The 71,416-nt window shown below is 36.6% G+C and overlaps 6 protein-coding genes and 1 pseudogene across 11 annotated transcripts; 4 read left to right on the top strand and 3 right to left on the bottom strand.

Annotated features, from left to right (window-relative positions):
- Positions 1-27,126: 27,126 nt before the first annotated feature.
- On the top strand, positions 27,127-29,539 carry LOC113313269 (annotated as a pseudogene).
- Positions 29,540-29,668: 129 nt separating this feature from the next.
- On the bottom strand, positions 29,669-32,876 carry LOC113313268 (ribonuclease P protein subunit p29-like). 4 transcript variants are annotated; one of them, XR_003341770.1, is made up of 9 exons: positions 32,487-32,876; positions 32,144-32,197; positions 31,842-31,918; positions 31,482-31,744; positions 31,335-31,403; positions 31,179-31,237; positions 30,764-30,865; positions 30,427-30,648; positions 29,669-29,815 (listed from the first exon to the last, which is right to left on the bottom strand). XR_003341770.1 is itself a non-coding variant. In XM_026562015.1 (8 exons), exons 1-8 carry the CDS (start codon positions 32,713-32,715, stop codon positions 30,551-30,553), a joined length of 951 nt encoding a protein of 316 aa, XP_026417800.1. In that variant the 5' UTR covers positions 32,716-32,876; the 3' UTR covers positions 30,291-30,550. The 4 variants fall into 4 exon arrangements, 2 of the variants coding, with proteins under 2 accessions (XP_026417800.1, XP_026417802.1); XR_003341771.1 differs by having other exon boundaries at positions 30,452-30,586; XM_026562015.1 differs by lacking the exon at positions 29,669-29,815 and having other exon boundaries at positions 30,291-30,648.
- Positions 32,877-34,346: 1,470 nt separating this feature from the next.
- LOC113310953 (tRNA ligase 1-like) lies at positions 34,347-43,325 on the top strand. Of its 3 annotated transcripts, none has more exons than XM_026559774.1 (27): positions 34,347-34,641; positions 35,142-35,702; positions 35,891-35,941; positions 36,031-36,113; positions 36,282-36,381; positions 36,453-36,531; positions 36,763-36,886; positions 37,138-37,244; positions 37,447-37,572; positions 37,915-37,979; positions 38,080-38,244; positions 38,686-38,846; positions 38,961-38,992; positions 39,289-39,461; positions 39,894-39,973; positions 40,290-40,355; positions 40,478-40,767; positions 40,884-40,991; positions 41,117-41,214; positions 41,337-41,397; positions 41,511-41,587; positions 41,685-41,756; positions 41,910-41,917; positions 42,007-42,227; positions 42,603-42,705; positions 42,963-43,124; positions 43,202-43,325. In XM_026559774.1, the coding sequence occupies exons 1-24, from the start codon at positions 34,441-34,443 to the stop codon at positions 42,089-42,091; spliced, it is 2,973 nt and encodes a 990-aa protein (XP_026415559.1). In that variant the 5' UTR covers positions 34,347-34,440; the 3' UTR covers positions 42,092-42,227; positions 42,603-42,705; positions 42,963-43,124; positions 43,202-43,325. The 3 variants fall into 3 exon arrangements, with proteins under 3 accessions (XP_026415559.1, XP_026415558.1, XP_026415561.1); XM_026559773.1 differs by having other exon boundaries at positions 41,853-41,917; XM_026559776.1 differs by lacking the exons at positions 41,910-41,917; positions 42,007-42,227; positions 43,202-43,325 and having other exon boundaries at positions 42,963-43,187.
- LOC113312732 (tRNA ligase 1-like) lies at positions 42,832-43,594 on the top strand. The gene is made up of 3 exons (XM_026561470.1): positions 42,832-42,837; positions 42,963-43,124; positions 43,202-43,594. Exons 1-3 carry the CDS (start codon positions 42,832-42,834, stop codon positions 43,592-43,594), a joined length of 561 nt encoding a protein of 186 aa, XP_026417255.1.
- Positions 43,595-43,603: 9 nt separating this feature from the next.
- LOC113310955 (exonuclease V, chloroplastic-like) lies at positions 43,604-46,238 on the bottom strand. Its single transcript, XM_026559778.1, has 7 exons — positions 45,558-46,238; positions 45,377-45,481; positions 45,069-45,190; positions 44,808-44,957; positions 44,502-44,655; positions 44,352-44,428; positions 43,604-44,254 (listed from the first exon to the last, which is right to left on the bottom strand). The coding sequence occupies exons 1-7, from the start codon at positions 45,918-45,920 to the stop codon at positions 44,002-44,004; spliced, it is 1,224 nt and encodes a 407-aa protein (XP_026415563.1). The 5' UTR covers positions 45,921-46,238; the 3' UTR covers positions 43,604-44,001.
- Positions 46,239-46,350: 112 nt separating this feature from the next.
- LOC113310954 (protein IQ-DOMAIN 1-like) lies at positions 46,351-49,485 on the bottom strand. Its single transcript, XM_026559777.1, has 6 exons — positions 49,325-49,485; positions 48,870-48,967; positions 48,460-48,780; positions 48,060-48,287; positions 47,563-47,682; positions 46,351-47,345 (listed from the first exon to the last, which is right to left on the bottom strand). Exons 2-6 carry the CDS (start codon positions 48,939-48,941, stop codon positions 46,668-46,670), a joined length of 1,419 nt encoding a protein of 472 aa, XP_026415562.1. The 5' UTR covers positions 48,942-48,967; positions 49,325-49,485; the 3' UTR covers positions 46,351-46,667.
- Positions 49,486-52,531: 3,046 nt separating this feature from the next.
- Positions 52,532-53,047, top strand: LOC113312731. Its single transcript, XM_026561469.1, has one exon. It carries the CDS (start codon positions 52,532-52,534, stop codon positions 53,045-53,047), a length of 516 nt encoding a protein of 171 aa, XP_026417254.1.
- Positions 53,048-71,416: the final 18,369 nt, after the last annotated feature.

Raw genomic sequence — 71,416 nt, 5'->3', positions numbered from 1 at the left:
CTAATACATATGGAATACAAAAAATAAATAAATTAACTTTTGTAGCTCCTATTCCATATGCCTAATCTTCAACATTACTCGAAATCTTCGTCACTTCCAAGTACTCCAATGATCCCAAATGTTGTAAGTTTAGCATCATCGTTGTTGAAAATCCATAGCTATAACAACAAGAAAACAATAGTTCTCAATCATTGCTATACAGTGTCATAGTATCATTATACAGCGTCAAAGTTCAATTGTATCACAACTTCAACAACAATACTATGGTGATATGTATCACTCCCCCTTAGTCAATACTCCATCTCACATGGAAACCACTCCCCCTTACATAATGATCCGAAAACCATATGTATTTGTAGTGTGAACTACATATTAATTCTCCCCCTTTTTGTCAATAAAATTGGCAAAAGTACAAGAACGAGATCCTAATGAAATTTCCGAAAGAGACATTTCATGACCAAAAGAAAGAACACACATCATCTTATTTAGATGCAATCATAAAGCCGAAGCTAAATGCATTCATCAAGGAGTTTAAAGATACAAGATAACCCCTATAATATTCCACAGTCGCGCTCCCCGCAAAGATTTGGCAATTAAGCGCAAGTTCAAAAAGAACTCTCCCCCATAAAATGTCATTCCCAAGGGAACAACAAGAGCGACCTTAATTTCGAAAGAGAAAAGAAGGATTTCTTTGGACATAAAAAATCACATACAAGTATGAATTTGAATCCAAAATATTAAATTAACTACAAGAAGTTCATGATTAATTTAACCGAAAATGCTCGACACAAGTAAACTTATGGAGACTTAAGAGCGCTCAATTAGATTAATCACAAGTAAACCCATAATTAATCTAATCGAAATACACAATCAAACTAATCACAAAATTGATCAATTTAATTGGTCATAATCACATAAGAGAGTCTATGGAGCAATGACTAAGTTAATCATGAAAACAATCAACCCAGTCATGAACGCTCAAACATAAGAAGACTTATGGAGTCATAACTAAATAACCAAACAAGATGATTAATTTAGTTCAAAATGCTCAACATAAAGTACCTTACGGAACAACAACAAGGCTAATCATAAAACTAATCAACTTGGTTGTTTCGTGCTCAACATAAGACACATTACGGAGCCACACAGTAATACATAAAATATGGATCAGGGAAGATCAATTACTGCGGAATATACAAGGATTCATTCTATTTTCCATCACTATTTGCATAACGACATTTAATAGACATAATCCTTGCAAACAAAAGATTTTAACCTATCTTCCTTCAATAATTGACAATATAGGCTTAACTTTTGTATTTGTCAAAAGTCCATTCATTCTTTCATCAGTACATGCATATCAATTCATGAACGACTTTACTTTTGACAAGATATGGGACAATCAAGTTCACAGACGCAAACACAAATATCCCATAACAATATTGCAATATATAAAACCATAAAGATTAATACTGCAAAAATCATTTTCCAAACAATTTAGAATTTAAACCAATAAATCGAAAAACCTGAAGATGAAAACGTTGGACATAGCTATGTGTAATCACAATATGGTTATTCCAACCTCTAGTTATTCTTCTAAACAAAAACCGAAATATAGAAGATTTACTAGGCTTTGTAGATCTTTCTCAGAACATCTACTGAGAATTCCTTCTCATCATTGAAAAACCCATTGATTATAGGATCGTTCAATTCCTGTAAATCTTCAGAGATATCAGTCAACTCACTAAGTTCTCTTTTTCGTTCGCACAAGGTGTTCTTGGTTAGAGACAATATTTGTTCATAGTGAGTTATCTTTTCCAAAGAGGAAATGATTTGAGATTTTAAATCATTTCTATTGTTGATGAAATCTTTCACCATGCCTCTGAAATCAATATCATAATGACAAACAAATAAGAGACAGTTAGAGGAAGAACCTTCTCCATTGATTGTTGACTTCGCTTTATTTACTCTTGAGGTAGAGATTCCTTTACAAAGATACATATTAACTGCTTCAACTGCATCTCTTTTTGTGATCCCTATAGTCACAGGAGCCATGAGAATGTATCTTTTAGAGTAGAGAAGAGAAAGAGAAGACACAAGAATAAGAACGGATTTATGAACCACAAACCCTAGAGACACAGAAAGTCCTGCAGAATTTATGATCCGTCCTCCATCTTTTTAGGAGAATATTTTCTTAACAAACATAAGAAGAAATAAAGAAAAAAATCTTGGGCTATTTTAGCGCAATCCTCATTTTTACTAAGCTAAACAATGAGGATGTGAACGTCTCTGAAGATAGACAGTAACGTTGTGAGCCAAACGCTCCCCTTGTTTATCACATGGTGATTTACCAAGGTTTGTTGTATAAACAGGTTTCCTACCTCTTCTGACTCTGGAATCATTGGTTTTATGAGACCCATGTTGATTATCCAGATTCATCTTTTGCAGTCTGGAAATTCTTTTGTTGTTCCTCTTGAATCTCCAACACGTGCTTTGAACATGATTTACATTTCCACAAAACGAACAAATTAGGGATCATTTGTCTTGTTAAAATGCCTTCTGTTTATCACAACTGTCAACCTTTATTTTTACATGAATAGAGGCAACGTGGTTGACAATACTTGCAGTCTTGCTTTTAAATCCTAAACCATTTGTGTTTCTAAAGGATTTCTGACCAAATAACATTGCTGAGATTTTGTCAGAACTACCAGACAATCTTTATAGATCATCTTTGAGAGTATTAGTCTCTTTCTCCTTTAGAGCAATGGTCCTGGTGAGTTTATCATTAAGACAGTCTATCTCAAGATCTTTCACCTGGACTAATGATTCTAGTTTCTTCAATGAAGCCTTTAATCGAAGATTTTCTTGAAGAACCTCCCTTTTTAAGAATTCAAAAATCTCTGTGTCAGACTCGATTTCTGAATCAAACTTTGAGTATGTAGATGTTTCTGCTGCAAGAGCTGCGGGTTCATCACATTCATCAAACGTATTCAAAATGTTGACACTTAAGGACTTTTCTTTCACAGAATCATTAGCAGCAAGAGATGACAAAAAATCCTTGATCCTTTCTGTTATCAATGGTTTATCGAACCAGTCACCATATGAACAACATTCATCATCCCAAGACAAGTTAGAGGATTCACTTGTCTCAGAAACAGCATTGAATGCAAAGGTCTGAACAGAATTTGGATCAAGAATTTTTACCTTTTCAAGAGAGGTATTTTTGAAAAGGGTGTTGAGGTTATTTCCTCCATTGATGACGTGCTTCTTAGAAACGTATCTATTGTATTCAAATATAGTTTCTAAGATATCCCAAGCATCTTTAGACTTAGTGCAGGTATACACATAGTGCTGAAGATTTGGGGTAACAGCTTGTCTGATAGCATTTAATCCGTCAGAGTTCTGCATTGCAGCAAGAGATTCTTCAGGAATATAACTACTGACATCCTTAGGTATAGATACATCGCCTTTTGTATTAACCGGAGGAACATAGCCGTTAACTACGCGTGCCCGGGTTTGAAAATCATGCGCTTGAAGATAAGCACACATAGCAACTTTCTACCCTGGGTAGTTTGAGCCATCGAAGACTGGTGGTACGTTAATTGAGATAACACCTCTGCCCATAGAGTCAGATCGCTACAAACACAGACTTATAAGGTCTTATACGTGTTTGCCTGCTCTGATACCAATTGAAAAAGCGGGGGTCTAACAACCACACCCAATATTTTGCTTAGAAATCTGTATGGACAAACTCTAATATACTTTCTAGATAATCAACTAGACAGTCAGACTCAATCTAGATAAAAGTATATCAAAGACTTTATATCTCAATCTCTCGATTTGATCTTTACTCAAGTAAATAGAAATCTGCGAGTCTTTATCAAAGAGAGATAACTTGGATGGTACCAAAGACCAATATCCAAGTGTCAATCAATATGAATCAACAACCTAAAGGTCAGATATTCTAATTGATGAGCAACGCACAACCTGTATTATTTCAATTATATAAACAAATATAATGCGGAATAGAAATAACACAGACACCAGAATTTTGTTAACGAGGAAACCGCAAATGCAGAAAAACCCCGGGACCTAGTCCAGATTGAACACATACTGTATTAAACCGCTACAGACACTAGCCTACTCCAAACTAACTTCGGTCTGGATTGTAGTTGAATCCCAATCAATGTCACACTGATCCAAGGTACAGTTATGCTCCTACGCCTCTGATCCCGGCAGGATACTGCGCACTTGATTCCCTTAGCTGATCTCACCCACAACTAAGAGTTGCTACGACCCAAAGTTGAAGACTTTAATAAACAAATCTATATCACACAGAAAAGTCTATGATAATAGATAAATCCGTCTCCCACGAATATACCTACGAGTTTTGTTATGTCTTTTGATAAATCAAGGTGAACAGGAACCAATCAATAATACCAGACTTATATTCCCGAAGAACAGCTCAGTATTATCAATCACCTCACAATAATCTTAATCGACGCAGCGAAAAAGATATTGCGGAATCACAAACGATGAAACGAAGTTTGTTTGTGATTACTTTTCTATCTTGCCTATCGGAGATATCAATCTCAAGCGAATTATTACAATTTTACTCGTACGATAGAAAAAACAAGATCAGATCACACAACTACGATAAAAGTAGTATCGGTCTGGCTTCACAATACCAATGAAGTCTTTAAGTCGTTAACCTGGTTTAGAAGAAGAAACCAAAGGTTTAAGGAGAATCGACTCTAGCTTAGCACAACTAGTATCACACAGAATGTGTGGGGATTAGGTTTCCCAATTGTTAGAGTTCTCCCTTATATACACTTTCAAATCAGAGTTTGCAATCAATGTTAGCTTAATAACAAAGCATTCAATATTCACCGTTAGATAAAACCTGATTAGATTCAAGCTAATATTTCTCAACCGTTATATCAAAAACTTAGCTTGTCACACACAAATGAAATTTCCAATTTTGGGTTTATGAACCGTACCCAAACATTAATATTTGTTGGTTCAAAAAGTCAACCAAAAGGTTAGCCATATGATTACTCTCATATCAACCTTATTCTTCTTCACCATAACTAGTTCAAATGAATCAAATGAACTAGTTAGAGAGTTTTTCAATTGCAAGGAAATCTTATGTAACTACAAAAGACACAATTGAAGCAAAATCGGTTTGATTCACTCGAATCGATTCATGAACTTTATAACTACGGTTTGGAAAAGCATTATTTAAACATTAGTTCAAGAACTGTAAAAGCGGGGGTCTAACAACACCACCCAATATTTCACTTAGCAATCTGTATGGACTAACTCCGAAATACTTGCTAGAGAATTAACTAGACAGTCAGACTCAATCTAGATAAAAGTATCTCAAGGAGTTAATATCTCTCTCTTGATTTCATTTTTACTCAAACTAAAACCAATAGCGAGTCTTTATCAAACACAAGGAATAACTTGGACGGTACCAAAGACCAATGTCCAAGGATCAATCAGTATTAATCAACAACCGAAGGTTGGATTTCCAATTGATGATCACGAACGCACAACCTGTATTATTTCAATTATATAAAATATAATGCGGAAAAGAAATAACACAGACAACAGAAGTTTTGTTAACGAGCAAACCGCAAATGCAGAAAAACCCCGGGACCTAGTCCAGATTGAATACATACTGTATTAAGCCGCCACAGACACTAGCCTACTCCAAGCTAACTTAGGACTGGACTATAGTTGAACCCCAATCAGTCTTCTACCGATCCAAGATACAGTTGTACTCCTACGCCTCTGATACCAGCAGGATACCGCGCACTTGATTCCCTTAGCTGATCTCACCCACAACCAAGAGTTGTTGCAACCCAAAATCGCAGACTTGATAATAAATAAATCTGTCTCACACAGAAAAGTATATCAAAGGATAAATCTTCTCCCACAGATAAACCTTAGGTTTTTTTCCGTCTTAAGATATGAAATCAAGGTGAACAGGAACCAATTGATAATCCGGTCTTATATTCCCGAAGAACAGCCTAGATTAATCAATCACCTCTCTACAATCCTTCCTGACTACACAGGATGTTTGTCGAGGAATCACAAACAGTGAGACGAAGATGTTTGTGACTTTTTTATCTTGCCTATCGGAGAACTCTCACGATCTCAAGCCAATCAAAGATTGTACTCGTACGATAGAAGATGCAAGATCAGATCACACAACTACGATAAAAGTAGTATCGGTATGGCTTCACAATCCCAATGAAGTCTTTAAGTCGTTAACCTGGTTTTAGAGAAGAAAACCAAAGGTTAAAGGAGAATCGACTCTAGCGAGCGCACTAGTATCACACAGACGTGTGGGGATTAGTTTTGCACAATGCTAGATGTCTCCTTTATATAGTCTTCAAATCAGGGTTTTGCCTTAGTTACAAAGCAATCCATATTCATCGTTAGATAAAAACGTGATTTAGATTCAAGCTAATATTTCTCAACCGTTAGATCGAAAACTTAGCTTGTCACACACACTTGGGTAGACGTTTACTGGGTTTGTGAAAACCATGCCCAAACGTGTACGTGTATGTTGGTTCAACATAGTAACCCAAAAGGTTAACCATATGAGCATTCATGTTAACCTTGTTCTTCTTCACCATAACTAGTTCAATTGACTCAAATGAACTAGTTAAAGAGTTTTTCAATTGCTATGAGATCTTATGTAACTACACAAGACACAATTGAAACAAAGATGATTCGATTCGATGAATCGGTTCGTGAACTTTATAACCACGGTTTGCATAAATCATTCCTTAGTAATTTAAGTTTCATGTTCAGAGAACAAATTTAGAACATAACCTCTTAAGCTCACAAACGAGTTCGCGGACTTAAGTAAACCGGTTGAGTTTTCCAAACTCAGCAGAAATTATCGGAAAGAGAACTTCCGCCAGTTCGCGGACTGAGAACACAAACGAGTTTTGGAAAATCCAGCAGAAATTCTCGGTCGAGAACTTCCGACAGTTCGCGGACTGAGTCTGCGGACTGGGTTCGCGAACTTGGCAAGCCAATTCCACAATCCTTTCGATTTCTCTTGATCAACAAAGTTCGAAAACTTCGGTTCAAGGAATACATGGTTATGTAATCTAAACTCTCATTTCAATCATTGAGACATTCTCAGAGGACGCTATGTAGCCGTTATTCACAGACCGATTCACGTCAGAGCAATTCTCCAAGTGATTGAAACTTTTCTTGACTTTCGTCACTAGGTGAAGATAAACTTGATCAAAGCGAAATGCTTTACCAACACATGATTTCGAGATATAGATATGCGAGATATACTCGTCTCGAAATATCAAATGTGTATGATCCAGTCTATATAGCATACGATTTTTGTCTCATATGAAGTAGGAGATAGAAGAGATAGACTTTTGAGTGATAGATAACTTCAAGTCTCCACATACCTTTTTGTTGATGAAGTTCCACGGTTCTTTGAGTAGATCTTCGTCGTTGTATGATGAATCACCATGAAGTCCTTGAGCTCAACTACACTTTTCTATCCTAGTCCGAGACTTAGCTATGTAGGCTAGAAATCAAGACTTATAGTTTTGATCACTAACATTGACAAACATGCTTGAGATAGCAATGCATGCGAGGTCGACCGAGCTATGCTCTAACAATCTCCCCCTTTATCAATTTTAGTGACAAAACTATTAATACATATGGAATACAAAAAAGATAAACTTTAGTGGCTCCTATTCCATAGTCTAATCTTCAACATTTCCTGAAATCTTCGTCCTTCCAAGTACTCCAATGATCCCAAAGGTTGTAAGTTTAGCATCACCGTTATTGAAGATCCGTAGCTATAACAATGAGAGAAATCGAGATTATCGATCATTATTATACAGTGTCATAGTATTATTATGTAACATCAAAGTCCAATTGTATCACGACTTTAACAATAACACTATGGTGATATGTATCACTCCCCCTTAGTCAATACTCCATCTCGATCATGGAAACCACTCCCCCTTACACAATGATCCAAAAAACCATATGTATTTGTAGTATGAACTACAATATTTCTCCCCCTTTTTGTCAATAAAATTGGCAAAGGTACAAGAATGGGATCATAATGAAATTTCCACAAGAGACATTTCATAGACTAAAATAAAAAATACATACCAACTTAATTTAGATGCAATCATAAAGCCGAAGCTAAATGCATTCATCAAGGAGTTTTAAGATACAAGATAACCCCTATAAAATTCCACAGCCGGACACCCCGCAAGATATTACCATTAAGCACAAGTTCAAAAGAACTCTCCTCCATTTGATATCATTCCCGAAAGAACAACAAGAGCGACCTTAATTTCGAAAGAACAGAAAGATTTTTAAATTGGACACCAAAAACCATAAAAATGATTTTCTAAATCCAAAACTCAACCAAATTAATCATAAGAAACACCATGATTCATTTAATTGAAATACGCAACTAAATCAAACCACAAAAGTGATCAATTTAATTGAAGGTGCTCAACATAAGTAAACTTACGGAGCTACGACTAAGATAATTATACGGAGACGACTAACTCAATCGTTCACATACTCAACAAAAGGAAAAACCTTACGGAATATACGACTACATTAACCAATAGAACATGATTTGTATAGCCGTTCATATACTCAACACAAGAACTTATGGAATATATGAAAACTCAACTAGGATAATTACAAGAGAACTTATAATTAATCTAATTGGAATACAAACAACCAAACTAATCACAAGAGTAATCAATTTAATTGTCAGAGAATTTGCTCGACAAAAGAAGACTTTCGGAGCAAATAGCTAAATAACCAACCAAGATGATTAATTTAGTTCATAATGCTCAACATATAGTATCTTATGGAACAACCAACAAATCCAATAAGAAAAATCGACTTAGTTGTATCGTGCTCAACATAAGACACACAATGGAGCCTTCACGGTAAAACATAACAAAATGAATCAATGAAGATCAATACCGTGGATAACATACAAGGTTCTATTCTATTTTCCATCACAACGACATAATAGACTTTATCCTTGTAAAACAAAAGATTTTATTCCTATTTTCGATCAATTACATGACTGCATAGGCATAACTTTTGTAATTGTCAAACGTCCATTCGTCCTTTCATCAACACGAATATCAATTTATGAAGGACTTTACTTTTGACACAATATGGGACCTTCAAGTTCACGGACGTAAACAATACATATCCCATAAAATTATTGCAATACTTCAAAACAGATTAATACTGCAATAATATCATCCTCCAAATATTTTTAGAATTTAAAAATCAATAAACCTAAAAAATAACATAAGAAGATGAAAACAAAAATAGCTATGTGTAGTCACAATCTTCGCTATTGAAAACACTAGTTATTCCTCCAACTAATCCAAAAAGAAGACATACTAGGCATATAAGAAGATGCATTACTCATCACCTTCATCATCGGACAATTTCCAAGTAGCTTGAATTGAATCCAATTCTTCCTTGAGCTCGGGACACTTGGTTCCAATTAACGACACTTGATCTTTTTAGCACTTTACTCTTGCATTCACCTTGCATACACCCTTGTAAACTTTTTAAATAAGCCTCAAGGTGGTAGGGTCTTCAATATCAAGAGGAGTACCTCTTTGTGGCTTGCGAACATTTTCCCTTATACGCCGAAAGGTACATGGACGAACAAGTTTGGGAACCCCAAGAGAATTTCCAATAAAGTCAAGTCCACGATCACGACAAATTTGGCTAATCAAATAAGGATAGCCTAACATCTTGATATGATAAGTCATCGTCATCATTTGAGAGATGATAAAACCAAAAATATCAAGATTTGTATTGCCGGATGCAAGGAAGAAGACCAATTCTGCAAACTCATAACTCCACCAAGAATTCTCAATTGTGTAGGGACAAAGGTTAGAGATACCGAGTTTTCCAAACGCCATTAAAGCAATACTAATATCATTAGTAGGAAACTTTCCTTGACTCCAAACAACCTTCTTTCCACAAAGTCCAATAGAGATATCATCATATGATGGACGTTCATCACTTGGTCTAGGTAATCGTACGTTGCCCAACGGTATTTCGGCGACTCTTGAAATAAGCTCTCTATTAACAATAAACCTTTCTCTACTTATCATGGATTTGAATTCCATCTTCTTAAAATCAACATCATGAACGTTGGCATAGAAAATCCTTGTTAGAGAATCAAAACCTTCACCAAGGCCATTAAAGATATTCCCAAGATTGAACTTTTTGAAGCAAGCTAAATCCTCTTCATGTCCACTAAAGGTTTCCAATTTCTTTTCTAGAATAAAACCTTTAGAAGCAATCCTATCAAAAGTTCTAGCACAAGAATCACTCACAAACCTAATTCTAAGAGAATTTTGATCACAAGGATTCAAGCTAGAGGATTTTGAGCTTTTAGAACTCCTTTTCATGCTTCTAGAAATCATCATAAGGAGATATACAAGAGGAAATTACTTACTTGAAAAGAACCTCAAACACCCTTCCTTTTGATTTCTTCAAAAAAAGCTTTAATGATGGAGAAACACAAACCCTAGTTCACGTATGCGGACGGAAGATGAGAAAGGAGGAGGTACGCGGACCACCAACATATATAAATTCCTCACTCATGGGCTTGGGCTGTACACGAACCGTAACTCACAAGACTTAAGGAAAAATCTTAGCCCTTTCCATATTAGAGGTAAACAACCAACATAATTGTGGAAGATAACAAAATCAATAAAAAGTTAATCAATCAACAACATAATTGTACACAACTCAAGCCATTTCTTGTCCCACTTCAAGATATGTACAAATGGGAAAAGCCAGTCTTGTTACCAAGAGGCATAATGCGCAGAGGAGTTCTCATGCGACACGTCTGGTTGATAAGTGTGAACAGTCCATGTAGTATAATCAAAAAAATGATGATAGTCAGGGCAGCTGGAGCTTTCTATCCTTCGTTGGTTCGGGCTAGAAGAAAGATATTTCTGATTTCTGGGTTGTTCAGTATTAACAATTTTAACACGACCAACACCCTTTCCGAAAATATTCTTAGACTTAACAGAATTAAGTTTTTCTAGGAATTTAAAAACGCCTTCGAACGCTTTAAACATATCTTTATCAATTGATCCATCATGATAGTATTCCTCATAGAGATCAAGAGTTAATCTAGTGAGGTTCCATATCCTTGAGCGTATTGAACGTTTTCCTAATTTTCCCTTCTTTTTATTTTTTCCTTCAGATTGCTTCTTATCATCTAAATCTCCCCTTTTAGATGAAGTAAGATTATCATGAGGACCCAGAGGTTTTAACCATACCAATCTCTGAACAATCTTTAAGGAATTTTGGCGTGCGTTACAGATGCCAGGAGCAAGTTTTCCAAAGAAATTTCCCATAGGGAAATTTAAATGGAACGAACAAACACAAACTCATTAGGTTTACCGTGTTTTCCTGCTATGATACCAATTGAAAAAGCGGGGTCTAACAACACCACCCAATATTTCACTTAGCAATCTGTATGGACTAACTCCGAAATACTTTGCTAGAGAATCAACTAGACAGTCAGACTCAATCTAGATAAAAGTATCTCAAGGAGTTATTACTCAAGCTAAAATCAATAGCGAGTCTTTATCAAATAAAAGGAATAACTTGGACGGTACCAAAGACCAATGTTTAAGGATCAATCAATATCAATCAACAACCAAAGGTTGGATTTCTAATTGATGATCACGAACGTACAACCTGTATTATTTCAATTATATAAAATATAATGCGGAAAATAAATAACACAGACACCAGAAGTTTTGTTAAAGAGGAAACCGCAAATACAGAAAAACCCCAGGACCTAGTCCAGATTGAATACACACTGTATTAAGCCGCCACAGACACTAGCCTACTCCAAAATAACTTCGGACTGGACTATAGTTGAACCCCAATCAGTCTCCCATCGATCCAAGGTACAGTTGTACTCCTACGCCTCTGATCCCAGCAGGATACTGCGCACTTGATTCCCTTAGCTGATCTCACCTACAACCAAGAGTTGATGCAACCCAAAATCACAGACTTGATAATAAACAAATCCGTCTCACACAGAAAAGTCTATCAAAGGATAAATCTGTCTCCCACAGATAAACCCTATGTTTTGTTCCGTCTTAAGATATGAAATCAAGGTGAACAGAAACCAATTGATAATCCGGTCTTATATTTCCGAAGAACAGCCTAGATTAATCAATCACCTCTCTACAATCCTTCCTGAATACACATGTTGTTTGTCGAGGAATCACAAACAGTGAAACGAAGATGTTTGTGACTTCTTTATCTTGCCTATCGGAAAACTCTCACGATCTCAATCCAATCAAAGATTGTACTCGTACGATAGAAGATGCAAGATCAGATCACACAACTACGATAAAAGTAGTATCGGTCTGGATTCACAATCCCAATGAAGTTTTTAAGTCGTTAACCTGGTTTTAGAGAAGAAAACCAAAGGTTAAAGGAGAATCGACTCTAGCGAGCGCACTAGTATCACACAGACATGTGGGGATTAGTTTTGCACAATGCTAGATGTCTCCTTTATATAGTCTTCAAATCAGGGTTTTGCCTTAGTTACAAAGCAATCTATATTCACCGTTATATGAAAACCTGATTTAGATTCAAGCTAATATTTCTCAACCGTTAAGATCGAAAACTTAGCTTGTCACACACACTTGGGTAGACGTTTACTGGGTTTGTGAAAACCATGCCCAAACGTGTACGTGTATGTTGGTTCAACATAGTAACCCAAAAGGTTAACCATATGAGCATTTCATATTAACCTTGTTCTTTTTCACCATAACTAGTTCAATTGACTCAAATGAACTAGTTAAAGAGTTGTTCAATTGCTATGAGATCTTATGTAACTACACAAGGCACAATTAAAACAAAGATGATTCGATTCGATTGAATCGGCTCATGAACTTTATAGCCACAGTTTGCATAAAGCATTCCTTAGTAATTTAAGTTTCATGTTCAGAGCACATCTTTAGATCATAACCTCTTAAGCTCACAAACGAGTTCGCGGACTTAAGTAAACCGGTTGAGTTTTCCAAACTTAGCAGAAATTCTCGGAAAGAGAACTTCCGCCAGTTCGCAGACTGAGTTCGCGGACTTAGCACACAAACGAATTTTGGAAAATCCAGCAGAAATTCTCGGTCGAGAACTTCCGACAGTTCGCGGACTGAGTCTGCGGACTGGGTTCGCGACTTGGCAAGCCAATCCCACAATCCTTCCGATTTCTCTTGATCAACAAAGTTCGAAAACTTCGGTTCAAGGAATACATGGTTATGTAATCTAAACTCTCATTTCAATCATTGAGACATTATCAGAGGACGCTATGTAGTCGTTATTCACAGACCGATTCACGTCAGAGCAATTCTCAAAGTGATTGAAACTTTTCATGACTTTCGTCACTAGGTGAAGATAAACTTGATCAAAGCGAAATGCTTTACCAACACATGATTTCGAGATATAGATAGGCGAGATATACTCGGCTCGAAATATCAAATGTGTATGAACCAGTCTATATATCATATGACTTTTGTCTTATAATAAGTAGGAGATAGAAGAGATAGACTTTTGAGTGATAAATAAGTTCAAGTCTCCACATACCTTTTTGATGATGAAGTTCCACGGTTCCTTGAGTAGATCTTCGTCGTTGTATGATGAATCGCCATGAAGTCCTTGAGCTCAACTACACTTTTTTATCCTAGTCCGAGACTTAGCTACGTAGGCTAGAAATCAAGACTTATAGTTTTGATCACTAACATTGACAAACATGCTTGAGATAGAAACGCATGTGAGGTCGACCGAGCTATGCTCTAACAAGAACAACCGACTTTAAATATAACCTTCTCAAGTTCGCGGACTGGGTTAGTCCGCGGACTTAAGCTCATGGAAGGAGTACACAATCTCCAGCATAAAATCTCGGGCCGGGAAGTTCCGCAAGTTCGCGGACTATGTTCGCGCCACTTCCAACTTTACTTGATCAACAAAGTTAGCAAACTTTGGTTCAAGGAATAGGACTTATGCATATATGTGTTTCCACAACAATGCTTATATACACCAATGGTTATGTAATCTAAAATCTCATTTCAATCATTTGAAACATTCTCAGAGAACGTTATATAGCCGTTATTCACAGACCATTTTTCGTCAGAGCAATTTTCAAAGTGATTGAAACATAACATGACTTTCTTCACTTGGTAAAGATGAATTCGGCTAAAGCGAAAGCTTATCAACACACATTTCGAGAAATATATAGGCGAGATAAACTCGTCTCGAAATAACAAATGTGTATAATGAAAGTCTATATATCAAAATGACTTTTGTCTCAAGTGTAGGAGATAGAGTAAATAGACTTTTGAGTGACAGATAAGTTCAAGTCTCCACATACCTTTTAGTCGATGAAGATCCACCAGTCCCTTGAGTAGTCCTTCGTCTTGTATGATGATTTCCATGGAGTCTTGAGCTCAACTACACTTTCTATCATAATCCAAGACCTTAGATCTGATAGGCTAGTAATCAAGAATTATAGTTTTGACCACTAATATTGACAAACATGTTTGAGATAGCAACGCATGTGAGTTCGACCGAGCAATGCTCTAACACATCTGTCGAGGTTAAGCAACAGAATGAGACAGAGTCTCACCACTAGTATCAAATAGAGATACATCGAGATCGACTTTCTTGTGACATTGTCTATGTTTTCTTTCCTTTCTTCTATTACGTTTTTTATGAGTCTTTGATCTTATTTCTCCAGTTACAAGGAAGTTCGAAAAATCTTTTTTACTTGAACGTTTTTCCGAAGAAGGAACTACTCGAGGAGCAAGACGGGGACCTCTTGAGATCCGTTTCAGAGAGTCAGAATCACTTGAATTCCATTTTCTAAACTTGAATCTCCCAGAATTACTTTCACTATCGGTAGAGAAACTGATATTCGTGGTGTTTCTAGACACTACAGGATGAAATTTATTGGTCTTATAGAATTTTCATGAGGAATTACCCAGATTATTTCTTCCATAAGTTTTCTTGCTTTTTGCAGAACTGAAAATCGTTGGAGTCAAATTTTGTACTTCTTTAATTGCAAAGTTAAGCAATTTTTGAAGATCAGAAATTTGTTTCTTTCTAGAATAACAATTCAGAGCAATGTGATTCCTTTTTTCACAGTGTGAACAAATTCATGGACTAGAAACCTTTGTTGGTACGTTGTCTTTACTAATAGCTTCTTTGGATGCTGACAGTTTACGTAAACGTTTTTTACCGGAAATCTTTTTTGGAAGTAATTTTTATCAATGCTAGGTAATGCCACAGGAGCAATAACATCATGCAATGAGGTAATTTTAGTTTTTAACACAAAGTTTTCTTCTTTCAAAGTGATACACTGTTACTGAGCTAGAAGGAAATTTGTAGCCAGTTTCTCTTTTTCAACACGAAGGCAGTCCATAAACTCGAGCATTTTCATAAACACTTAAGACTTAACTCGAAACACAATTAAGTGATCAAAAATGTCTATGGTATTTTTAGAGATTATTCAAATGCAAATTATCTTGGAGAAATAGTTTAAGTGCATAAGAATTTAATCGGCATGGTTAGTAGATGTACAAAGTACAAATACCATAGCCGTTGGTGAGTCAGGCCAGTCACAGTACGTGTACCGGTTTGTATACTATTAAGCACAAAAAGTTCCAGAGTTCATAGAACTATTTAGGTATGCGTACCGGTATGTGTACCTTAAGATTATAACCGGTTCCAGAGTCCACATAACTATTTTGGTACGCGTACCGGCATGGATACACAAACCGAGTTCCTGAATATAAAACTTTTCTGGTACGTTTACCGGTATGGATACCAAACCGGTTCCGTGACCTTTCAGTTTGCACACGGGTATGTGCACCGATTCGGTTCATGAGTTAACATATTTTTACAGGATGTGCATAAGGATATACGTACCAAAAATCTTTTTGTGGACATATAACTACTCCGCTACGTGTAAGAGTACATTTAATACGGCTTCAGACTTATAACAATTTTCCCAGTTTGTAAGACTGATAACACTATCTTATATCCGAGTCTATAGTAGTTCTATATTTGTCTAAATCGATTCGAAACATTCCCGAATAACATCAATGACACATATCACTGTTCCAGGATATTTTCGAATGATAGAACTTGAATCATGATTTTGATTGCGAACAATAAAATTGTTCTTAACCGAAATTCATCAAGCATGAAAAATGTTCATTAAGCTTAGTCATATTTCGAGAACTATTTACAAGATAAATTTTGACTCGAAATTCTTGATATGCTTATGATATTCTAATTACTTATGCGACATCGTCTCATAAATGTAAATATGAATATAACTTGAGAAATAAGTGGTTCAGTCTTCACTTACCTTTTGTTGAAGAAGTTCTCCAAAATCTTCGGTTGATCTTCGCCTTCAAACGGTAGAACACAATGATGATTGTCGTCATGTTTGTTTCTCAACTACACTTCTATCCTAATCCGATATTTAACTAATTGTAGACTAGAAATCAAGATATAATTTTGACAACTAAATTTGACAACAAGCTTGGGATAGAAACACTTGTGATTTCGACCGAGCAATGCTCTAACAGGTTTAAAGTCTCGATTGAGTTGAAGCAACTCTTAGGTTGTAAAGGACGTCAGCTAAGGGAATCAATTGCGCAGATTCTTGATGGGATTCAAGAACGCGACTGTAACTGAATTTCTGTGAGGGTTTAATTCGGTCTCAACTACATTCCATTCCAAAGTTAATTGATAGTAGGCTAGTGTCTGTAGCGGCTTAATACAATTTGGTGTTCAATCTAAACTAGGTCCCGGGGTTTTTCTTGCATTTGCGGCTTTCTCGTTAACAAAATTTCTGGTGTCTGTGTTATTTTTTTTAAGCATTATATTATTTATCTTTATAATTGAAATATCACAGGTTGTGCTTAAATCAATAAAAGTAGATATATCCATCCTTGTTTGTTGGATACGACTTGATTGATTCTTGGATATTGATCTTTGGAATCGTCCAAGTACTCTTACACGTAAATCAGGTTCAACATACTTATCTCTGTAAACTTTATGATTCTGGGAGAAGTATAACTCTAAATATTATTCTTTGATTGAGATTCATTAAGTTGAACTCTCAGAATTGTATTTAAGTTTGTCCATACAGATCGTCTAAGAAAAAGTTGGTGGTGTATTTTGGTACCCCCGCGTTTTCACTCACGATGGCTGTAAAACCATGCTGAATCACGATAAGTGGAAACGATTTATGACCACAAAGTTAAATGGTATGATGAGCAAAATGATAAAGGAGGATTTTATACCTTTAACAGAGAAAGTCTATTTCCCAAAACCCAAAGTGCTCCAACCCGATGTCAAAGAACGACATCCTAAAATGTGTTTACAAAGAGTCTACTAATGAATATCTTTGTGGGAAATATGGAAAATGCAATGAATATTTTTGTTTTAAGTGCAAGGTGCCATGGAATAATCGCATGACCTGTGAAGCTCATCAGACACAAATAATCTCTGAAGATGATGCAAAGCTCATTAAATCTTTTCGATGCAAAGCTCTGGCGCCAATACGAGAAGTGTAACCATATGATTGAACTGATTTGGGATTGCTACCACCTAACTTGCAGGTACTTTTTGTATCTTCTTGAAAGCATGCTTATTGTTCATTTGCGGAGGCATATGCTTATGCTTAATGTTATGTGTGGATACTATGTCATATTGGATATTAGGCGGACCCTCTTACTTCCCAAATACACAAGTACTTTAGCTTAAGATAACAATCTTTTAGATATTACTAACTGTAAGTTAATGAGGTACCTTATATTGTTGGAAAACAATTTTATTGTTGTCGATACTCATTATCCCATAGAATCTCTTGAAATATATTACAGGATGTGCTTGTTTTGAGTTATGTAAATGGACAGAGCTTACAACTGCCCAGTAGTTCCACACTATCTTAAGAATTTTATACTCCCTTCATTTCGAAAAGACCGTCCTCTATTCCATTTTCGTCAGTTTCAAAATTGTATCCAGAATCTGTTTATAGTCGTATATCTCCAATGAACTCTCTAATATACCCTTCAATTTTTTATATTCATAAATTTATTTTTAACCGGACTCAATCTAAAATATTAAAGAAATTTGTATAATTAAGGAAACAAATATATCATTTATTCCTTTTAAGAGAATATATATTTGACTCCAAAAATTAAATCTGTAATACAAAACATAAGAGGTTTTGAGCCTTGGACGGACATATAACATTTTGAGAGACAAACGTTGCATCCGAAAATCCCAGTCTCATTCCAGAAAAATACATCAGACGAATGTAAGAGTTGTAACTTCTTTTCATTATGACTTTGCATTTATTGGACTCCCTCATTACTGAGATCATAACTCAACTTCTTAAAAGAAAATTTTAGATGTTATTAACAAAGATTACATAATATATAATAAAAAGATTCGTGCTTTCACACGGTCGTTCGCATAACTCAAAAAATACGGTCGCACCTTTGCACCGTTAGGTAACTTTAAATTATCACATCTTGGAGATGCACATATCTCAGTGCATGTTATAAGAATTTTAACTTTTTCTTAAACCTTAATTTGTTAATTATTTACATACAAGTCCTTGAATGCTAATTCTTTTCATTTTTCTCTCTCCACGGTGATACACCAGTAGAGAATCGGGCAGGAAGATGAAATAGAGGGTCGAACCAGCTTTATTTACATGGTCACCATCTCAATATATCGATGACCATTAAAAATATTTTCTTCGTTGATGAGCATCAATAACCTAGAATGAATATGCTCAAAAAAGAATAATAATGTAGAATGAATATGATTCATTTGAGCCAAGAATTTTAATCAATCATAATGTTTAATTTCAAGATTTCTCTGATCCATTTCTTATCAGTGATGTTTTCTTAATCCGATTCAATGAGTGAACCATCATCAACTCATTTTTGTGTCTAGTTCATTCAAGCACTGCAACCCACCCACCGAAACCCCACCACCACCCCCTTCTCATCACTATTCTAGTAACGAAGTTCATATCACCTTGAAACGATAAACAATGCAACAATGGTGATGAGTGATATATCGGATCAGGATTTCCTAAATAATACAATTAGAGAGCTATCAAATAATTAAGTATATATTTTTCTCATTCGAAGAATCTAATCCAGCGTATCTTGATAAATGGAAAATACAACGGTGCAAAGGTGCAACCGTATTTTTTGAGTTATTCGAACGACCGTGTTATAGCACGACTCTAATAAGAATCCACAAAAATAAGAGGTATATCTATTCAAATCTACGAAATCTCATCCGATTAAGTTTAATATAACACTAAGTTCTATTGAAACCTGCGAGAAAACATTAAGGAGATTCTTTTTTTAAGAGAAAAAAGAAAAATTCAACAGTTCCACTACTAAACAACAAATCCACCGATACATATTTGGAAGAACCTAAATCATAAAGCTTGATTATGCTCGATCTATGTCGCGTATTTTAGGCAAACGAAAAAAAAAAAAAAACCTTAATGCACCAAAAGAGTTAAAATAAAAAGAAATTAAATTTTAACTTTCTAGAAATTTCCACAAAAGATAAAATAACATCATATTTTCACTCTTCAGATAATAACCCAAAAGTTACTACTTGCACATGAATTTCAGTTATGAGATTTGTCTTTAAGCTTTTAAAAGGTGAAGCATCTTCATTTAAAATCACTTCATTTATGTATAGACAATTATTGACATTCAATAATCTTTTTATATTTTTCTTTAGTCACTGACCAAATAAAATAACTTTTTGGTTTCTCAATATGTTTCATTTCTTTTTAGGAGTATTTTATTGAGCATAATAATATTAGTCTAGTTGAAAAACTTTTATATTTAATGAAACGTTAAGCTTCTTTCAATTTTTGGATCCTTCAATCGATTTTTTTTTTCTTGTCAAGTTTCTGCTAATTTATTAAAATCCCATCGTAAATATAATATTGGTTGAGTCTTAAACAGTGCCGTTATGGCATGGGTTAGGTAGTTTTTATTACTATCATTTTTATTAAAATAAAATAGATAAGTAACTAATTAAGATACTATGATCTTTTCAATATTTTGACAAAATCAAAGCGTACGTTCTTTCTGAACCGGAAGGAGTAATATTAATTTATTTTGTTGAATGACCAAGATTAACCAATTGATCATGTCGAGGTACGACCGTTTTGTTGGATCCATGAACGGCTGTATGTTCCTTCCCAAGCGTATGTTATGTGTAGAGAACCCATATGCTCCATAACGTTCTTCATATTTTCTATTGGGTAAAGTTCGAACTTTTTATTTTATTTTATTGAAGCAAGTTCTTTATTTTATTGAAGCAAGTTCGAACTTATGTATATACCCCTGCATGTCCCATCTTGTTTCCCTTTATCATTTCTTCCCGGCTTTGCTGGATTGTCTCTTTTCCTGTAGGTGAGGTCATGAGTTTTTGCTATACCTGTGGAGCTGTGTGGATAAATAAAAAGGTAAAAGGAACTACAAAACCAACAGAACTTGCAGCAAAACCAACATAACTAACACCACCTGCAGCTTCATTCATGTTGATGACGGAGCAGAAATTAGGATATAGCGTAGCGATGGTGCATTTTTTTTCGTTGAAAAGTAACTGCGGTACATGTTGCTGGACCTAACATGGTATAAGAACATTTTTTTTGAATCCTATTATTGGGGATTAAAAAGGGTGGGTTTTTTGGGCTTAATGGGTCATGAAATAACAACCCATAGGATCCCTTATCTATCCTTTATTGTAATGTCTAATCTACCCTTAATTTGATTAATGTTTATTAAAATTGATTAAGCTAAGCAATCAATCTTAGTGAATCGATTAGACTAATCAAAACATTAATTTTTTGCAAATCAAAACTTGATTTTTTTGAGTTTTGAAGAAGGAAAAATGGTGATTTTGGTGAAATTTTTTTTAGAAATTTTGAAGAAAAATGATGAAACCCTTCATCACAAAAGTCAAGATAACCTTATAATCAACTCCCAACATCAATTTTATCAAATTCAAATCCGTCAAAAATCTGAAAAAAATCTGGAATTTTTATGTTGTTACGGCTGGGTAAATTTGTCGACCCGGACGAAATGATACACAACGGTTGGGATATTAGGAACTCCCAGTCGTGAACAGTAAAAACGGATGGGAATTTATGAACTTCTAGCCGTTATTCTTCCCAGTATAACCTGAGTCTGCATTACGGCTGCGTTTACATAAATTTTCCATCCGTAATTCGATTTGAAAGTTGAGAAATTTTTTGATTCAACATGAATTCTTAATACGATTGAAAATTACTAATATATTCATTAACTAGACCATAATAAAACTCATTAAATGCTTGATATATCCCCATTACAAAGTTGGTTTTAATAACATCCCTTTTGATGTATTAAGAAGTCTTTGACGATGGCGAATTGAGCTTCCAAGTTGAAATCATAACCTTTCCATTTTCTCCATTCTTTCTTAGATTGAGCTGCGACTTCTCTATCAGTCTCACCTCTAAGTCGAAGTTGGTTGCACATATGACGTAAAGCCATATATTCTTCCACATTTTTGCGTATGTCTGAAAATCGAAGATACAATTCAACCCCATCGCGATTGTTAGTGTTACCTGTTTCACTACAAAAATTCTTAAAAATATTACTCCAATACGATTGACTTGGTAAACCACGTTTCTTTCGTTCTTCTCCCTTTTTTGGATAACATAGTACAAAATTTTTGCAAAGAGATAAGTCTTCTTCCAAAGTGAAGTTGAGTTTATCCTTTGAGTACATTGTATTGAGTTTGTAGGAGTTTTGGTGGATATTATTGATGTAGCAGGTGTGATTTTGATTTGGAATGGGTGGTTATATAGAGGTAATAGAGTTATTTCAAGTTTAAATAAGTGGTTGAACAACTAGAACCAAATCAGTCTTCAAACGGATCTATTTTTCAAAATTCAAAAAACTAGCCGATCTGATGTGGTATTCAAAATTATAGGCACTTACGGCTAGGAAATCGCATGGTAGACCCAGCCGTAATTCTGTATAAGCCTCCAGGGTTTGTGATGTGTCAGTTTTACGGCTAGGTATTCCAGGCCATAAATAATAGTTGTTAATTTTTGTCAGAATTACGACCTGGATATATAGCCGCAACAAGGAGCCATTTTTTTTAGGGCTGTCAGAGTGTCAAACGGCTAGGAAATTCCAAGACGTAAATCCGTTTACGGCCAGGAACTTCAAATGTCGACCAAGCCGTAAACCAGAGTTGCAAATTTATGTCAGCATTAAGGTTAGGAGTCCCAACCGCGGAAAGATAGACTGTCCGGAAACGTAGCCGTAATAAGAACTCAGTTAATTTTTTAGTCCCCAGTGCAATATACATCTAGGAACTTCCTGACCGAAACGGAGTTACGGTTCCTTTTCCTAACCATTTTATATTAACGGCTGGGACTTTCCAACCGAAATTCTGTGCAGGTTTATTTGACAAGAATTATATGAACTTTCGGCTAGATTATGTGAAGGATCGACCTAGCCGAAAGTGCACAAGAAATTAGTAAATCTTGATTGTTTCCTCAGTTTTCTTAGATTAGACAAATGGAAAGACTAACATTCATTCATAAATGCAAAGTTTTAAAAGTTCATCCATCCAAATTCATAACCAAACAACAAAAAAAGTAAATAGACAAAGTCTTAGATAATAAAATATCCATGAAGTAATATAATAAAAAGAGAGTAAATAGTCATTCACTTTCACTTGATCCCTCCTCCGACGTGCTTTGCAAAAATTCATCCAAATTGTCCTCTGGTGCAGGTTCCACAACTTGTTCTATAACTCTGGATTTTTTACCTCGACCGCTGCCACCTTGAATTGGAGTCTTTTTACCTACACCACGTCCACCTCGAGCACTTGTTCCAGCACGGCTAACTTTTGCACTTGTTCCAGGATCTCGACCTTTTTCACCTCGACCACCTCGAGCACTTGTTCCACCTTTTGTACCTCGACCACCTCGAGCACTTGTTCAACCCTTTTCACCTCTACCACCTCGACCTGCTTTTCCTTGCTTAGATTGAACTTGATCACGTGGGTGGGGGTAGGGTGGGAGGGTGTAGAGTCTGAGTCGTCGCTAGAAGAAGGAGACCTATCCCTTTTAGTTCTCCTTGGTCGTTCCGCTTCATCAGGATATAAACCTCCTTTCTCAGGAATAATTATATCTTTAACTCGATTGCGCATTAATCTTAGTTGATCTACCGTTAACTCCTCACCCAAATTAATCATACGGGAGATGTCATTGGCCACCCAATTAACTCGTTCGATCTATTTTTTCATATCAAACACACATACTCTAATTATTCATAGATAATTAAGAAAAACAACATATACAAACATAATTAGTAGTGTACGTACCACCATCTTCTCCCAATCATCTTGTTCATTCATTGATACATTTGATTTTGAACTCTCTTTCTCTGCATTCCTGAAATGTCTCTGCGCCTCCGGATCCGAATTTTTCCACATAAGGATGAGCCCACTCTTGATACCATTCCATGTAATTCGCATCCGCTTCAAAAGTCCCATGAGAAGCTTCAAGCAGTCTTCTACTCATTTGGTTTATTTCTTGGGAACGAGCATTCCAATGCTCGATCGACGGTGTATTTTCATAGTTAAATTTGACATCTTTGTTCTTAAATTGGGAGTTGGCTATGCTCAGTTTTAAAGGAGTTTCTTCAGGTACAATTTTTTGGACAATACCGATTTGGCGAAGCGTTTTACGAGGATCTAAAATGACGAACCCAGTTGCATGAAACAAAGGTCCCGTATAGGTCGCCATATCAGAAAATACTTTATCACCAACTTCATCGTCTCCATCGTCATCAAGCTTCAAATACGGATCAAAAGCCACATCTTCGATTGTTAATAAGACATGAGTACGTCAATATATAAAAGTAAAATAAATAAACATTTGTTATATTAAAACAAAAAGATACCTGAACAAGAGCAACATATCCCGTAATTTGTGTCTCGTTCCATCTAGAAGCTTTGCAAAGACAGTCCAACACATCAACAAGGAGGGCGGTGGCCCATGAGTACCTAGGTACCTCATTTGTTTGCGGATCGAGACTGAGAGTCTTCAACCACTGCAAATAACAAGCATTTACCTTATTTCCTGAAAAATCGTGGAAAAAGACGGTCCCAAGAGCATGCAACAAATAAGCTATAGCCGTATGTCTAGCTCTTTCTGCGTCCATCACCAACAACCCACTCTTACTTTTGGTGTCAGAATCCCCAAACTTATCCTTCAGATGACCCAAATTAATCTTCCTTGACATATTAATTGCTTCACTTATTTCGCCTGGTGCATTAAATTTCCTTTTAGCTCTAGGCGGTGCTCCATACCCTATCTCAAACTCTTCATCCGCTTCATCTTTGCCCCACTCAAGACAATTCTTCGCCAAGGCACAAAGCTCATCAAAAGGCATAGAATTGTTGAAAACCTCAAACACAGCCTTTCCTTCCAAAGCTAGACCAGTGATTTGCTTTACGTCATCCGGAGTGATAGTCATCTCGCCGAATGAGGGGTGAAAATTCCTAGTTTCGGGCCAAAATCTTTCTCTAAAACCACAAACTGTGACAACATCATATGTCTTCTGCAAAGCGTCGATTCCAGACCATAACTCCGAAGCTTTTACCAAAGCTACCACATCCGGATGCTCATTGTCCAACGACCAAAACTTTCCTTGTTGGTGCCTTAGTTTGGGGACCGCTTTATCCGGAAACTACAAAAAAACAATTGGTTGTTATAATTAATTATCCCTAATAAAATGAAAATAACATATATGTAATTTGATTTATTACCTTTGTGCCACAAACTCTAGCAGCCCATGAAGACGTGTAGTCAATCAAGACGGACGATCTTTTGCCTCACCCCAAGGTCTCCCATTCCTCTTAGGAGGTAAAGGCTCCATATCATCAATTACTTCTCTTGCCGTTGTTTTAGGTTTATACTTCTTCTTTCCATCCTTCTTGTCCCCTTTGTCCTTCTCAAGCACGGATTTACCTTTATCAATATCAGCACCACTAGAAGTGCCAACTTCATTTCCTCCAGCAACTCCAACTTCAGTTCCTCCAGTAACCCCAACTCCATCTCCTCCACCTTCATTTTCTCCAGCAGTCACAACTCCACTTGCATTCCTTGCGTTTGCATCTAATGATTTTGTGTGACGAGGTTGCAGAGTCGGGTCACTACGAGGTGTTACTTCTTGTGATCTTTTCTTCTTCTTTTCTTTTCCTCTGTTCAAAGACAAACAAGGCCAAAAACCAATAAGATAAGCAAAAACGGCTGGGAAATATTAACACAACCACACCTGACAACTAAAACGGCTAGGAAAATTGGATAGACCAAGACGCAACAAAAATAACGGATGGGAAAATTAGTAATCGATCTAGCCGTAATAAAAACGGCTAGGAAACTCCAAGTCGTAATACCTAAACGGCTGGGAAACTAAATAACCGATCCAGCCGAAATCCAAATAACGGATAGGAAAACCTATACGTGTAAATACAGTTGGTTTGATATTCAACACAGGACTATATACGGCTAGGAAATTCCAAGCCGTAACCTATAAACGACTGGGAAACTAAATATCACGGTCAAGAAACAAAGTTACGGACAGAAAGACCGAGACGTAAATATTACCGCTGGAAAAAATTCGAACACAGGAGAATATACGGCTAGGAATAACCTAGCTGTATACAACTTGTTGCGGACAAGATTTCTCCATCTCGTACGCATCGACTATATTACGGCTGGGCGTTCTAAGATATCCCAACCGTAAATCCTACAAACGGCTGGGAGTTCTTAGATATCTCAACTGTGTAACATATAAACGGCTGGGAAAACAAACAATCCCAGTCGTAAGACCTATTTACGGCTGGGAATACAAGAACCCCTAGCCGTAAGCAGTTTCAGAAACTGTTTTTTCAGACCTAAAATTTTCAAAACCAACGGAATAATCAACAAAACGCTTAGATAAAGAGTGGTTTTGAAATTCGTACCTTATTGCTGTCATATCAGGACTGGCGGCGGCTGGTGCATCTCTTTCATTCACTTCTTCTTGATCTTCAGTTTCATCTTCATTTGATGAAGTTGGTTTCTCTGCTTCAGAAGGAGGTTGATTCGATGAAACTTGACCTAAATTTTTCTTAGGTTTCATGGTTTTATAGAATGAGTTTAATCGACGAAGATTTTTTTTTGGAATCGACGATTAATCGTTGAACAACGAAGAACGGAAGAAGAAAGAAAAGAAGAAGAAAGAAGGGGAAGAATAAGAATGGGGGACATTTTTTTTCTTTTAATGATTTTTCCGTTTTTTTCAGTTTTTTTTTTGTGATTAGATTAGGTAGTTAACGAGAGGGTAGAACGGGAATAAGTTAAAATTAGTGAGGGTATTTTTGAACTTTTGCATAAACCTGATCTCCCTGTAACATTTGGGTTCCACTTAGTATTTTAAGCCCCAAAATTTCTCTCATACGGCCCAATAGAGTTCTTTTTTTTTTGGGTGTGTCGAAGCTGAACATTGGATCTAAAATCAAGATATTAAGTTCTTAGCTAGGTTCGCTCCATTTTGATCCGACCGTGTAAACTTCGTCTACTGTTTGCTCTTTTAAAGTTTTAATTTTGGTTTTCGTGTAACCCGGTGAATATGGATACTTGACAATTCTCATTGGGTCATCGTCCATAATCTAACCTTCCCTGAGACTAATGATAGGAAACACAGAGACCCGAAAGAAATGTAGGGTGAAGCAAACTAGATTTCTTCCTGGTGCTGTTATGCTTATGCGACTTAATGCCTCATTTGGTTACCCTTTAACTCGTGTAAAAAGGTAAAAAAAATTTCCGATCCAGACCGTCCGATTCAAAAAAGTACGATCCGTTTCTTCGCTATCATCAAATGAAATGAAATGTTCTGATATATGAGCATTAGCAATAACCAAATAAGGGTTTTGTTTTGTGGAGAGGAAGAGAAGGTCATTTATCTGTCTGAGTGATCATTGAAGCAGATTTACCCTAGAGAAAGGATGAGTGGAGCAGGGAAGAAAGTTGCTGATTTAGCAGCTAAAGCAGCTGCATCTAAGGGTATAGATTGGGATGGAATGGCAAAACTTCTTGTTTCAGAGGAAGCCCGTAAAGAATTTTCTTCTCTTCGTAGAGCTTTTGATGAGGTTAACTCAACCCTTCAGACCAGATTCAGCCAGGTTTTGACCTTTACCCTTGATTTCTTGTCTTTTTTACCCTCTTTTGGATCTAAAAGCTTGATATCTTGATTCTTCAATTGTCGGGTTTATTTAATTTATTGTTTTTCTCTTTCGATATGATTTGGGTGATTTGGATATGGAAATAGATTCCAAAATTTTGATTCAAGAAAATCTTAGTAGTATTTGCAATTGTAACCATCTTTTGATTAGGCAAAAGTTTGCGCCAATTTTTGATTAGGCAAAAGTTAGAACAGTACATATGTTGGTTTGGTATTGGTTTTCCCACATTCTTGGAGCAAGGTGCAATATGTTGTTCAAGACGCATAACTAGTTTGAAGCAGTCCAGTAGTTTTAGGCGTTATAACTTGACATTTTCTAATACCTCCTCCAGTAAGCTTATTGCTTCCTCAGAAGCACTGCTGTGTAAGTTGCTGTGTGTTTCTTCTTTACCCTTTTTCTATTAACCAAATGCATTTAACTATTTTTTTGCAGGAACCTGAACCCGTAAACTGGGAGTACTATAGGAAAGGAATTGGACCTGTGTAGTGGATATGTACAAAGAGGCTTATGACAGTATGCTTTCTATCTTGTTTTCTTGCATCTACTGTTTTTCTATTAACCAAATGCATTGTTTATAGAAACTTATAATTTGCTTTTTCTACTCTTTCTTGCATCTACTGTTTGAAAGTGGAACATTTTGTTTACTTCTGTTTGTGATGATGCTACATAAACTTAGTGCCATTCATAAAGTTTGCTAGTTTTACGGGTTTGTTTTCAAGTTTTATGAATCATTTGATCTGAATTGTATTTGGCTGAGTATATTGTTACTTCCCCTCCAACATATTTCTAGGCTAATCGACCTTCTGCTCATAAGAAAAATAACTTGCAAGGATGACACGATTTGGACCACAAAATCAAGATGCTCTACACCCTTATAATTGAGTATATAATGATTGGGATTACCCCTAGTGTTTTGCACGGTCTAGTTTTTTCACCAAGTATCAAGCTTTGTTAATGTGTATCCACATACTTGGTTTGGTATTGGTTTCTACATTCATTTAATGCAATACTAACATTTCAAGACCAAGTGGGGAGTTCTTCCTTGTAAATATCGATCGATGAGAACCTGACAGCAGAGTTGAGACGATTAGGACTTTGATTTTCCAGATTAAGTCTGGTAGTGTACTATCTAGTCGAAATTTTTCATTAAAAATAAAACAATTAAATAATTGTCTCAATTTCGCTTACTCTGTTTGAAATTACAAGGTGAATATCTTTATATTGACTCCATTTGTCATGCTTATTTTTGCGTGCAGGCATACAGGTCCCCAAGTATGTTGACAACGTGACTCCTCAATTCAAACCCAAATTTGAGTCATTGGTGAGAAGTAACAGGATTTATTTCCCTTTTGTTTTTGTAACCTCATTCAAAGTTCCTGTTAGTCATACATGCATTAAAGGATTACAAATACTGTCATCATGAAAAGGCTAGAGATTTCTGTATTGACTATAACTAACTTTCTTTTATAAACACTGATGTGAATTGCTGGCAAAATACAGTTGATAGAATTGAAAGAAGCGGAGCAGAAATCGTTGCAGGAGACTGAGAGACTGGAAAAAGAAATTGCTGAAGTTCAGGAACTAAAGGTAACTGCAATGAATCCACATCGTTCTTCCAGTACTGGAAGTTCTTTTTTTTGTCTTCATTTGATTGCTTACATGCTCTTTGTTCATTTCTGTTGGCAGAAAAAGATCAGCACCATGACTGCAAATGAGTACTTCGAGAAGCATCCTGAGCTGAAAAAGAAGTTTGATGACGAAATCAGGAATGACTATTGGGGATATTAATTCAAGCTGCAATGATTCCTGAGTGAACCTTTTTGTATTGGCATCAAATATAATAAAAGGAATACAATAACTTTTCTATTTTTCCCTTTTGTTTTTGAAATGTATGCTGCGAAGAATTTGAAGCGCAAGCATGCCATGATGGTTTTCTGTTGTTTGTGGTTATGGTCTCTCAAAGAAGTGTTGGCTAGAGTGAGACCCCTTTTACTCAAGGAAAGGGTTTTGTATGGAAGAGTCAGATTGAAAACCTAGTCATTTTTTCTTCTTAACATGTCTATTTAATGTTTCGCCTAGAATTTTATATCTTGTGACTTGGTAAAACTCTGTCCACAATAATCAGGTTAATTTTCTCGTTAATTCTTGCGACTTGTGAGCTTTCCTATTGTCTGAAGCGATGTCACAAGTCTGTTGTTGTCCATCACCTGTGTACAATGTACATCATCTGCCTTTTTTCCCCCAAAGATGCTGCCCATCAACTGTGACGTGATCTGCCTTCTTGACATGGATGCTTGAGCGGTGTGTATGAATCCTCCATTCCAAAGTCATTTGTGTCTGACAAGTAATATCAGTACAAATCCTGGCAAAAAAAGGAAGTGAAGTCTGTATAAATATCCAAGTGATCATAGTCCACAAATTATGTTTGACATGTTTAACAAGAACAAATTGATGGTACATTTTTGGAGGGTCTTCTGATGTTACAGTAAAAAGAGAAGACGAACAAAACAGGTCAATAACTGTGGAAGTCATGGAAGGTGATCTGAGAAAACAATTATAAGAGTTTGAAGGCTAAAGTAACTGAAACGCCTCAAGGCATCAATTTTCCTTAGTAAACAACTTGGGGTTTATCTCATGGTTAACATATTACCGGCGAAATGACTGAAGTTGGTGGATAGGGTGTTCTGTTGCTTCTTCATGTGGTTCTGATGCATTGTCTTCAACTTGCAATTTGTTTGTTATCTAAGTTAAAAGCTTGTTGCATCATTCTTTTTTAAGATGAAATGAAGAATAGAAAAATACCCTCGCAGAATAATCCCTCAATGAAATACAACACAAAATGGAAACAGCCAATTTATGGTTCATTCAACATTTCCTTCCCCGAAAAAGAGAAGTTCTAATTCAGACACAGCAGAGTCAACAAACACCACAGATAAAAATTGAAGTTGCTATTCTCCCAACTGCTATACTCACAGATGCCTCTACAGGCTTGACATACAGTGTTATGTTCCCATGGCAGCCACGCTGTTTGCTCAATTGGAGTCGAAATTTCCACCTTTCCAAAATTAGATGATTACTAAACCATAGATATACAAGGCTATGTGACAGAATTTCTCGAAGTGAATTTGTCCCCCTGCAATGTGACCCTCCAGCAATCAGTTTGCAAGATAAATACAAACGGCTTCTTTGGTACAACTGTAAAAGACACAATGAAGAACTCGATGTCATGCAGGACGGCAGGAGCGCATAAGAAAGAAAACATCACCTCACCATAATACAAAAACAAAAGCTAATGGGCTGGGTAAGGTACCTCGAAATTTATTATCCCGAGTAATTATCCCAAATGTTTCTGCAGTTTCTCGAATCATTATACCACTTACTCCGGTGTAAGAATTTACTTTGCAATCGGCAACTGCGGGAATCCAGAAGAAAATGATTCTACTAATCGCCTTTTGCTCAAAATATAAAATCAGCAAAACTATTTCCATATCGTAAGAGTATTAGGAAAGAAAAGTGCTACTTCATACTTGTACCTTTTACTGCCCATGAGCGAATGAGATATTGCAAGATAAGGATCAAACACAAACGGGTTTAAAATTGAGAGGAAATTGAGTATGGTCATAGCGTGCAGCATGAATACGTTTTGGATCCTTGAAGAAACCACCAAAAAGTGCATACCTGAAGTGAAAGAATGAAATTGGAGAAGTATTTGTTTCTCATGTTACCTAGAAGAATAGCACCATGTAAGTCCGCAGCCATAAGATACTGAGATAATTGGTTTGCCCTGCAATATTAGAAAAGAAGAAAGAACTGAGTACCTTGATCTGTGTATATAATCAGCATTTGCAGCAGAGAAGGAAGATGAGAGACATGTATCTTACCCAACATTCTTAAGGAGTTGAGCAATATACTCTTTCCACATTTCGTGCATTGGCTTGAAATAATCAAAACTACGACATAACCAAGTAAGATCAGCATGCAAATTGGGATGAAATCTAGAAGTCAACGGTGCTTCATAAGAACCTTACTTGTGAAACTCGGTAGGCAAATCAAACGAACCACACTTCTTATGTTGTCTCATTGACATGTGCTTTTTTGAGCGCTTTGAGTGACTTTGATAATCCTTAATATGAGCACCAACTGTTGCACCCTGGCCTTGTACCAAATTATCAAGAAGCATCCAGTTGTCAATTTTCATGCTTCTGGACCCCTGCATGTATTTCTGTGCTGAGTCACCACTTTGGAGAAGTGTGTGAAGAATCTTGTCAACTGTGCTCCCTCGACTTGTAGGCTGCATTGTTCAATTTCGAGCTAAGAGACTGAAATACATGCTTCTCCAATGCACACTAACTACAATAAGCAACTAATTCATAGTATCACATAAATACCTCCACATCAGTTTTTAGCAAATTGTCGTGCACAGGCTGACAGATTAGTGAGTATGTAGGACCATCTCCTTCATAATCTGTAATCAATTAGTATGATGTAAATTAGCTAAAAATGACACCTCATTCTGAAGGAGTAGCTCGTGATAATGCGTAACATATGATCTTTAAATACTACGAACAATGAGAAACAACAGCAACTCATAATTAGACAGTTAATAGCAGCAACAACCAAAGTAAATTTTGTCACAACTCACAAGCTTCTCGAACTCTATTAGAAAAATAAACAATTTACAATATATCACCTGTGGTTCCAGGAGTTCCTCGCACTGGGGTATACCCAGTGAATGCAAAATGTCCTGAAATTTATCAATTACAAAGTGCAAAAAAAAAAAAGATGTCAGTAACAAGATTGAAAACTGTTTCCGGAATAAACTTTGTACTTCCTTAAAGTTTCTTCAGGGTTCAATAACAAGATTGAAAACTCAAATAGTTTTGGGAGATAATTTCCAAAAAGTACAATTCTCTCTAACATTATTTTGCAGCAATATATCATGTTGAAACACTAGTGCACAAGATGAATTTAAGGTAAATGAATAGAAATCAAAGCTAACTCAGTGTGTATAAATAAAAGCTTAAACAATGTACCTTTATTAGAGACTGGTGTAGAAGATGATGCATCAGGCTTATTACTCTTTGTACAAAGAGATTTTGAAGACGAATTCTTGTTTTGAATACCCTCTTCATTTCCTTGTTGTACATGAGAAAGCTTTCTATTCTTAGGTGGTGGTGATGGCTGTTGTTGTTGAAGAACCTCAGCTTTAGCAAGAGCAAATCTTCTCTCTAGTGCATCTAATGTACGTTTCTTCTGGTCCATGACAGAAATTCAAACTATTTACCACATACACAAGAAATACTAATAAAGATCACTAATTATCCCTCAAACGTAAAAAAACTGTGGGAAAACGGAGTAATTCATCTGTGATTTTGTGCCTTCGAAAAACCCTTTTCTTCATGACATAAAACCCTAAAACGAGATCGTATTTGCATCCGTTGATCTACAAACGAGATTGCCGATTTATTTTATTAGGACACCCGGTTTATTGTATTAGGCACCCATACATCATGCACAACAACACGACCCGTTTTGTGATGTGACCCACTTAAAAAAAACAATTCTTGGATCGCAAGAGAGAATTTGCAGAGGGGAGGGTTTCAAGGTTTAATTAGAAGGTTATTATTGGGGTGTCACATTCCATTAGAGGGACGTCACCTAATAGAACAAAAACTGGTCATTCATAAATAATATCAAAAATTCCTTATCTCAAATAATTTTGTAATGAACGAATAACTCTTTAGTTAATTTTGATTTTATTTAATTTAATTAGATAATAATTAATTTCTACGGTTGGAATCAATCCAAACCTGAACGTAAAACCAATTTCTACAGTTGGAATCAATCAAAACCCGGACGTAAAATCAATTTGTACGGTTGGAATTAAAAGTAACCTGGACGTAAAATTGAAATTTACGGCTAGGTTGACGAAAAGAAAATTTAGTAAACTAAACCTAGACGTAAAATTGGAATTTACGGTTGGAATTCAACTAAACCTAGACGTAAAATTGAAAATTACGGTTGGAATTCAACTAAACCTGGACGTAAAATCACTTCTATGATTGGAATTAAAAGAAAACTGGACGCAAAATCGGATTTTACGGTTGGAATTAAAAGAAACTTGGACGTAAAATGAGCTTCTACGGTTGGAAACTAATCCAAACCTGGATGTAAAACTACATGCAAATAAAATTTTACGTTTGGAATTAATCCTAACCTGGACGTAAAATCACTTCTATTGTATATGTGTTAGGATATCCCATAACCACTTTTTTGGACATTAAGAATCCAAGTGAAGCCCCTCTATTAAAGTGTGACGCCCCAAAAAATAGAAAACCTAACCCTGATATCTCAAGTGATCAAGAACGGCCTGAGAACCTAGTTATGACAGAAAAAAGAAAGCAAAACAAATTTGAAGAATCATCAAGTAAGAAAGATCATTGGCACAGTGATCGAGATCATAAACGTCGACATAATAGAGATGAGCAGAATTATTCTCGTCGTAAGAGGAAAGAAAGAGATACAATTGAAGAACAATTTGATAAGAAGGAAAGCGCAAAGACGAAGAAATTTGTAAATAGCTCTTCTAACGTGAGTTGATTTTACTGTTTCTTCGTAATGTTTTTTCTTACTCCACTTTTACTGAATTTTAATCTCTATGCGGCTCTACTGTTGATTGGGGTTTCTGAAAGAAATTTTTTCTCCGCGCACCCCTTTCTTCTTCTATCACGACACGCACATGCACACTTTGATAGCTCACAGAGTCCATTTTGGGCGCCCAATCTAAACAAAACTACGCCGTGCCAAACGGACCCTAAGAGTCTTAGGGAGCGATCAAACACAGAGTAAGAGAGACAAAATCTATAATTTCAAAGTTTAACGGGTCAGTCGTGGCGATAAAGAGCTGATTCTGATTTCTGACTGCCATTTTTTTTTTCCTATGTATCTTTGATTCTCACCGCCATGGAGAAACTTTCCTGGTGATGTATGTCGGTAACATCACATAGAAACTTCTTGTCTGTATATAACATACTCAATTTCTCATCTTCATTTTCTTCTCCAAAACCAAAGAATTTCTTCCTACTTCATCCTTCTCACAAATTTCAATCATCATCTTATATTGGTCTTCGTCCTCGTACATTTAGGTTAACTGATTCAATATCTGAGTCAACAATGCCTAATCGTAAGGTAAACCTAGTATCATCAGTCTTTAAATTTTGTTTTGAATCATCAGTATTCAAATTGTGTGTAGCTTAATCAATCTTTAGATTGTTTTAATCAATTAGGGATTATAGTTTTGCCTCAAAAGTACAAACAGGTTTCAGAACTTCAGCTAATTTCAGTGACTCCATGAGTCCGACTCAAGCTTACTTTACTTCAGCACATTTAGTCGATTTATTTTGGCGGTTTAAAACTCAGTGAACTTGTGAATTGAGATGGATATTTCTTTTTATAATTATCTTTAGTTTGTCATATTACTCCTAACAAGTCATGGCTCACTTAAGAACTTAGCACTTGACTTATAAACTGTCTCACTGTAAAACGGAGTCAAGTGAGTTCTGAAGATTCTCTCAGATGTCTTTGCAAGTAATTGTTTCGTTCCCATGCCTGCTAATAATCTGCTATATATATAATTTTGCTTAGTTCTTTAATGGTGATTGTGATAATGAATATTGTTTTTGTATTAGGGAAAAAACGGAGATAAACGAGGTCATCAAGTATGGAAAGAGAGTTCAAAATCTGGAGATTCTTCTTTAGTTGCAGATTCAGTGGGTTCAGCTAATAAGGCTGCAGATCAAGGTAAAAACAATAAGTTACCTGGATTAAGTATTGGTGAACTGAAAAAACGAGTGCAAAATGTAGCTTCAACGGTACAGTTTGGTTGTGTCCCTTCGATACAACAAGCACCTGTGCAGAATATAGCTTCACCGCTACAATTTGGTAGTGTCCCTTCGAAAGAACCGAGTCCCGTCCAAGGCGAGAAATCCGTATGGAAGCCTAAACAGTATGGAACTGTTAGTGGATCGACAAATTTTATAGTTGGAGCTGGGAATCCTTATATAACCGTGACTTCAATTAACAACCAGAAGGATGGAGCTGCTTCAGCTGAAAAGGATAGTGCTGGTTCGAGTAAAGTAGTTAGAGGTTCACTAGCAGAAGATTTTGTTGCGGATAAATACTCTTATTCTAATGCTAAGATCAGGGCGACTTTTTATCCTAAATTTGAGAATGAGAAATCAGATCAGGAGGTAAATTATTTGTCTTTCGTTTATAATTTTTAGTGGCCACACATGTATTTGAATGTACTGTACTGCCTACTCCCATTATATAGTTCTTCGTTGAAATAAGTAAATATTACATTTAACCATGGCGTTGGTTTCTAGGTGTGGTATTCTTTTGCGGGACATTATTCATTGCTACATTTTCTTTGTCGCAGGTCAGAACAAGAATGATAGAAATGGTCTCTAAAGGCTTGGCATCTTTGGAGGTATACTTTTATTATTCTGTCCGATGGGTTCATTGCTTTGTCAATCGAATTATTTTCATGAAATGACATCATTTAACCACTTTCTGCAGGTCTCACTTAAACACTCCGGATCTCTTTTCATGTATGCTGGGCATGAGGGCGGAGCATATGCAAAGAACAGTTTCGGCAACATGTACGGTTAGAATTCTAGATATATTTTCTACCTCATTACTTCGTTCTCTAATTTTGATTTTGCTCATCATTCCTCATGTGTATTTCTATTATTATCTCTTTCTCCACTAAATTTTCGCTAGATATACCAATATGAAGGTAAAACTTACATGTAATGTTCTTAATGCAGATATACTGCTGTTGGTGTTTTTGTTCTTGGGAGGATGTTTCGTGAGGCTTGGGGTACCGAAGCCTTCAAGAAGCAAGCAGAGTTTAACAACTTTCTTGAGGTAAGATGCAAAGAATTATTTAAAAAATGGCATGAATAATGACCTTTAAAGATTTCGGTCTATGTTTTCAGAGAAATCATATGTGTATATCAATGGAACTGGTTACTGCTGTTCTAGGAGATCATGGCCAGCGTCCTTTAGAAGATTATGGTATCAATCAGTTTCATCTATCTTTTCTGAATTAAAATCTAAATTACATGTAGTCTTCCTACTTTTGGGCGACTAATGCATAAACCTCAGTTTAAACTTCAGTTTTTTAATCCCCATTTCTTCCATATGTTTGCTAGATCTGCATGTAATGGTCTTACTGGCTGTTGGTTACATGATATTGTATTTCTTGTTACCATCTGATGCTCATGGAAAACCTTTGCTTCTATGCAGTTGTAGTGACCGCAGTCACAGAGTTTGGCAGCGGAAAGCCGAAGTTCTACTCCACTCCAGAAATAATTGCATTTTGTAGGAGATGGCGCTTGACTACAAATCATGTTTGGTTGTTCTCAACAAGGTGAAGGTCCTTTATTTGCGTAGTCTCGCTAGAAAAATGAAATAACTAAACAATGATGGACAGTAAGGTCAATGAGTACGTTGCCGTTAAGTGACTCGTATTTTATTTTCTAGTAGTAGTGTTATATGCAGATATAACATGATAGATTTTTTGTATGTTCTTGTTATTGAAGTCAGTCTCTTCATTTTCCAATAGTAGTGTTATCAGCAGATATAGCATGATTGATTTTGCGTATGTTGTTGTTACTGAAGGAAGTCAGTCTCTTCATTTTTTGCTGCCTATGATGCCTTGTGTGAAGAAGGCACTGCTACGCCTGTATGCAAGGCCCTTGATGAAGTCGCTGATATATTTGTACCAGGTTAAGTTTCTGTAGCATTGTTCTGCTTCTATAACATCATCTACTACGAGCTCTCAGCTTTTCTTGAGCAATGGGAGCTGTTCTATAATTACTGCCTTTATTCCTTGACATATTACTTTGTATGTGATGTTATCATTTTGAGTTGGGAATTTGTCTTTTCCAGTTGTTTCTTAATAGCTATAAGCTTTAAATCTTTATGCAGCGTCAAAAGACCATGTACAAGTACAAGGTGAAATCTTAGAAGGTCTGGTTGCCCGAATGGTGAGCCATGAGAGCTCGAAACACATGGAGAAAGTTCTGAAGGAATTTCCCCTGCCCTCTGAAGGAGGTCTGTACATAGCTTAAGTTTGGTGTATTTCCATAGTAATACTAACTCATTTACAAGTCATATTGATTTCACTCGTCTCTTTGATTTTTCTACACATTTCATGAGATCCGTCTTTGTGATATGTATATGCCTAACCTGTTTAGCTTGGCCTCTTCAATCTATAATTGTTAGGTTTTAATCCAGAGGTAGAAGTTTGTGGTGAACCTCAAGGTCTGATATACATGTTATATTTGGGAAAATTTTAGCAAGCTGAAAGTACAAAACTGTTCGCATTATGTTCCTCTTCCAGAGTCTGTTCCTTGGCTTCCCTGCATTTCCGCCTAACTATACCTTGATTTGCAGTCACCCATGATTTAGGACCTAGCCTACGGGAGATATGTGCCGACAATAGATCAGACGAAAAACAGGTACAATTGGAGTACCTTCTGGAGTATCATCCTATTTATGTTTGGTTATCATCCTATTTATGTTTGGTTAATCAACTGGATCTGCTTGTTTTTCCTGCAGCAAATAAAAGCGCTCCTTCAGAGTGTTGGAAGCTCTTTCTGCCCGGACTTGGTGGACTGGTTTGGAGATGGAGGCGGTGATGCTCACTTGAGAAATGCTGACCGCTTTGTTGTTTCGAAATTCCTACAAGCAGTTCCAACTGATTATGCCACAACTAAGTTGCAGGTGAGGCTAACGCCGACTATCATTTCTAAGTCGATAAAATTGAGTCTGTTTTTTCTTTCTAGGAGAACCTCTGTATGTCTTCCTCAAAGAGGTATACATCTGCAAGTTGTCACCTTGATATAATTTGACCTCCGAGGTTATGCTTGTTCCAAGTTTCAACTGCACTATCTTTCGAGTGACCAGCACATAACCAATTAATACCTCACAGTTGCTGTTTCTTATTGCCATGCAAATACCAGGAATTGTACCATTTTTAGTAGCTAGCTTCTTGGTGTATCCTGTAGTAATATTTCTTTTTTTATCTCACATTTGTTGTTTCTTTTTGCCAAGCAAATACCAAGAATCGTACCATTTTTGGTAGTTAGCTTCTTGGTGTATCCTGTAGTAATATATCTTCTTTTTTTTTCTTTTTTTTTCTTTTTTTTTTGGTAATTGCTACAGGAAGTTGTTCGTTTGATAAGTGAAAAACGGTTCCCAGCTGCTCTTAAATGTTACTATAACTTCCATAAGATAACCTCTCTTGCAGCAAATAACGTGCATTTTAAGATGGTTATCCATGTATATAGAGATTCAGCTTTCAGGCAGTACCAGAAGGAGATGAGGTCTTCCCTAAACTCACATTTATGTAGCTGATCTATGGACTTCTTTCTATAGTTGTGTATATAACCTATCTATATGTTTGTTCTCTTGGATGACAAAGGTGTATTTCATTTCAGGCGTAATCCAGGCCTGTGGCCATTGTATAGAGGTAAATATCGTCCATCCCGAGTTTAGATATTGTTTTAAGGACGGGTTTTCTAGATTGAAGGAAAGGAATTTTGTTGATAATCATAATTGGATTCATGTTGACCATCATATGAGAGATGTATGATTTGAACTTCAATGTTTTTATTAGTTAGTTTAGTTTTGTAAATACGTAGTTGTTGCTTGTTGTTTCACAAGTCTGGTGAAGATTATATTTCTGTGTCAGGGTATGTCAGTCAGTACATTTCTAGTTCCACTAGTTATGATTTGTCTATCACTGATGTTCCTTTCTCTATATAGGATTTTTTGTTGACATAAACTTGTTCAAAGTGAGCAAGGACAAAGCTGTAGAAGGCAACAATGTGCAATCAAAGAACGCAAATGGTAGCTCCGAGACAAGTACATCCAGGGCAGATGGTTTAGCTGACGAAGATGCTAATCTGATGATCAAATTGAAATTCCTCACATATAAGGTATGCAATTTTGCAATGCATTTTTAGAAAGTTCATCTCCGAAGAAAAAATATCACTTGGATTTTGGTCTTTTGTATATTGAAATTGTTATATGCTTGAAGCCTAAGTTTGTAACAATGTTCAGATCAAATAAGGTATATGAAGGGTAACTCAGTCCTAATGTTGCACACGTGAAATTACAATTGCTTGTGTTTTTATGACTGAGTGTTTTCATGGCATCTTAGCTCTAAAGTTGTCTTGGTTCATAAGCATTAGAAACTCGCATCCCTGTTTGAAGTGAACGGGAATGTAAATCTAATGCTTTTCTGGAATCTCCATGTGCTTTTCTGGATATTAGCTGTGACTGCTTGCATGTGCTTTTCTGGAATCTCCATATATTGGTATATACTTTGAAATGCCACTAAAAGTTTTGAATGTCGGTGTTTTGGACAGATACGGACTTTTTTTATTCGAAATGGGTTGTCAATTCTTTTCAAAGATGGTCCCGCAGCTTACAGAACTTATTATATGAGGTTAGTTTGTAATATTAGTTTCCAAAAGCCCATTTGTATTTGGATCAGTTGCTGACATTGTGAAGTAACTGCCGACTTCATATCTCCTTGAATCAAGTGTAGGAGTTCCATTGTGATGCTGGGGTCATAAACTTCACTTAGCACCATCACATGTTGGCTCCTTGAGATTAAATTTGATAGTCCTCAGTTTAGCTAAACCATGATTATAGTACTAAGTTGCCAATAATATCAGATTATGAACTCTTACTAAACATATTGTAAAGTCTTGTCCACCTATTATGCGTTTAAGTACCTAATACTGGTTTTGCATCGTCAGGCAAATGAAAATATGGGGTACATCTTCTCAGAAGCAAAGGGAACTCAGCAAGATGCTAGATGAATGGTACATAGTGTTTCATTTGCACGTCGCTTCTATTTTAAACCTGCCTTTTCTTTTTTGTTCCTTTCTGTTTCTTGTTACATTTGGCTGATAACATGTGAACTGAATTCTCTAAAAATATTCAGGGCTTCGTATATACGAAGGAAGTGGGGAAACAAGCAGTTGTCATCCTCCATATATCTCACTGAGGCTGAGCCTTTCCTTGAGCAATATGCAAGACGCAGTCCACAGAATCAGATTCTTATAGGATCTGCTGGGAATTTAGTAAGGTCTGACGATTTCCTGGCAATTGTTGAATCAGGCAGGGATGAAGAGGGTGACCTTGAAACAGAACGAAGTGCAACAACTTCTAGTCCTACTCGTACTGTAATGGATTCAGTTCGAAAAGACGAGGGTCTGATTGTATTTTTTCCTGGTAACCCTCAAATTCTTGATTGGTGGACTACATACTACTGATTTCATATTCATTGGCCTGTATGTAGATGTTGAACTTTAAATTAGGATAGGTTCTGAAATCAATGTTCATTTCAGGAATACCAGGCTGTGCCAAGTCTGCACTGTGCAAGGAAATATTAAATACTTCTGGTGGACTTGGTGATGACCGTCCAGTGCATAGCCTCATGGGTGATCTTATCAAAGGTGTGTGGTATTGATTTCTCTAATACAATGCAATAGTTCTCCAGAAGTGGTGAAGGAATGCTGAAGGATGCGAGCATCTTGATCTGTGGTTGCTAAGGTGATAACCTATTATGATATAAATGCAGGAAAATATTGGCAGATGGTTGCTAATGAATGCAGAAAGAAACCGTACACTATAACTCTCGCTGATAAAAACGCACCAAATGAAGAAGTTTGGAGACAGGTAAAGCTTTGGTTTTCTGTTATTCTTTGTTAATGGGCACTAAAAGGCTCTAGCTAGACATATCTTCTATTCTCATTTGAGTAACTAATAAAACTAATAATTAACATGTTCTAATGTCGCAGATTGAGGATATGTGCAGAAGCACAAGAGCTTCTGCAGTTCCAGTTGTTCCTGATTCTGAAGGTTCTTAACTCTCCTTTACAGTTCTACTTCCATCTTAACTAATTGGCAGATCATAGTAGTCCCCTTCCCAGATGAGTTAAATGATGTATGAAATGTATATTTTGGATTTTCAGGAACTGATTCAAATCCATTCACTCTTGATGCATTAGCTGTTTTCATCTTTCGTGTGCTTCCACGGGAAAATCACCCTGTATTCATCTTTCTCCTTGTCTTTTGCCCACTTTTACAATGCGATAAATGTGAGTTGATTTCTAATGCATAATTTTTATCTGCTCTACATTATGAAGGGGCTTCTGGACAAGACGTCTCCATGTGTTGGTTATGTCCTGCTGATGTTTTACCATCTTTATGACGGAAAGGTAACCTATGTTCTGTTGTTGTTAAAACATTGATTATTGTTGTGACAAACTCTTAACAACATTGTTAACTTTGTCATTCATTTTCAACCATTTGAGTTTGAGAGTGAGCTGATTGAGCGTTTCGGCACTCTTGTCAAAATACCATTACTTAAGCCTGACAGGTATTTCATGTTCAATCCTTTAGGTTGTTATTGACTTGCATATCTTGTTATTTCTGTCCTGATCGGTGGCTTTCGGTTTATATGTGCAGGAGTCCTCTACCTGATCCTGTGAAGTCTATATTAGAGGAGGGAATATGTCTTTTCGAGCTTCATAGAAACAAACATGGAAGTTAGTCTATGTACATGCATACATATTCGAATGGGAACTACTCTATGTCGATATAGTGGACCAACTTCTTGTATTTGGAATTTCCTCTCAAGGCCAGGGCTCACTTAGGCTTATGTTATATATATATACAGTGCAATCTAGGTATTGTAAACAAACATATGATCTATTTTCACATCCCCAACATCTGGATACCAGAAAACTAACATGATTATTTGACATCTTCCTTGGATATTTTCAAAATTTGTCCCTTAGAAGTGAAGAATCTAGTTAGTCATAATAAAGTGCACGTTAAAATCAAATAATAGTTTACAATTGTGTAATATGTAGATTATGGTTTTCCAGATATTTATTTCTCAGCTGAGGGTGAGAAGGACAGGGTTTGAACGAACTGTTAATTGAACTACTTGATGTAATGATTGTCTTGAAAGATCCGTCTCAGGAATTCTAAGTGTTCAGTTGTTGCTTCATGAAATTTCTTAGTTTCTTACTGCTTTGTTGTCAAACTTTGTATGTTAGACTGGAGTCCAGCAAAGGGTCATATAAGAAGGACTGGGCGAATTGGGAAATACGGCTACGTCAGGTTTTACTTGCTAATGCGGACTCTCTCAATGCTATTCAGGTAAGTACTCCATCTTGTGAACTTCAGTTCTTTTCACTATAAATACACATCAGTTCTGCCAGAAATTGGCAGTTTGGAATCCCAGTGTCCTTCATACTATAAAGCTCGGCAGTAGAGACTAGAGAAATGGCTGTTAGTTAGATATCTTCTAAGTTGATGCCTATTACGAAAAGAAAGAAACTCCTCTGCCAGTATTGCTGTTTGGTTGGTGAATTCTTTTCACTCATTCTGTATCTTTTGATGTGCCTATACTCCAGGTTCCGTTTGATTATGTGGTCAAACAAGTGTTGGAGCAACTAAAAGCTGTTGCTAAAGGCGAATCTAGAACACCTATTACAGGGAAGCCGCGGTTGAGAACAACAATTATTTTTGCTGCGGTCACTCTTCCAGTCGCAGAAATCAGGACCTTCCTAAATGGGGTAAATTCTTTCAACTCATTTCCCTTTTTACCTGTTTTACAGCTCTACTGATCCTTTTCTGCCTCTGATTGAAATAGTTGTGTGAGAAGGATCCTAGAATAAAAGGTTTCCTCCAGGACAAGGATTTGCTGAGCTGCGTTACGAAAGCTCATGTAACTCTTGCGCACAGGGGGAGCCACGGCATTGCAGCTGTCACTAATTATAGTATGTACCTCAATCGAGATGTACCGATAGATCTTACATCCCTACTCTTTTCGGAGCAATCTGCTGCATTAGAGGCCTGTTTAGGGTCAGTTGATGGTGAGAAGATAAGTTCGAAAAATGAATGGCCCCACGTTACCATATGGACTGCACCAGGAGTATCTCCCAAAGAAGCAAACACACTACCTCAACTGGTTTCAGAGGGCAAGGCAATTCGCATTAGTATAAATCCACCTTTCAACATTTCTGGCACATTAGACTTCTACTGATTTGTTATGGTAACTTAGTTTAGAAGTTTTGCTTACTGGGATGAACTGTATCAACTCAAAGGGAAAGAGAAATTGTGGATAGTAGGTATAGAGTTACGTCAGATCAGGGGAGATGTATCTTTTTTGACAATTTTAAATAAAGTTTTCATGGAACAAAACTGTATATTTTAACAATTTTACTAGTTATTCTGAACATAGGAAAGCTACAAGCCCTGAAAAATATCGTTGAGAAAACATGTAAATATTTACATTTAATCATGTCCCTGGCAAATGCGCCATGGCGGTTTGCAGTCACATGGACAAATACACTACAGCAGAAAAATCTGATATCTGTAATTTCTCTCGGGTGAATAGTCTCATATTGGAGGCAGCATAACTAAAGGAATGTTACGCGATATCAGTTGAAATTAAATGGATGGGGAAATGGTGCCAACTTGATCTCCTCTATAGATACTTCTGATATCAGCAGCAGCATAACTAGAGCACACGGAAGCAAACTTACAAGATCTGCATTTCCAACGTTCCTCCTGAGGAACAAAACCAGCTGCTCGTTCTCCCAACCAGAACTCGAGACAGTATTTGATCTGACCCGTGAGCCAAGCATGATCGTATGTGAAATTGTCTTCACCCAACAACGATTGATCTCCTTGGAATTCATATCTGCAAAAAGAAATATTAGTCCTATTGTTAGTGCACTGACAAATGTGTGAGATGCAGTATATTGTTTCCTGTATAATATACTGTAATACTCGATCACCTTAAAAGAAGCAGCTCGTTTGCCAGAGGCAGCACAGAACATGTATTTCTGAAATATGCAAGCAAGTCCTCGAGGGTCTGCTCATGGAAACAACGCAAAGTGTCGATCAGTGGTACAACACAATTAAGAGTGAAGAAAATTTAAATTCACCTTTGCAGGAAAACCAGAGCTAGAAGTGTGCTGTTGAATTTCTTCAGATAAAGTGTAGTGAGGGTTCAACCCAAAAAAGCTTAAGAAACTTCTTGCATTGAAGTTATCTTTCACCAAGCTGTCCCATATATACTTGTAACACATTAACTGAAGCCTGCAAAAGAAAATTGCACTTCAAGTTCTAGTTGATATCATTATACTGTGTGTGATAAAGCCTATTGGACTTTCGAAGTAAGTAATATAGATATTGATGGGTTCATATCCTTAAAAAACAGTGTAAATAACATGGAGGGAGAAAACTCTTACCTTCCATTCCTTGTTTGCGGTCCCGAAGGAAGTGTAGGTCGAACACGAGTTTTTGTGTCAACAAAAATAGGATTTCGAGAAGTATCTGTTACTGGCATTCGGATTTCATCAATCACTCCCACCATCCAAACACCTTGTACACAACCTATTCTGAAATTGAAGGACAACTGATAATTATAAATATTACTATCCACTGGATCCCATCCAACAAACTCCGTCTACAAACAAACATATGGGTGAGAAACCACTGAACTTACTTACACTGGCAGTTCGCGCGTTAACCCTTGAAACATTAGTTGATTCGTGCCGGCAATGAAATTCATTAACCTAACTGCCCAAGCATCTTCTGCTGCTTCTACACGAACTTCCACCCTCTTTATTACCTGTTTCCCACATCACATTAAAAATAAACGCGATGACAACTAGTGATCGAACATAAAAAGAAATTTATTGTTTGAATCATGAAAGAAACAAATCCCGTTTAGCCATCATGTCAAATTACAAAGATCCATACATAAATCGAAACAAATCAAATCACATAAAGATTGTCTAGAGCTAGCTTTATATACCTCTTCTTCAAGTTTTGTATGACGAGCCGTACCTGCTTCCATAGCTCTGGTGGCTTTTGGCTTGCCACGAAGAAGAACAAATTCCATTTGTTTTTCACACCATTCCTAAAATTCAAAAATCAGGAATTAAAATCAATTCAATTTGAAATAGAAGATACGAAAATTAAGAGAGAGCCCCAACCGTAGCAGTGATATCTGTAATTGCAAGACCTCTTTTCCTTCGAAATCTATGTAAAAACGTTTCAAATACTTTCAGTTTCTTCTGGGGATTTTTTGAGTTATCCACCAAATCTTCAATATCTGTACTTGTGATATTTTTATCAGATTCAGAACAACCGGATAATCTCCTCTTGGTATGAAGAGTGATTGTTTCAACTGATTTTCCATTTCTTTGAATTTGACAAGTCGAAGAAGAAGATCGAGAGGAGAGATACTTTGTGGTAGCTGCAAAGGCAGCCTCAATGAGAGCCATTTCTTCTTCACTTATGATCTCAATTGGGATCAATGGAGGAGGAGAAGAATTTGGTGGAATTGGTTCTGTCATTTTTTTTTTTAGGGTTTTCAATTTCTCATGAAAGGACGGCAAAACTAGCCGTTGACGATTTATACCGGTATAACTTGTGGCCCTTCTCTGATACGCCTCGAGTGAAGGTTTCGAGTAACTATTTTCTATTCTTTTTACTTTGAATATTCTTTATTTATTTTGGGGAAAATGTTTCTCTGGCTGCCAGGAAGATATTGATGAACTCTGAGGGTCAATGCTGATTCAAAATGATGTTACAGAGATAAGGTGCCATAAATATATGCAGAAACAAAACAATCAGTTTTTAACAACCCTTGATCTTGCTGCCATTTCCTCTTCTAGCAGAGGAATTTGGTACTAAATCAGGTCCTGTTAGCGTGCTTGTATTAGGTCTAGGGATTGTTTTCAACCATCTGTTTTGGACAAGGCAAGAGGAGATACAAAAGTCTACTATCACAAATGAAGGGAATGATTTCATTTCTAACCATTCATACAAATTTTTTTGACAAAAGATTCTTAGGTTATAAAATTTTATAAATGAAAACAGAAGAAAATAAGAAAGAAATTTCATAACTACAAACACCCCAATAATAAATCATAATTTGGTCTTCTTCCCCTCAGAGACTAAGTAAGTACTCCATACAAATCCCTAATGATACAATTTTTTTTTTGTAACCCATTTCTACTGTCCCTCTGTTTTTCCGTGTCTTTCCATCCTCTTTCAGTTTGGCTAGCCTAATTGCTCCCTCCATTGCTCACAGCAATAGGTTATGTGTTTACACTAGTATTCTTAATGGATGTGCTGTCCACCTTGGGGGGACCTGAATGTCGCCGTGGCCCTGGAGATGCTGGAAAAGATAGCCGCTTTTTCACAGTTACAGAAGATCCCTTCTCTGGAGTTATTTCATTTTTCTCAGCTGAGAGTGGGCTTTGAAGTCGGGATTTGGCGCGAGCTGATTGAGTAGGTATCATATAGCTAGGGAGTGCAGGAGAACTTGCTAAGCTCTCGTCGTCCCTTACTGATGACCCAGCAATGCTGTGACGCCTTGGCCTTTCTGACTGCATGCTGAATGTACTTCTACAATCTTCATCTTGGGCATACAAGTTTCCTCCTGAACTTGCTGAATTTAACTTCCCACCTGACGTCGTTAATCTGGACTGGGGAGTAGAAGGTGAAAGGCGAAGTGGCTTCTGTGCTGTTGGTGAAAATTTGTCCACCTTGAGTTCGCGACGGGCATACGATTTGCTTATATCTGCTACACCCATTGAACTGCGACTTACACTTTTCATAGATGATTGATCATTCAGTTCTTTATCGGTGGTGGTGCTTCTGGACTCCCATGGTCGGGCTGCCATCCAACGTTCTAACCAACTCCATCCCCAGTGAGGATTAGTTGGGTCCATAAACATTGGGTTCATAGATCGTGAAGAATTCTTTGTCATTTGCTGCAGAGCAGTCATCAGATAAGATTAGTAGAAAAAGAGAACTACCAAGTTAATGAAAAACTACAGAACTTTTTAAGTCATGACTAAACTTATTGCCACTGCAGCTAAGAATCATACAAAAGAGATGATAGAGTCATAAAAAATGGAATGGAAGTTAAAAGTATTTGGTCATTAAGCTAGAGAAGAATTAGCAGTCAATAAAAGCAATCTAAGATACCTGGTGAGAGAACGCATAAGCCAGTGCTCTTTCTCTTCTCATGGCAGCTTCTTGTTTGTGTTGTAAGCTGGCTTCGACTTGCTCCTTGGATTGAATACTGTCATCCCAATTCTCTCCCATCTGTTACAGAGAAGCTTGTTTAAAAGAGATGAAAAGCATGTAGAACGAACACAAGAACTTATTGATCAAAAAAAAAAGAAAAACCACGTACTTTCTAAGAAATACAAAAAAGATTCAGAACGATCTCAATTCACCGAAAATACTGCTGGAAGAAGATTTGTATGGAGATTATCATAGTGATATAAAATTTCAAGTTCCCATATAAGAAACACGGTGGAAGCCTAAACCAGGTAGTAGATGTGGGCATAGCTCAAACTATCAAACCCATGATGCTATGCAGATTCTAATAGCCAAGAGTGACGGTCGCAGGACAAGTGAACTCTATGTACTAATTCATCTAAGAGGAAGGCGGAAAAGGGATGGAGGGCGGCACATACACTGGCTTTCAGGTTCTCCAGCTCTTTGTCGCGCTTTAACTGTAGCTGCCGCTGAAGAGCCTGGTTCTCCTCTGCCATTCTGATCCTTCTTGAACGGATTTGAGACTGTACTCGAGCAAGAGTCTGCATGCATCGTAAAGTGTTTGTGGCTTGGCGTTTTACGGATTGCCCATCTATCAACGTTTTCAACCTAACCAATCCTCTTAAAGCACGCAATGCTCTCCTAGCCTGCCAAAAAAAAAACAAGAGCCATATGAAAAAATCCACTTACTATTAAGAAATTCATTGCCAAAAAATAAAAAATAATAATAATTAACAGAAAGACTTCCACTTGGGACGATGCAGATTCTTTACAAGATCAGAATGACAAAGCAATCCTAAAAGGAGACCAGTGTAATACCAGATATCCTCGGAACGCGGTTTGAATCTTGATTGCAGCCACCTCTTCCACTGATTTACCCGCATAACGCGATATCATTGTAGGCCGGACAACCTCTACAGCTGTCTGAACAGGAGCAGTAACAGCCACCTCAGCTGCAGAACTGCTAGCTGCAGCACCAGAAGGACCATAATTGTTTTGCTCATTCTCGACCTCCTCCAGTTTCACCACCTCTACTGGCAAAGGTGGTGGCTCTTGGACAGTTTCTACCTCTGAAGTAGAGGTTGTTTCCCGGTGTTTCTCTTTTCCAAATCCCCATTTCTTCTTTGATTGACTCCTTTTCTGATTAACAACAGCAAATTAACAACTCGGTTAGAAGTTCAAAACACACTGTCCTTTATTAAAATTGAAATGAGAGAAATAATTCTAACCAGATCTCTCTTCTCGTTAGAATCAGGACTGAATGCTTTCTTTACTGCAACTAACCAATTTTTCCTCCCCATCTCTTTTACATTCCTCAATTTGATTCCTTTAACATTCATTACAACAATTCAAATCAGAAAATCAACCACATTTATTTTTTAATGCAAACCCAAGAACAAACTAGGAATTATATTAAGCATGTATGAGTAAATTCAGCTCAAAGCTACATTCTTTTTACATGAACAGATCCAAGATAAAACAATGCAAACAATAATGAACCCACATTGAAAAATTCTATCTTTAACAAAAATTCCCTCTCTAAACAACAAATGAAGCAACCCCTGGGATGTAAAATTGCAAGATCTCGAAAACAACATAATCATTTTTCAGAAATACATTGAAATTTGCATAGATCTAGCAACAACAGTGGAATGAAAAGATTATGACAAAACAGAAATAATACCTGTGAATGATAAACAAAACGGATCCCTAAGAAATCTATCTTCTTCTTCTACTTGTTCTGTGAAAAAGATTGATAACCTTTGCAGAGAAAGAGGAAACCTCTTCTCTGTCTCTGTCTGTGTTTGTTTGTTTTTCTCTCTTTCTATATAAAACCAGATCTTGGGGCAGCTAAGTGTTTTCTGTAAGTGGGTCCAATCTTTTTGGGTTAAGCAACGTTTAATGAGCGATGAGAGATGAACAAGAACAGCTGGGTTTTGTGTTTTCTGTAAGTGGGTCCAATCTTTTTGGGTTAAGCAACGTTTAACGAGCGTTGATTGAACCAGAAGAGATAGATTCACTACTATACAAATCAAGTCCTCTTATGTGTTTCAGTTATGTGCACAAGTCCCTAAGCTCTAGGGCTGTCAATGGGTACCCATTACCCGGAACCGGAACCGGAACCGGATCCGGTAAATTTGAGTCCGGTTCCGGATCCTAAAAGTTGGACCCATTAGCAACTTAGGACCCGACGAGTAATTACCCGATTGGACCCGAATCTAACTGGGTCCAAACGGGTAATACCCGTTGGGTACCCGCGGGTATCGGGTACCCGTTTATTCATACTTTTATTCATGTTTTTGCTAGTTTTAGCTTTGATATTTTACTCGTTTTAATTTTTTCTCTTACATTTAATCTTTATTTAGTACATTAATAAGAAATAATAATAAATTTTATAAAAGTTATTTAAATACAAGCCAAAGAGAGACAAATATTAAGTTTTTGAGGTTTTTTTAATAGTTTTCTTAAGACCCAATGGGTACCCAGGACCGGCGGGTACCCGGGTATTTAAACGGGTCCGGTTCTGGGTCCACAAGTGTAGGAACCGGACCCAGAATCGTTAGGACCCGGATCCGACCTTTATAAATAGGGTCCGGGTCCGGGTATAGTGATACCCGGGAGGACCCGGACCCGTTGACACCCCTACTAAGCTCTCCTGAAAATTTAAATTATGATCCCTGTAGGGGCTGTTTGGTAACCATTATTTTAATGGATTATCAACTTATAATCCATTATGCAGATTATAATGGATTCTATATGCGTTTGGTAATCATTATAATAATTGTTTATTTAATCATAATTGAAAAAATCCATTATTTTCATAAACAGGAAAAAATTGTTTTGAAAATTTATTATAATCAATTATTTTTTCTAAGGAACTAATTTTAAATTTTTTCTTCTTATTTTCTCTAAACTATCAAGAGAGAAACAAAAAAACAACATAGAACTAAAAAAATATCCTAAATCATCGTTCTTTCCTCTCCTTTTTGAGATCATCATTCTAAGATAATCAATTATCTGAAAAAAAAAGTGTTTGGAAAAATTTATTTTTAAAATGATTATATCAAAATCATTTATGAATTTATGATTATCTATAATCATGAATAGATAATCATAAATTTTACCAAACAAGGCCGTAAAAGTGTAAAAGTGGTTGGTCGGGTTGTCTAAACTTGTAAATTTTGAAAGGGCCAATTACAGAATGGCCACAATTTTGTAATTCATTCACAAAATGGTCATATTGTACTCCCATCCGATTTAACATTTTTGAATAAAACGGTATTAACTTTTCCTAAAATACCCTTTCCCAAAATACACTCCTCATTTAACTAATCAGAACTAGTAGAAAAACACCGAGGTGACCAAATTTGGAGTACGAAAACTCCGTTCAAATGTTGATATCCATTAAAACCCCGTATTAAATAAGATTGATATAAAAACCCCATTTTTTTAAAAATTAATACAAAAACCCCAAACAAAATTGTTTTCATCAAATTCTATTTGGTTTCAACTTATTTTTGCCTATTTTTTTTTATCATGAAACCAAAGATTAATGATGGAACAATAAGTTTATGATGAAACCAAATTTTTGGTGGTACTGTTTATGGTTAGTGCTGGTGTTGGTTGGTGGTGGTGATGTGTATGTTGATGGTAGTGCTAGTATTTGTTGGTGGATGTGGTGTTGGTTGCTAGTAGTGGTAGTTAGTGGTGGCAATGATGGTCATGAAGCTGATGGTGATTGGTGGTGCTGGTTGGTGGAGATGGTGGTGCTGGTATATATTGATGGTGGATATGGTGGTGGCGGTTGGTAATGGTAGTGGTGGCGGCGATGATGGTGTTGTTGGTTGGTGATGGTATGATGGTGGCAGTGATGTTGTTTTGTCATGTTACCGTTGATTAATAATGGTGTTACTGGTTGGTGGTGATTGGTGGTGGATAGTGACACCTTGGGGAATTTTTGTGTTATTTTTGTTATTTGGGATTTTTGCGTTACTTTTGTTTTGATGGGTTTTTTATGGATGGATAGTGACACTTTTGGGGTTATAACTCATGGCACGTTAACTAATTGGTTAAGGTGGTGAAGATGTTGCCGCCATAGTGGTGGTGGTGGAAGCTTAAGAGTTTTTGCTAAACCCCAGAGGGGTAGCGGTGAACCCTTGGATGAATGCGATGTAATGATCCTGAATGCGATTTAACGATCCTGAATGTGATGTAACAATATGTAAGCGGCGGCACCACCACCTACAAATAGCACCACCGTCAAAACTACTATAATGAAGGAAAAATTTAAAATTATGTATGAAGAGATAAATAAGAAGGATACATAGATAATTACATTAACATATTTAACCGTGAGTCATCAGTTAACTCTATACTTAACGGAAGTGTGACTGTTTTGTTAATAGTCTTTAACAGTATAATTGTTTTGTAAATCGGGTCTAAATAATAAGGCTATTTTGTAGATTTTCCATTTTGAAATGTTGGTTATAAAACTTGGAGCCATTCGTATAGGCACCCTTGTACATATCAGTACTGATCGAACTTCATATATTAGATGTTTAAATATATTTTGGTGTATAATTTGGGTTAATAAACGTATTGACGATCAGAGATATTGTAATTAAAATAAATTGTCACATTAGAATGAATGGGCATATGTCGTTATCTTATGTATGTTTTTATATTTCTAACATGCATGCAATAGTGAGATTTTATATCTACAACACGTAACATTTATTTCCAGTTCATATTTCCAGCATGAAATATTATTATCTGTAGATTTCTATATTTCGGATATGTGGATACTATATTCCATATATTTTTTAAAGCTCGAAAATAATATGTAAGGCGCAGTAAGTCCAAGTTCATAAATATTAATATTCTAAAACATATGTACATACAATACTCAGCAGAGGAATTAATTTCCTTACCAGCAAGACATCAAGTGTTTATTTGTTGTGATGGAGCCTCAAAAGGGAATCCACGAAAGGATGGTTTTGGTTTTGTGGAAAGAACATATTATGGGAGTTGTGCTGGTGCTGCATCAGGTGGTTTGGGCATAGCAACCAATTATCTTGCTGAGGTAATGGCACTAATTGTTGGAGGTGAATGGGCTGTGAGTAAGAAGATGTTAGATGTATGTTTCAGACTGGATTCAAATGCAGTGTTAGTGGCTTTTAACAGTGGCAAAATTCCCTGGATGGTGGTAAACAGATGGAAGAACATAGTGCAAAGCATCACTTCAATCAGCTTCAGGCATTCATACAGAAAAATTAATTCCTCTGTTGGTACAATGGCAAAAAAGGGAGCTCTGCTGGAAAGAGGTGAGGTGATATACTATGATACAAAACCAACTTTTCTTGGAGTTCTGGAGAGGGAAGATGGTATATATTTCAGATTTTGTTAATTAGTATCTCTGTAATAGGTCCTAATTGATATTCTTTAGTTTTAATTTTGCTATTACTCAGCTGAGACTTAAAAGCTCTGGCTGTTAAACTTTTGTATTTTTCAGTTCATTCTTTGGAAATAAAAATTATATGATTCAGAAAAAAAAAAAAAAAAAAAAGGAGGTGTCTCTTGATCCACATGAATAAAAGTCCTTAGCCTTCAAGCAAAGGGTCTCATGTTGGTTTTCTCTTAATCAAATCCAAGTTTCATTGCTATATGTCTTCCTTTACTCGTGTTTAGCTTAGCACTTAGTAGTGTCATACTTGGATGTGTTGTCCCGTATTGCTAGCAATTATATTTTATCTCTTACACAAGGGGATGACAAATTTCACTAAAACAAAGATCGAATGGAGATCATTTCAGAGATCCAAGTCATTAGGTAGGAGTTTATTCACGATATTTTCATTTGTGACACAAATATCTATTTGTGATAATCATCGTCTGAGATGGAATTTGAGTTGTTAACTTTCATTTGAGTTAAATCCAGTTCTCTGTTCAATGGTAGATACTTTGGACAACCTTTGTCAGAGAGAAAGCAGCCAACTTGGAAGATCTAATCCGAAGAAATAACCACGGGAGAATTGTTATATCAAACTTTCAGTACTGTGAAAACGAGGAAGGTGTAAGCTAACCACAAAGTTTCATGTACCTCACATACACAACACTAAAACACTATATGATTTATTATCTTTTGGCGAAGAACTAAATAATAGACACGCCAAGAAGGACAACAACCATCAAGAAAAAACACCACCAGTATGGTGTCGTAACACCACCAACAAGAAGGCATGCAAAAATCTTCAAAATTTGAGAAATTCCATAAGAGCATCTCCAATGCAAGGGGTAAAGGGTCTTAAAATAACATGATACCTAGGATTTAAGCTTGTTCACTGAATTTTCATATCCAATGCAATGGTCAAGGTCATAAAGAAAGATGGCATGGTTAAGTGGGGTAAAGGAGAAAGTCTGGATTAGACTTTCTTCGTGACCTTGGGTCTTAAGTACATATCATCGTTTTGTCTCTAAATTTAAATAAAATTTCTTAAATAAGATCTTGGGGATTGGAGATGAAGTTTAGGGGGAAATGTTTATCTTAGTTTATTATTTTTTGTCATTTATGATCCATACAAGAAAGAGTGTTAATAAGTCCCCTACCCATGATGACCTTGACCCCTTACATTGGAGATGCTCTTAAAAATCCACTATATATATATAAGATGATGCAGACATCGACAACTAGCGGCATACACCCATCAGAACCTCCATATCAGATCAATCGACAAGAATCACCAGTAAAAAGAGTGGAAGTTGGATAAACACTTTAAACATGCAAACCAGAAGTCTAGACATACAACAAGTAACATATATATTGGATGGACTGACAAAAAACACATTGTCGCTCGTGCAGGGAGGAAAACAAAGGATACGACAACGAACGCACAAAAAAAAAAAGCCACCAGCGCCAAATAAAAAGAAGGATAACCACAAAAAAGCTATGCATGACCGAATCGCCGCATACTAAAACAAATACTCTTGCAGGAAGCACCAGGCTGATATACGTCGTGCTAAAACAGTTAGACAGATTAACTCAATATATGGAAATGCAAGCAGCAGAAATACAAGAAATAACAAAGTAAGACTCCAGAGAACAGTCAAACCATACAAAACAAAAATGAATACTACAGAGATAATGAGAATTCAAGACTATGCAGAAATGTTGAGAGTTGCAGACATACATGTTAGTACCTAAAAATTACTTTTAGGCAAAACTAATGCACTGTTGTGGTACTTTCTCTTTAGGTTCGAAAACCAAAATCGAACAGGACAAGCCTAAACCACGAAAGTATCCGTTCCGTCCTGCTTCGGTCACGAGGAGAGAAGAAATTGCAGTGGTATTAAATTATGTATTTGGGTATTAAACTATGAAGAATAACAGAGCTTTTTGGTTATGGTAGGCTTGTTCTGTTTTCTAATAGGCTGAGTGGCCTATTTATAGTATTTAGGATACACATTACTTTTCTCGTAAGTAGTGGAGGTTGTGAGATTATGGATAGATGGAGAATATAGAGGTAAGGTGAGATACTTAGGGAAGTTTCTGGAAAAACCCCTTTTACCGCATCCATTATCTCTCCAACTGCTATAATCGTCACCACTACTTGTAACTTCTCATCATGGGGTATTGCCACACCATATGTTGTTGTAAACCACCAGACCAATACCCCATGAAGAATCTCACATGTGACGTATTTGATGTTTCGTAGGATTAGTGGAGTCATGTACTACCTCTGGTTTTGGCTAAATCGTAGCCGTTTACATGCCACATGTCTTATAAACATGTTTGTTTGAGTTTTATGGAGTTGTTGTGAAAACAACTTGGCCACGACCAACTAGGACACCAAAGCGTATGTTGTGGCATGTTTATAACATATTAAGTTTTCTATGAAATAGCTTGGCACGTTAATAGTTGATTATAGTGCCAAATATTAGCTTGGCATGCTAATGGCGTAAAAGTAGCATAACATGTTCACCCTTTTACATGGCAGTTAAGATAGAAATAGAGATATGTCATGTGTTAGCCACAATCTTAACGTGATATATTGGAGTGCTAAATAGCCGCATGGAATGTATCATGATATGCTCGTGGCTTAATTGTAGCTATAAAATAACGAGTGGCGTTATGGACTAAAACGGTGCTAGGGTTAGCATGCCATAGCCTATAGTGGCGTTAAATTTATCCTAGCAGGCTAAAATCCAAGAGATGTTGTAACGTATTTTTTCTTAATTACAGTAGTTGAGGTTATATCTTAACTTGACCGCGGGTGTAACATGGCATGACATGGCGCTAGGGTTTGTCACGCCATGGCCTAAAATGGCGCTAACGCTAGCCTGGCAAGTTGCGTCCTTAAAGTGGCTTAGTACATTTGGCCTTAGCTACAATAGCTGAGATGGGAATGGTGGGGCCATAACTTGGTCATGGGCACAATAAGTCAAGTTGTGACCTATTTGAGATGTTGTGGCACATTCTAGACCTAAGATGGCGTGTGGCATACTATGTACCTAAGGTGGCGCTAAAATCAACATAGCAAGTTGTGGCCTAAAAGTGGCATAATATGCTCAGGGCCACTCACGGTGATTGAGACCGAAATAAATAGATCTCACTTTGGCCATAAACGTATAGAGAGTGTGTACATTATTGTGGCGTGTTAGTGGATAATCATGGTGATTAGGGCCACATGTATTTGGTCGTGGTTTGATGTTATCCGGCTAGGGCATAAGAGTAGTGCGACTTGGATATAGCCAATAAACGAGAATTAGGGTTTGGCCTCGATTTAGTTATGGAAATTGGAGTGGACGTGAAGTTTTATCTCTACCTAGGTGGTTGATTTAGGAATTATAATATATTAGTCATAACTACCTAGGTTAGGATTGGTCCTAAGTTTTAGGATTCAATAGACTTGGACGGTCATGGCCAATTATTAGGTCACAAGGTATTAACCATGACTTTATTTCAACTAGGATAGTTGGAGCTAAGTTGAGATTAGCCGGAGCTAAGTTGAGATTAAGTCTTCTAAGCCGTGACCTCTAATAGCGTATTAGGGTTTTGTAAACTTGGACACCACACGTTTGTGGTATGTGAGATAGTATCGGCTATGATACGGACTTGGCCGTATTTGTCCAAGGTCCCACAGGGTCATGAGAGGTACTCCACGGACTTGTCCAATGCCTAGAAAAGTTGTATAAGATGTGGCGGCTATGCCACAGACTTTTCCAAGGCCTAGCCAAGTTGTATAAGTTGTGGCAGCTATGCCAAAAACTTGGCCAAGGCCTGGCCAAGTCGTATGAGCTTGAGCTGTAAGAAGTTTCCCAGAGGAGTTGGTTTCAGCTGGCTAAGGTGATTTTGGACATATCAGGTTAGATTACGGTCTTGGAAATTAGGGTTTCAACTTTTCCGAGGTATATGGCATATAGGCGCGATAGTGGCTATGCCACGGTCCTGGTCGTAGCTTGCTAAGTTGGCATTATGCCATGGACTTGGCCGATGGTTTTGGTCTAATTCCAGTTACGCCATAAGTCTGTTCTTGACTTAATGAGCTAAGGAGTTATGAGCTTCAGCAGCTGCGCCATGGCCTTGGTTGTATCCAAGTTGTTTTCATAGATGTGATACATGTTATGGACTTGGCCGTAGCTGGCCAAGGTGCCATAATTTTTACGCTACTAGTGATGATCTAACCATTATGTGGCTATAATATAGGGTTTTAAATTATGTCAGCGTGTCATTTCCAAATTTAGAAAACGTGATGTTATTCAGACAATTTGAATACGAAAGTGCCAGTATGACATGTTCAAGGACCTCGGCCGTGGGAGCTTGCGAATTGAGACAATGTTCGATACGACTCTGTATTGAATACCACACCTTCAGTAGCATATATATTTTGTACAAGCAGAGACCATCTGAAGGGTAGTTGTCACCAGCATCAGTGGAAACCTGAGGACAATATTGCTCTATACTAGCGGTCAATCCGTTTAGGAGCTGTCTAATCAGCATGATAGAAGAGAGTACAATACTGGTACTAAATTACTCCATATACATATATATATGTATTCCGACGGTTAAACCGGAGGTCAGATATGCATTAATGATTCTCTTTCGGAATACAAGTTGTAGATACAAATCCTTGATTCTGATGTCTGGTCAACAATTATCATATTACACTTTTGCAACCAAGGCATAGTGATTTTACAATTTAGGTCCTTGTCAAAAAATCACCATCAAAAATACCAAAAATGATAAATAGTTTAAAAAAAAGGTGTTTATGATGTCATCACTAATCCCACAAGATAAGAAACCCAAGATATATACCAACAACACAAAAGCGTCACTACTCAACAGTAAACTTCTCGAAAGGCATGTTCTGAAGAAAAAAAATCCATGCCTTTATTCAAGTTATTCAATGAAATTTCAAACCCTCTATCTCACCTATGAGACTGGAAATATAAACGCATTTTTGATATCCCTAGGGGCCGATAGTTAAGGGAAAGATTCAGCTGTGCTCTTTTCCTGTAAATATTGTAATAATACAGTTGAATGTTGAAACAAAAATATATACATCTCAGGCAAGGTCATCCAGTAAGACTATGTCATAATGTTATAAGTTTATCTAAGAATTTTGGTTACTTTCTTATAACTTTCCTTAACTTTCCTCTTCATCCATATATGGAACATGCAATGCGTGGTTCTTATCTAATTCTTTCAACATATGTTTCTTGATGTTTTTTCAACATCAATGATATGAAGAGATATATTTTTGTCCATTTTCGCCAGGGAGTGTGTCAAATTATCCAAGTATTTACCATTTTAATATACACGGGTAGACCAACCGATCTTCATATTAAATATATGAGTAGTTTTTCTTAGAACATTGCTCGGTCGAACTTTATCTCAAGCATGTTTGTCAATGTTAGTGATCAAAACTATAAGTCTTGATTTCTAGTCTACTATAGCTAAGGTCTCGGACTAGGATAGAAAGTGTGGTTGAGCTCAAGAACTTCATGGCAATCATCATACAAGACGAAGGACTACTCGAGGAACCGGTGGATCTTCATCGACTAAAAGGTATGTGGATACTTGAACTTATCTATCACTCAAAAGTCTATTTATCTCCTATCTTGAGACAAAAGTCGTTTTGCTATATAGACTTAGATTATACACATTTGCTATTTCGAGCCGAGTTTATTTCGCCTATCTATTTCTCGAAATATGTGTTGGTAAGCTTTCGCTTTAGCCAAATTCATCTTTACCTAGTGACGAATGTCATGTTATGTTTCAACCACTTTGAAAATTGCTCTGACGAAAAATGGTATGTGAATAACGACTATATAACGTTCTCTGAGAATGTTTCAATGATTGAAATGAGAGTTTAGATTACATAACCATTGGTAGGATATAAGCATTGTTGTGGAAACACATATATGTATAAGTCCTTATTCCTTGAACCAAAGTTTGCGAACTTTGTTGATCAAGAGAAACGGAATGTGGTGTGAGCCAAGTCCACGAACTGGCGGAAGTTCTCGACCCGAGAATTTCTGCTGGAGTTTGTGAACTCCTTCCGTGAGCTTAAGTCCGCGAACCCGGTCCGCAAACTTGAGTAGGTTATATCTAAAATCGGTTGTTCTTGAACTCATGTTTATATAAACTAAGGAATGCTTTTGCAAACCGTGGATATAAAGTTCATGAACCGATTCGAGTGAATCAAACCGTTTTTGCTTCGATTGTATCTTGTGTAGTTTATATAATATCTAAGCAATTGAACAACTCTAACTATTTCATTTGAGTCATTTGAACTAGTTATGGTGAAGAAGAATATGGTTGATATGAAAGTGATCATATGGTTAACCATTTGGTTGACTATTTTTGAACCAAAAAATGTACAAGTTTGGGTACGGTTACACAAGCCTAGAAACGTGCATTTCATTTGTGTGTAACAAGCTAGTTTTCGATCTAACAGTTGAAAGATATTAGCTTGAATCCAAATCAGGTTTTCATCTAACGGTGAATATTGAATGCTTAGTTACCAAGCTAACATTGATTGCAAACCCTGATTTGAAAGACTATATAAGAGAAAACTCTAGCAACTGGGAAACCTAATCCCCACACCTTGTGTGTGATAGTAGTTGTGCTAATCTAGAGTTGATTCTCCTTTAACCTTTGGTTTCTTCTTCTAAACCAGGTTAACGACTTAAAGACTTCATTGGGATTGTGAAGCCAGACCGATACTACTTTCTCGTAGTTGCGTGATCTGATCTTGCTGTTTCTATCGTATGAGTATAATTATAATAATTGGCTTGAGATTGATATCTCCGATAGGAAAGATATAAAAGAAACCACAAACACTTTGTCTCATCGTTTGTGATTCCACAATATCTTTTTTCGCTGTGTTGATTAAGATTATTATGAGGTGATTGATAATATTAGGTTGTTCTTCGGGAATATAAGTCAGGCTTATCAATTGGTTCTTGTTCACCTTGATTTATCAAAAGACAGAACAAAACTCGTAGGTACATTTGTGGGATATGGATTTATCAATTACCGTAGACTTTTCTGTGTGATGCAGATTTGTTTATTAAAGTCTTCGACTTTGGGTCGTAGCAACTCTTAGTTGTGGGTGAGATCCGCTAAGGGAATCAAGTACGTAGTATCCTGCTGGGATCAGAGACGTAGGAGCATAATTGTACCTTGTATCAGTGTGAGATTGATTGCGGTTCAACTACAGTCCAGACCGAAGTTAATTTGGAGTAGGCTAGTGTCTGTAGCGGCTTAATAAAATGTGTGTTCAATCTGGACTAGGTCCCGGGGTTTTTCTACATTTGCGGTTTCCTCGTTAACAAAATTCTGGTGTCTGTGTTATTTCTTTTCCGCATTATATTTTTTTATATAATTGAAATATCATAGGTTGTGCATTGTTCAATCAATTAGAATATCCGACCTTTTGGTTGTTGATTTAAATTGATTGACACTTGGATATTGGTCTTTGGTACCATCCAAGTTATCTCTCTAGTATTTGATAAAGACTCACAGATTTCTATTTGCTTGAGTATATATCAAATCGAGAGATTGAGATATAAACTCTTTGATATACTTTTTATCTAGATTGAGTCTGACTATCTAGTTGATTCTCTAGAAAGTATATTGGAGTTTGTCCATACAGATTGCTAAGCAAAATATTGGGTGTGGTTGTTATACCCCCGCTTTTTCAATTGGTATCAGAGCTGGCAAACATGTTTAAGACCTTACAAGTATGTGTTTGTAGCGATCTGACTCTATGGACAGAGGTGCTATCTCAATTAACGTACCACCAGCTTCGATGGCTCTAATTATTTGTGAGTGGAAAATTGTTATGCGAGCTTTTCTTCAAGAACGCGATTTTCAATCATGGGTATATGTTGTTAATGGCTATAATGCTCTCGTCGTGGCAGTTGGAGATGCAAACGTTCCCAAGCCTATTGGTGAATACACCCTTGCCGAGATAAATGCTGCAAAGCAAAATTTCGACGGTTTGAATGCCATTATACATGCCATTACCCCAAATCTTCAGCACCATGTGTCAAATTGCACAAGGTCTAAATATGCGTGGGATATCTTAGAAACCGTATTCGAAGGTAACTCCAGTGAAAAGGAAGCTAGGCTTCAAAACCTTAATTCCGATTGGGAAAACCTTCGTATGGCAGATGAAGAAACATTTGATGAGTTTAATCACAAAGTGTCTGAAATTGTTAATGCATCTTTTGCATTGGGTAAGACTATTCCTGAAAAGGACATTGTGATGAAAATTCTCAGATCGCTGCCATCTAGATACGACTCTAAGAAGCATGCCATCGTTGAGGGACATAACCTTGATAATCTCTCCGGAAATACGCTGGTTGGGAAGCTTAAGATCTTTGATCACGAACATTCATCCAAAACTAAGGATGTTGCGTTCAAAGCACAAAAGGACACTAAATTACTTGAAAAGAGTAAAAAAAGTGTATATCTCTGAAGATGATCACTCTGAGACAGATTCATCAGATGAAGATCTTGACAAGTCAGTCTCGATGATCACAAGACAGTTTAGGGATCTTCTGTTGAAGAGAAGTAAACGGTTCTCCAGAGATAAGCCCAAAGCATCAGTTAAACCTCATAATCGTATTCCTCCTAAAAATAGGTAAACAGATGAAACTGATGATGAGGATATGCCTTAGTGCTTTAAGTGTAAGGGATTTGGTCATTTTGCAAACGAATGCCCAAATCGTAGAAAATACACCGGGAACAAAGGTCTTGCTGCAACTCTTGATGAAATATCTGACTACTATGATTCCAATGAAGACGAGAAACCAAGTGTTGCACTTCTTGGTGATAATATTGATTTTGATAACTGTAGCAATACATACATCAATCTCAATATTCTTTTAGAAGAAAACCCAACTAATCTGGAAGAAAAAATTGACCCATTTCTTGGAAACTCTATTTGTAATGTTTGAGGTTCCACCATGTGTCTAGCCGCGTGCACATTTCAGAATCCTGACTTTTATCCTAGTTTGACGTGCTCGTATTGTTCTCTAAAGGGTCATGAACTTTCAAGGGGTTACAAGTACAAACACCAATTGAGGCACGTCAACAAACTTCAACGAAGAGCAAATCAATTAGCAAATAAGCTTAAACTTGCTCGGAAGACCGCTGAGGTATGTAGGATTTTATCTTCGTATAAGAAGTTAGTTTCCAAGGATAAACCAAGACCATTAGAGAAGAAAGTATGGTCGAGTCGTTTTGATAGACAGAGGTTTGTGGATTCCTCTCAAGAGGAAAATGGTGGACAAATTGTTGTTCACCACAACGCAACTTGATTGTGTTGTTTTGGAAATCTTGTCTCATGTGCCCGATCAAAAGAGACAATGATTTTGTACCTCTCAGGCTTTAAGAAAAGTTTTCTTTCTTCTTTTCTTAGTTTTTGTTCTTCCCTGTCTATTAACAAAGGAGGGTTATTATCTGTTAGCGCACTGCTCTGTCAAACTCGCATGCGTTGCTATCTCAAGCATGTTTGTCAATGTTAGTGATCAAAACTATAAGTCTTGATTTTTAGTCTCTTATATCTAAGTCTCGGACTAGGATAGTAAGTGTAGTAGAGCTCAAGGACTTCATGGCGATTTATCATATAAGAAGAAGATCTACTCAAGGAACCGGTAGAACTTCTCGATAAAAAGGTATGTGGAGACTTGAACTTATCTGTCACTCAAAAGTATATCTATTCTATCTCCTACTCTTTGAAACAAAAGTCATATGCTATATATATAGACTAGATCATACACATTTTGTATTTCGAGCCGAGTATACCTCGCCTATCTATATCTCGAAATATGTGTTGGTAAGCTTTTCGCTTCGACCAAGTTTATCTTTACCTAGTGACGAAAGTCATGAATGTTTCAATCACTTTGAAAATTGCTTTGAAAAGAAATAGTGAAACAACTATATAACGTCCTCTAAGAATGTTTCAATGATTGGAATGAGAGTTTAGATTACATAACCAATGGATTCCTTGAACCAAAGTTTTCGAACTTTGTTGATCAAGAGAACCGGAAGTATGGCAAGTTCCAAGTCCGCGAACTCAGTCCACGAACTGCCGAAGTTCTCAAACCCGAGAATTTCTGTTGGAGTTGACAAACTACATGCATGAGCCAAGTCCACGAACCCAGTTCGCGAACCGGCGTAGTTCTCGAACCCGAGAATTTCTGCTGGAGTTTGTAAACTCTATCCGGTGTCTTAAGTCCGCGAACCTGGTCTGCGAACTTGAGAAGGTTATGTATCTAAAGATGATTTCTGAACTTAATCTTAAAAGACTAAGAAATGCATTTGCAAACCGTGGTTGTTAAAGTTCATGAACCGATTCGAGTGAATCAAATCATCTTTGCTTCAATTGTGTCTTGTGTAGTTACATAAGATTTCCTTGCAATTGAACAACTCTCTTAACTAGTTCATTTGAGTCAATTGAACTAGTCATGGTGAAGAAGAACATGGTTGGTATGAAACACTGATATGGTTAATCTCTTTGGGTAGACTATTGTTGAACCAACAATGTACACGTTTGGGTGCGGTTAACAAACCTAGAAGCGTACAGTCATTTGTGTATGACAAGCTAAGTTTTCAATATATTGTTTCCTAGTATATAGGATCTTTGCTTTATCATAATATTGGGCTCTATATATTCATGAGCTGTGTAACCAGAATTGATAAGATTATCATAATAAGAATTATCTTCTTCTTGATCCTATATTTGTGAAGATGGTATCTATGAGCTAGGGTTCTTGAATCATGGGTAGTGATTCAGAATTATACCAAAATAAATCAAAACAAAAAGGACAGATGGAAAACAAATTTGCTCCTATTATCGTTCAATCTGAAGGTGCAGTATTCAAGCCTGGGATTGTTCTTGATGAAACAAACTATGATTTGTGGTCACAAATCATGGAGATGCATATTGCTGAAAAAGAAAAAACCTCCTTTATTATGGGAAGGAAAAGAAAACCTACCGAGGAAGATCCAAGATATGAGAAGTGGCACACAGATAATCAAAAATTCAATAGATGGTTGTTGATGTCTATGTCACCTGAAAACATGAAGAGATATATTCGGTTACCTACTGCTAGAGAGATTTTTGATGCATTATCTAAAGCCTTTTATGATGGAGATGATGAGATGCAGGTATTTACTCTAAATCGACGAGCGTTTTCGGCAAAACAAAATGGCAGAGCACTCTCAATTTATTATGGAGAACTAACTGAAATATTTGGAGAGCTGGATCATCGTGACAAGGTGGTTATGGAGAATTATAATGATATTGAAGCCTATCGAAAATCAATTCAGCGCCTAAGGGTGCATATATTCCTTGCTGGATTAGATGAAAGTTTTGAACAGATCCGTGGTGAAATCTTGAGAAAGGATCCTATTCCTGAATTGGAATCATGTTATGCACTCGTTCGTCGTGAATCTGTTCGACATACAACGATGGCAAAAGAATCGGAAGAAGTTGAACCTGCTGCTATGGCAACTCGAAACCGGTACAATCAAAAAGGGTCTTTTCAGAGATACTCAAAGACTGAGGTGGACAAGTCATCACTTAAGTGTACACACTGTAATCAATATGAACATACAATTGACATGTTTTTTGAGTTGGTTGGATATCCAGATTGGTGGGATCAACATATGGAGAGGAAGAAGGAGACAAAGAAAAATTCTGGTGCTCCAATGGCTTCAACAAAGAAAGGAAAGGATTCAATGGTAATATCTGCATCAGTAGCAAGGACAGGTAACGATAGTAAGTTTTTAAATGTTTCTTAACTTATTTTGAATAATCCATGGATAGTTGATTCTGGTGCCACAGACCATATGACATGTGATTCTAAACAAATCTCTCCCCTTATACCATCCTTACAAAAAACAGTCTCTACTGCAAATGGATCACAAGCTCCAATTACTGGTGAAGGGTCAATATCTCTCACTGAAACTTTAAACTTAGATTCTATCTTAGCAGTTCCTACATTAGACTATAATCTCCTATCAGTTTCCCAAATAACTAATACTTTACTAATACTGGTGAAGTGATATTTTGGCCTGACTGTTTTGTTTTTAAGGACATCACAACGAAGCAAACGATTGGTTATGGTGTTAAGCGTGGGAAGTTGTATTATCTGGATTTGGTGTCAAGTAGTTTGGATAAGCTGCGTCAAACTTTTCTTACTGATGGTTCTGAGGGGGAGAGACAAAAATCTCAAATTTTGTTATGGCATCGACGATTGGGACATGCGTCGTTTGGTTATTTAAAAAAATTATTTCCTAGTTTGTTTGCAAAACTTGATATTTCTAGTTTTCATTGTGAAGTATGTGAACTTGCAAAAAGCCATCGTGCTTCTTTTCCATTATTATTCAATAAGAGTCCAGTTCCTTTTATGATCATACACTCTGATGTTTGGGGACCATCTAAAACTACTACCCTGGGTGGTTCAAGATGGTTTGTTACTTTAATTGATGATTGCACTAGAATGACGTGGGTGTGTCTCATGAAAAACAAAAGTGAAGTTACCGCCTTGTTTCAAAAGTTTCATAAGATGGTTAACACTCAGTACAACAAACAGATTCAAGTACTTCGTAGTGATAATGGTGGTGAATATATGGATTATGACCTTCAACATTATTTTGAGGGACACGAGATTATTTATCAAACTACTTGCTCTAATACGCCTCAGCAGAATGGAGTAGCAGAGAGAAAGAATCGTCACTTACTAGAAGTGGTCCGTGCTTCATTGATAGAAGCACATATGCCAATGATGTATTGGGGAGAGGCACTTACTTCTGCAACATATCTTATCAATCGAGTGTCATTGTGTTTCAAACACCCCATCAAGCTCTTGCTGAAGCAGTTGTGGCTCCAACTGTTCCTAATCTGCCGCCTCATGTGTTTGGTTGTGTAGCTTATGTTCAACTGCACAAGAACCAACGTGATAAGTTGGCTCCTAGAGCTCTGAAGTGTGTATTTGTGGGATATGCAACAACTAAAAAGGGATACCGTTGCTATCATCCTTCAACCAAAAGAATGTTTGTTACTTTGGATGTTGTATTTCATGAAGATACTATGTATTTTTCACGTGAGTCTGAACTTCAGGGGGAGTACCATAAGGAAATTCAGACTCTTAACTATGATGAAGATATATCGGAAATTGATGTATCTGTTATTGTCAACTCTGATGATATGGTAAGAGAATCTGTTGATGAAAGTTCTTCACGAGAAGAAACAGAAAGTACAGTATTAGATCGTGATATAGAGATTCAAGATGAGGTTATGATAGAAGAGATTCCAGAGTCTACGTTACCTCAAGAAGATGAAACACCAAACCAATCGTCTGCTACGGATTTTCTTGAAGAATCTAGGAGACAACTTCCACAACGTGTAAACAGAGGTATTCCTAAACCCATATATGAACCTGAAATCTCTAGTAAGGTTAAGTACCCTATGAGTCATTATGTCTCTCACCATCGTTTGTCTAAAGCTAATAAGGCATTCGTGAATCAACTATCTACTGTTTTTATTTCTAACAATGTGCGGGAAGCATTAGCTGATCCAAAATGGAGAGCATCTATAGAAGAAGAAATGAGGTCCCTTTTTCAGAATGATACTTGGGATTATGTTGATTGTCCAGAAGGAAGAAAGATTGTGGGGTGTCGTTGGATTTTCACCATTAAATATAAGGAAAATGGTGAGATTGAACGTTATAAAGCAAGACTAGTTGCTAAATGGTACAGCCAAACTCATGGTATCGACTATACATAAACTTTTTCTCCAGTGGAGAAAATCAACATAGTACGAGTATTGTTACCGCTTGCTGCAAACTTGGATTGGCCTTTTCAACAGTTTGGTATAAAGAATGCCTTCTTACATGGTGAATTAACTGAAAAGTTTACATGGAGCTCCCACCTGGTATTTCAGTTCCAGGATCTCATGGTAAGAAGGTATGTAAGCTAAACAAGACATTTTATGGACTAAAACAATCTCCAAGGGCCTGGTTTGGCAGATTCGCCAAATCTATGAGGAACTTTGGATATCGTCAGAGTAATTCTGGTCATACTTTGTTCATAAAGAAAAGGAAGGATAAAATTACTGCTCTTATCATATATGTAGATGATATGGTGGTGACAGGAAATGATCCAGAGGAGAGGAAATCTTTGCAAAGATACTTATCAAAGGAATTTCAAATGAAAGATCTTGGTTCATTGAAATACTTCCTTGGGATTGAAGTTTCTCGATCCAGTGAAGGAATTTTCTTATCACAAAGGAAATATGTTCTTGATCTGCTAAAAGAAGTGGGCATTGTCAGCATGTCAGCCAATCCATACACCTTTAGAAGAAAAGGTAAATATGTGTATTGAACCTGATCAAGTTCCTGCTGATAAAAGGAGATATCAAAGACTTGTGGGGAGATTTATGTATCTATCTCACACAAGGCCAGATCTTGCTTATGCACTCAGTGTTGTTAGTCAATTCATGCACAATCCAGGTGAACAACACATGGATGCAGTATTACGTATTTTGAGGTATTTGAAGTCTGCTCCTGGAAAAGGAATTTTATTCTCTAAAAATGAAGATTATAGAAAGGTTGTGGAATATACAAATTCTGACTATGCAGGAGAAATAGATGGCAGACGTTCTACTGCGGGATACTTTACCTTTGTGGGAGGTAACTTAGTTACTTGGAGAAGTAAGAAACAAAATATTGTTACACGATCAAGCGCATAGGCTGAATTCAGAGGTATGGCAGATGGCATTCGTGAAACTTTGTGGTTGAGGCTTGTCCTTAAGGATTTGGGGGTTCCTCTCAAGGATCCTATTACTCTGTATTGTGATAACAAAGATGCGCGTGATATTGCTCATAATCTTGTTCAGCATGATCGTACTAAACATGTGGAGGTTGACAGGTTCTTCATCAAAGAGAAGCTGGACAACAACATTATTGAGCTGCCACCGGTCGGTCTGAATAAAAACTTGCAGATATTCTCACACATGAAGTGTCATGCAAAAAATACTTGAGTTTTCTGGACAAATTGGGAATGTGTGATATCTATGCACCAACTTGAGGGGGAGTGTTAATATATATCCTTATTTAAGGATAATATATTGTTTCCTAGTATATAGGATCTTTGCTTTATCATAATATTGTGCTCTATATATTCATGAGCTGTGTAACCAGAATTGATAAGATTATCATAATAAGAATTATCTTCTTCTTGATCCTATATTTATGAAGATAATCATGCGATAAAATTTGGATATTTCACATGAACAAGGAAACCCATGGGTTTTGAATCAAATGTTGACAATGTCCAGGAAATCTATTACTCGAACTCTTTATTTCCTTTGAAATAAAATCATGCGCATTTCTAGAAACATGATACACAAAATGCTTTATGTACCGATTACGACAATGTTCATGCAAGCCTACGTTTTTAGTTTTATCAAATGATGCACGAATTCTAACCCTCTAGTTAATCGAGCATTGTTGACATCTTGCCAACATTTAAAAAAAATACTTATTGAACATTTAAGGAATCTTCTAAGAATATCATTCTTACCTTCAGTATTTTTTTTAATAACAAAGAAATGATAACTAATCTTAAAAACAAAAGCACAAAACTGAGTCTCTCTTTAATGATAATGTTTAAGCAATAAGGAGCATCCTGCTCCCAAAAAACTGAAACTTGTCTGAATCTAGTATCCTTTGCCAACAACTTCATTTGTTTCTCTCGGAACAAAATTACATATCCACTTATTGAAACTTTTAAGCAATTATAAATTATCCCTAGTAACATGACTAATTTTTCACTTGACAGATCCTTGTCTACCATTCAAAGCACTAACCACATTTAAGCAAGACCCTCCAAATATAAATCAGTGATGCTTCTATATTTAGCCTACTCAATTTCCCCAAAAGCAGCTACAACCTCCGCTTATTCTTTGTCTTCGACTATTGCATTATGCACCAGGCTCTATGGAAGATACCGAGATTATTCAACATCATTAGACCAGAACCCATAAGTTTAATTACTTATTAAGGGATGCACCGAATTTGATTTTATAAATAGTGTTTACCTTCACATGAGTTGTTGTTCTATTATTGAAGTATTTGATCCAATTATTCCATAAACATACAAATTTATCTTTATGAGCCAACCATTATGTCTTGATATAAGAAATCTAATATGGGTACATCTTTTCCCGTGATCTTTCCACATAGTGAAGGTCGATTTGTACATGGAATACGATTCAGACATCCAAATAATGTTCTAATCTTTTTTTATCTTCTCAAGCTCATCTGGAGTATCTTTGTTCATACATATTTTGAATTTGGCGTATACATTTCTTTTGATGTGAAATGCACAAAACAGATTCGTTTCTTCAGGAAATACTTGTGTGACACACTTTTGAAGTTGGTGGTTGTCATCAATGATAAATAAAGGCTGAAAATAACCAGTGGAACACAAAAAAATTAGTTTTCTCAAGGATCCAACATAGTTTTCAATCATCTCTCCTGACATGAAAAATATGATATAATAAAAGTATGATTTGTAAATGTGACCCCAATAAAACTTAATAAAGGCATACTCCACTGACTGACAATCAAGGAAAATTAAATTGGGAAAGTATTGAAACCTTAGGGCGAGAAAGAACTATTCAACCACAACATTTGTTTCCTCTTTCCTCTTGTTTAGTGTTCATCACATAAATCAAAAAACCTTTGTATCCTTGTTATTCCAACTAATTATTTAAGTCATAATTTTGTCATACATTTCGTAAATAGTCGTCGTCGTCGAACAATTTTCGGAATTGTCATTTTTTAAGTGACTTAATATTTGAGAAGGGGTACTTCCACTTAATGACGGTGCAATACAAATATCTGTATCTTTTGGTGTGAACCTCCTTGGGTAAGGATGGCCAGTAAGAGATTTATATGCTAGATGATTTTGTTGCCCATTTTTTGAAGGCACAATCCGTTTGACTCCATCCACACAAATACCTCTCAAATCAAAAGGACACTGACATGGACTTAAAAACATTAAGATCAAAGCTCAAATTACATGTAAAAGGTATTAACAACGAGTACTCCGTGAAGAGAAGTAACAAAATACCAACAAGAGTACCAAGCAATCTGAAGATTGAAAGAATGATTTCCAGGTTAAAATCCAACCATTTTGATAGAGTTTTTTTCTCTAGAAAAAGAGATGCTCTCATAAAAAGAGAGTAATATGCCCAAAGTCTTTAGTTTATGGATCTCCATTCTTGAAGAACTTCCACCAAGCATCTCCATCAGAACCACGAAGATGCGTCATGAGAGCGCACATAGAATCTCCATAAAAGAAAAGACACAAACAAAAAGGGCAAAAAACCCACAAAAACACCATAAAAATCTCGTAAAAACAGTGGAGATTGAAAGCAACAACCTATAGTGAGCTATTAGATAACTAAGAAAACAAGTAAAAAAAATTTGAATCCTTCTCTCCTCTCCCTCTCATGCGATAGAAACACGAAAACCCTAATAGCGCCTCCTGCTCCGATCCGTTCCATGGAGCCGATCGGAGCAGCCATCCCAAGCAATCTATCTTATCATCGATCTACCAGATTCCTTTCTTCTTCTGTCATTTCATAGTTCTAGCTTTTAATTTAGTTTTTCACTTAGCTTTTTTTCTAGATCTGTAACTTGTTTTAGTTGTTTTTAAGTTTTTGATTCACGGAGTTTATTGATTCGGTTGTTGTAATATAGGGTTGCAATCGATTTTGTTGAAGATGACAACATTAACAACTTCAAACAGATCTGCAACAACAGCAACACAAGCTTCACTAAAGACACCAGCAACAGTGATTTTACCCAAAGACACCAACAAGAACAACAAGTACTCCAAAGACACCAGCAACAATATCTACAGAAGATCGATTTTTCCGATGAAGATTCCGACCAATCCAGACCGATTCTGACACAAGATAAACGATTTTGATTATCTTTGTTACCCTGGTTACATTTTTTATGAAAAACCCTTGAGAAATGGATTGACGTATGGGTCCTAACATCACTTCTCATAGTAGAGTTGTTATGTGATTTGGATATGTTACTTTCAATCCAAATCAAACCATTTAAATCTGTCCTGTCTTTGTGCTTGTTACTTCTTCAACGATGGAATCATGAAGGAATGGTTAGATCTCTTCATCAAATCAAAGTTAGTAATTGTTATGTTAAGTTGGTTGGTTGTAATTGTTGT

The sequence above is a fragment of the Papaver somniferum genome, chromosome 9, assembly GCF_003573695.1.
Source record: "Papaver somniferum cultivar HN1 chromosome 9, ASM357369v1, whole genome shotgun sequence".
NCBI lineage: Eukaryota > Viridiplantae > Streptophyta > Magnoliopsida > Ranunculales > Papaveraceae > Papaver > Papaver somniferum.
The sequence above is the reverse complement of the archived record's forward strand: the minus strand, read 5'-3'. Positions and strand labels throughout refer to the sequence as shown.

Bases quoted from the DNA above. Each gene is read 5' to 3' on its own strand.
- LOC113310954 (XM_026559777.1), bottom strand. From the start codon at position 48,941: ATGGGGAGGAAAAATTGGTTAGTTGCAGTAAAGAAAGCATTCAGTCCT. The intron at 48,288-48,459 runs GTATTACACTGG...TTTTTTTGGCAG, and splicing joins CCGCGTTCCGAGGATATCTG to GCTAGGAGAGCATTGCGTGC. The intron at 47,346-47,562 runs GTATCTTAGATT...ACTGCTCTGCAG, and splicing joins CTTATGCGTTCTCTCACCAG to CAAATGACAAAGAATTCTTC.
- LOC113312732 (XM_026561470.1), top strand. The intron at 43,125-43,201 runs GTAAATTCTTTC...TGATTGAAATAG, and splicing joins TCAGGACCTTCCTAAATGGG to TTGTGTGAGAAGGATCCTAG.
- LOC113310955 (XM_026559778.1), bottom strand. From the start codon at position 45,920: ATGACAGAACCAATTCCACCAAATTCTTCTCCTCCTCCATTGATCCCA. The intron at 44,958-45,068 runs GTAAGTAAGTTC...CTTCAATTTCAG, and splicing joins TTAACGCGCGAACTGCCAGT to AATAGGTTGTGTACAAGGTG. The intron at 44,429-44,501 runs GTGAATTTAAAT...TTCCATGAGCAG, and splicing joins GCTCTGGTTTTCCTGCAAAG to ACCCTCGAGGACTTGCTTGC.
- LOC113312731 (XM_026561469.1), top strand. From the start codon at position 52,532: ATGTACATACAATACTCAGCAGAGGAATTAATTTCCTTACCAGCAAGA.
- LOC113313268 (XM_026562015.1), bottom strand. From the start codon at position 32,715: ATGGACCAGAAGAAACGTACATTAGATGCACTAGAGAGAAGATTTGCT. The intron at 32,198-32,486 runs GTACATTGTTTA...GATAAATTTCAG, and splicing joins TACACCAGTCTCTAATAAAG to GACATTTTGCATTCACTGGG. The intron at 31,919-32,143 runs GTGATATATTGT...AATTGATTACAG, and splicing joins AGGAACTCCTGGAACCACAG to ATTATGAAGGAGATGGTCCT.
- LOC113310953 (XM_026559773.1), top strand. From the start codon at position 34,441: ATGTCGGTAACATCACATAGAAACTTCTTGTCTGTATATAACATACTC. The intron at 37,245-37,446 runs GTTAAGTTTCTG...ATCTTTATGCAG, and splicing joins CGCTGATATATTTGTACCAG to CGTCAAAAGACCATGTACAA. The intron at 37,573-37,914 runs GTCTGTACATAG...CTTGATTTGCAG, and splicing joins TCCCCTGCCCTCTGAAGGAG to TCACCCATGATTTAGGACCT.